General features: G+C 47.7%; 1 protein-coding gene and 6 non-coding genes across 8 annotated transcripts; 4 read left to right on the top strand and 3 right to left on the bottom strand.

Moving 5' to 3' along the window:
* Positions 1–2,978: 2,978 nt before the first annotated feature.
* On the top strand, positions 2,979–3,142 carry LOC122106593. Its single transcript, XR_006147218.1, has one exon. It is a non-coding gene; the product is annotated as a U1 spliceosomal RNA (small nuclear RNA).
* A 2,813-nt stretch (positions 3,143–5,955) lies between these two features.
* On the bottom strand, positions 5,956–6,086 carry LOC122106580. Its single transcript, XR_006147208.1, has one exon. It is a non-coding gene; the product is annotated as a small nucleolar RNA SNORA65 (small nucleolar RNA).
* Positions 6,087–8,316: 2,230 nt separating this feature from the next.
* On the bottom strand, positions 8,317–8,480 carry LOC122106574. The gene has a single exon (XR_006147203.1). It is a non-coding gene; the product is annotated as a U1 spliceosomal RNA (small nuclear RNA).
* Positions 8,481–13,421: 4,941 nt separating this feature from the next.
* LOC122106563 lies at positions 13,422–13,585 on the top strand. Its single transcript, XR_006147195.1, has one exon. It is a non-coding gene; the product is annotated as a U1 spliceosomal RNA (small nuclear RNA).
* A 2,234-nt stretch (positions 13,586–15,819) lies between these two features.
* On the top strand, positions 15,820–15,950 carry LOC122106581. Its single transcript, XR_006147209.1, has one exon. It is a non-coding gene; the product is annotated as a small nucleolar RNA SNORA65 (small nucleolar RNA).
* A 2,803-nt stretch (positions 15,951–18,753) lies between these two features.
* LOC122106591 lies at positions 18,754–18,917 on the bottom strand. Its single transcript, XR_006147217.1, has one exon. It is a non-coding gene; the product is annotated as a U1 spliceosomal RNA (small nuclear RNA).
* A 2,252-nt stretch (positions 18,918–21,169) lies between these two features.
* LOC122106539 (E2F associated phosphoprotein) lies at positions 21,170–43,826 on the top strand. Of its 2 annotated transcripts, XM_042677918.1 has the most exons (6): positions 21,174–21,347; positions 29,067–29,248; positions 33,116–33,211; positions 35,955–36,072; positions 40,481–40,594; positions 43,248–43,826. In XM_042677918.1, exons 1-6 carry the CDS (start codon positions 21,274–21,276, stop codon positions 43,522–43,524), a joined length of 861 nt encoding a protein of 286 aa, XP_042533852.1. In that variant the 5' UTR covers positions 21,174–21,273; the 3' UTR covers positions 43,525–43,826. The 2 variants fall into 2 exon arrangements, with proteins under 2 accessions (XP_042533854.1, XP_042533852.1); XM_042677920.1 differs by lacking the exons at positions 35,955–36,072; positions 43,248–43,826 and having other exon boundaries at positions 21,170–21,347; positions 40,481–40,551.
* Positions 43,827–51,649: the final 7,823 nt, after the last annotated feature.

Here is a 51,649-nt window from a genome sequence, read left to right as displayed (position 1 = left end):
TGAGGACTGCATTTCAAAACCAGACTGGGCGGGAAAGTCTGTGAGACTCATCTCCAACAAACCAACAGAAAACCAGAAGTGGCTCTGTGGCTCAAGTGGTGAGCACTCATCTTGAACTGAAGAGCTGAGGGACAGCGCAAAGGCCCAGAGTTCAAGCCCCACAACTGACAAAAAGCTGAGTCTAACTAGTGGGGAAGATGCAGTCCTACAGGACCTGAGAGTCAAGCTGGCCTGTGACCAACTATAGAAAAGAAACATTGAGTGCAAACTGCAGTACCACTCCCCAAAATAAAATAGATCATCAAATACATGTCACTTTTATGTATGTATGTGTGTGTGTATACGCATGCATGCCAGTACTGAAGGTTGAATTCAGGACCAGGACATTGTCTCAGCTTTTTTTCCCAAAGGCTAGCACTCTGTAGCTTCACATTTTTTTTTTTTGGTGTGGTTGGTTGGAGTCTTACAGACTTTCCTGCCTTCCACCTTCCAGCCATAATCCTCAGCTCTCAGTAAGTGTCCTGAGTAACTAGGATTACAGGTATGTAATTACTGTGGCTGTGTGTGCACCCACTTGCACAGTCCTGGGACTCAGTCCTTGAATTTTTGTGCTCAAGGTTAGCACTATACTACTTTAGCCACAGTTTCACATCAGTATTTGGTAGCTAATATAGAAGCCTCATGGGTAAGACCCAGCTTGCTTCTACTTCTGTCCTCAGATCTCAGCCTCCTGAGTAGCCAGGACTACGGGCCAAGGTGCCTGGCTCTAGCTTGTATTTTTAAAAATTATCTTTCTGTGTATGTGTCAGACATAAGGCTTGAACTCAGGGCTTGGGCACTGTCCCTGAGGTTTTGAGTTCAAGGTTAGTGCTATACTATTTCAGCTACAGCTCTGCTTCCAGCTTTTGCTGGCTCATTGAAAATAAGAGTCTCATGGGCTTTATTTTTATGATCTCTAAGCAGTTACACAAGGGCTTACAATTCAACATGTCACTTTGAGTACAACGCATCTTCTTATATTCTTGATAAACTGAAAAATCAGAATAGGAGCCAGGCACCAGTGGCTCACCCCTGTAATCCTAGCTACACAGAAGGCTGAGATCTGAGGATTACCGTTCAAAGCCAGCCCAGGCAGTAGAGTCCCTGATACTATTGTTTTTGTTGTTTTTTTTTTGGGGGGGGGGGGTGGGGTGGTCGATCGTGGGGCTTGAACTCTGGGCTTGGGCACTGTCCCTGGGTTCTTCAGCTCAAAGCTAGGGCTCTACTGCTAGAGACACAACGCCACACTCTTCCCTGAGACTCTTATCTCCAATTAACCACCAGAAAAGCAGAAGTGGTGCTGTAGCTTAAGTAGAGCCCTTGCTATGACCTGAGGAGCTGAGGGACAGCGCCCAGACACCAGGGTTCAAGCTCCATAACTGACAAAAGCAAACAAAGGCCACCTTGATATGGTTAGATGTTATAGAAATTCAGAATTAGAGATAAGGGGGCTGGGAATGTGGCTTAATGGTAGAGTGCTTGCCTGGCATGCATAAAGCCCTGGGTTCGATTCCTCAAGACCACACAAACAGAAAAGGCTGGAAGTGGCGCTGTGGTTCAAGTGGTAGAATGCTAGCCTTGAGCACAGAAGCTAAGGGGACAGTGCCCAGGCCCTGAGTTCAAGCCCCAGGACTGGCAAAAGATAAAATATACAGTAACAAAGCATGGCTGGTGCCTGTGGCTCGATCGTCGCTGAAGATCAGATCTCCACTGTCCTCTCCTACACCGTCCAGGAAAACCAAGCTTTCGTGCTAGTGGTCCCTGCTGCGACCCTTCTGAGGAGGGTCTCTCCTCTGCCATCCCGAGAACGCTTCCAGGAGAGGCCGCACACGAGCACAAGGCCTATTAGGAACCCTTTCTGTGCCACTACCAGGAATGGCAGCCTGTGCCTCCACCGTCCCCCAGTGCCCGTCCCCGGGCCCTGTCCACAGCGACCCGGACGGAGCGCCATCTCCACTCCATGGCCACGAAGGCGCTGAGCTGGGCACCTGCGGGGCTGCCCGAGTCCTGAGCTCGGAGGTTCCGGCCAGCCCTTGGCTTGTGCCCAGGGCGCAAACTACCATTTGGCCTCCGCCTCCCAACCCCGTTTGGCTCCTTGGCAACGGGGTCCCCGCACTTTCCCACCCCGGCTGCCGTGCTGTGCCGTCACTAGCACCCACGGGCGCAGCCTCCTCGGTGGCTGCGAGCAGCGGTGGGGTCGGGGCTTCCCCCGGACCCTGCCGCCTCGCCGGAGCCCCGGCTCCCTAGCCCTGCCCTGCCCCGCCCGGCCCTGCCCTGCCCTGCCCCGGCCTCGGCCCTGCCCTGCCGGGCCCTGCCCTGCCCTGCCCTGCCTGGCCCTGTCCAGCCCGAGCTCCGGGGAGGTCGCTCCGGGGAAGGGGGCGGCGGAGAGCGCGGCTGAGCTGCGAGACCTCGCACTCACACCGCGTGCTCGGGGCTCGTCCAGGGCGCCGTTCCCGCGGCCCGGCCCGCAGCCGGAGGCCGAGGTCGGCGCGTAACCCCGGGGCTAGAAGGCGAGGCCCGGGCAATCGCTTCCGAGGGGGACGGAAAGGGCTGACACTCCTTCCTTTCTGCGGAGGGGAGGGCGGGACGGCAGCCGAGTGGGTGCCCGCCCCACGCCGCCGCGGGTCGGTCTCCGACGCCGGGTTCCCCGCCCGCGGCCCCGGGAGTCCCAAGCCTTAGGGGGCCTAGAGGGCGTTAAGGGAGGGGCGTGACCGGGAGGCGGTGCGTATGTAGATGAAGTGAGCGCAGAGGCTGCCGGTTCCTCCGTTCTCGGGCCTCCCCGTCTCCCGTGGACCGTGGCGGCATGGCACCGGGACACTTTCTGAGTAGCACGGGTGACACTCGAGAGCGTGAGGTTGCGGAGGCCTCCAGAGGCAGAAAACCGTAAGTAAAGAGTGAGGCGTGTGCGAGGGTGCGTGCGCGGGCGAGTTGAGGAACTCATACTTACCTGGCAGGGGAGATACCATGATCACGAAGGTGGTTTTCCCAGGGCGAGGCTTATCCATTGCACTCCGGATGTGCTGACCCCTGCGATTTCCCCAAATGCGGGAAACTCGACTGCATAATTTGTGGTAGTGGGGGACTGCGTTCGCGCTCTCCCCTGATATACTGGTTGAAAAGTAGACAACACCTGGTTATGTGTTCTTTTTCTGGCCTCATTAGTGTTTTTGTGTTCGTTTGTGTTTTTTCGCAAAGTATATTAAGCAACTGCGGGAGCGTACCTCTATCTGTAAAGTCAGACCATTTTAATGTCTAACTTTCACTAGCTTGTAGTTTTGTGATAAAGCCTTCTCTTAGGATCAGCTGCTAAGCAGCTGTTTTTTTCTCGTGCCCCTGGGTCGCTTGTTTTCGCCAGGCGGATAACGGAGCCTGTTCCTGTCACCTTTAGTGTCTGTGCATCTCCGCTCCATAAGCGCCACTACCTTTCGCCCGTTACCTCTAGCTTGCCCCAGTGGAAGAGCTCGAGATCGCGGCTTAAGTAGGCTCTCCGCCTCAAACCGGCCGCCCAGGGGCAGAGACACACTCTTCCACTGGCCACCCAGATGCCAGTGGCGGAGGAGACCTGGCTCCGCCATGGCAGAGCACCGGCCTTGAGAGAAAAGGATTTGGGGGGGAGAGGGGACAGGAAGAGAAAGGCATTTAAGTTCTTTCCGCCAGGACCCGCATCCCAGGCCACTGTGGCTATCATATAGGAAGCTACCTGCTCGTTCCGGGTGTCCAGCTCCTGGGCGCAGTTGTCCCCACGACTGGCTCCCCGCCGTGCCTGGTCCCGTGTCCTCAAGGCCTTTTTTTCCCCTCCTCCCCTCGCTCTCCTCTCCCCCCACCCCCCACGCTGACACTCACTGTGTGTTGTCTGTGGCCCAGGCTGGCCCTCCCCCCCGCGGGGTCACCAACTACAGGCACAAGTCACCGTGCCCCGCCTTACCTCCTTCCTTCCCGAAGGTGTGCTGGTGCGCACCTGTGCTCGCAGCTGGGCAGGCTGACCACAGCCCGGCCTCAATTACACCAGGCCCTTCCGGGTGAGACAGGCCTCCCTCCTCCTCAAACCTACACGAAACGTCCTGTGGGCTTTGCGCACGGAACCGTACTCCCGACTTTCCAGGCCCTGCCTCTGCGATGAGCAACGCCGCCGGCACCCGCGCGGGCGCCAAAGACGACGCCTCTGACATCGCCCCAGCCTGGCAGGACTGTTCTTCAGAGCAACGGGAGTTCCTTCTCTTCCGGGGCGGAAGTCATCTCAAACCAGCCGAAAGCGCCTTGAGAAACTCTGAGCCGGGCGCCCGTGGCTCACGCCTGTAGTGCTAGCTACTCAAGAGGCTGAGACCTGAGGGTCGCGGTTCGAAGCCAGCCCGGGCAGGAAAGTCCCCTTGAGACCCTTAACTCCAATTGACGACGGAGACACCGGCGGTGGCGCTGCAACTCCAGCGGCAGAGCGCCAGCCGTGAGCGCAAAGGCCCAGGGACAGCGCCAGGCCCTGAGTTCAAGCCCCACAACCGACGGGGGGAGGGAGGGGAGAAAAGGAAAGGAAAGGAAGGAATGTTGAGGAAAGTCGTGTTGTATTGATCCGCCGGCTCGGGCCGTTCAGGATGGTGGCAGGGATAAGGCAGGCCCTCTTCTCTACTTGGCTTTCTAAGCAGACCGGGAAGACTTGGGAGTCTCTGGTTTCCTCCCTTCAACCCCATTCCCCACCCCCCCATCCCCCCACCCGCACCAACCAGGGCTTACCTTCCCCATGGGCTGGGCGCGGGCTGGGTTGGGGGTGGTCTCCCCTCCTCTACTCCTGCTGACTTCCAACCTCTGGCTACTGTTAGGAAGCCCAGGAAAACTAGTGACAGCGGGGAATGGGCTCAGAACAGAATAAGATAGGGAAGCCAGGCTTTCTCTTTGAAAGGGGAAATAGGAAACCCTCCCAAGAATCGTGGAAGGAGAGACACGTTTATCCCCGTGGCTGAGCCCCCTGTGCAGTGGCAGTAAGGTCAAATGGAATGACCTCCTGTGCACACAGCCCGACCCGACAGCCGAGCTAGGTTGCGCTTCCCGCGTGCGGGCACGTGTGACTCCTCTGGGCTTCACTTTACTTCTGCAGCTGTTTTTATTTTGTGGTTGTTGTTGTTTTAACATAACATGCACAGATGGTTTGATACACAAGAGCTGTCTTTTCATTCCTAATTTGGCAGTTCTATACAACTGAGTACAAAGAGGACTAAGAAGTACCAAAACCAAATTTGTGATTCTCTGGCATAAACCAGTTTTGTACCTAACACATAAGCAGCAGTTTTTATGTTCCCTTTAGGGGGGAAAAAAGAAGAAAGAAAAGATTTCTACACACTTGTTTCCTGTTCAATGCATGGGCTGAAATCACTAGATCAATTTCCTTCTTGAAGAAAGAGAGGAGAGGAAAGCGACTGAGGCAGGATGAATCTGACACTTTTTGGAAAACAGCCCCATCTCGGAAAGGGCTTGTTTCCACAGCCAAGTGTTTCATGTAGTGACTGAAGCACAGCACTGTGCCCATTAATGAAGAGGGTTGGGGAAAACTTGCACCTCAGAAGATCCGTTTGTGTGTTTCTAATCTTTTTTTTTTTTTTTTGGTTGTCTGATGTTTTTTATTGAAATAGTTTCTCTTGTGCTTCTTAACTAGCCGGGCATTCCACTGCACCACTGTTGATGTCATCTATGATGTCATGAGGGTGGCGGCCATCAACATTACACCCCATAGACTGGACAGTGCCCAGGATCTCCTTAATAGCTTCAGGCTAAAGATCGGTGGCTAAAGATCGGTGCTGGATCTGTCGGGCAATGTTGACAATCTCTTCAAAAGAGATATTTCCACTGTGTTTAACTGCAGAGAAGAAAAAGCTTTCTCACAATCTGAGACTGGGTCACCGACAACCTGCACTCTTTCATCTACCTCAGGACTGTCCCCATGCTTTCTGCACAGGAGCATCCACATGAAGAACAACCCTGCTTCCTAAAAGCTGGGGTTTATTATTAGCTCACCACTGGATTGACCGGCCAACTGAGAATTGAGCAGGTGCAGTGGCGGGTGGCTAGTGTTTCTAAACTTTTTAATGGATGGGGAAATGTCCCTAGAACTACACAGCTGTGTACTTGTTTCTATTTGTTTCCCTTTGGGATTTGTATTTCTGTCCTGTTCGGAGCTTTACCTTGTCCAGCAGCTGTAAAGTACAGTTCCTTCTGAAGCAACAGCAGCAGCAGAATTCTGTTTTAAAGGCAACAGTGGCTTTAAAAAGAAAAAAAGGTCCTCTCTCTCTAGGTATGTGAACTTAGGAAATGAAAGATGTACCTTATCCAATAGGCAGATCATTAATTTCACACATTCTCAAAAAAAAAAAAAAGTGCTCACCTGGGCTGCTGCACGATACAGTGAAACCCCCTGACAGTCACACACGCACAGAGACACGCACCTGCACAGGAATGCACAACAGGACAGGTCCTGCCCCAGGTTGGGGCCACTGAAGGAGGAAGAAACGTGGTCAAAATACTTCCTGTGCCTATGTGAAAGTGCATCCCTGAAGTGCCGGGGTTGTTTAGGAAAAGGGCCGGAGGAACGAGGGAGCGTGAGTGACAGAGCGTGAAGCAGACCCCGGTGGACAGGCCCAAATGCCCACCACCCCCCGCACCCGCCCGTACTGTGAAACGGGATGGCCTAGGCCGCATGGGTCAGCGGAACACCCTGCAAGGTGTGTTAAATACGTCGGTTTCCTTAGGGAGCCGATGAAGGGAACACCACGCGCTCTTCAGGCAGGAAAAGAAGTTTATGTACGGGACTGCTGCCCCGCCGGGCATGGTGGAGAAGCATGGCTGAGAGGGAGGGAAGGGGACGACTCAGCTGGGCCAGGGAGGGAACCGGTGGGCCAGGTGGGGGAAGGTGTGGCCACACCGGATCCCGCCGTGGCCTCGGGGTCTGGGACCCTCCTAAGGTCAGAGGGGAGGCTGGTGACCAGAGGTGGCCAGCGGTGGAGAGCGAGCCTGGCGCCGAGCGCGCAGGGACGGCGCCCAGGCCCCGACTGCCAGCTACGACCCACGTTGACACGCATCCATCCGGAGAGGGAAGCAGAGGGAAGCCGGCCGCCCCTAAGCGGCGGCCACAGCAGCGGACCGCTGTGGACTCAGGGCAGAGAAGGTGCCTCGCACTCGTCCCCCATCACGTCCTCGTCGCCCCCAGCCGCGGCGGTGCCGGCAGGGATGGCAAGGCCGGCGCCGCCAGGGTTCTCGGGAAGGAAAGGCCGAGACAAAAAGGCCTCTTCTCAAACCCTTCCTGTCGCTTCTGTCCTGTCTGCTTGCTCCTCGCCCATCGTGGTTTTACCGTGCCACATTCGGCGAGACACGAAGCACCATCTGCGGAGACGGCTCCGGAGTCCTCGCCTTCCCGGAGTCGGAGGAAAAGCGACACGAGGATCCCCGAGCCCTGAAGGACCCCGCAGACGCCAGGACGCGCTTGTCCGTCTTCGGCCCAAAACTTCCCGCGCAGACCCGGCCCAGGTACTGCTGCTGCCGGCTCCCGACCGGGCTGCACCGTAGCCTGGGCTGCGGAATGCGACCTCCGACCCCGCTCGACGGGAATCCGAGAGCAGCAGCAGCCACGTTGTCTCTCCGTCGGGCCTCCAGCAGAAGAAGCCACACGCAGGTGGCGACCTCCTCGTGATGGCAGAACCAGCGGCCAAGAACCACAAATAGCAACGTCCGGTATCCACAACAATTACCCGGAAGCAAAGGCTGTATTTCGGATTCTCCCTTTGGTTCCCACCAGGGGCTTCACTGGAATTCAACGAAGCGAGTCCCAAACTTCCTACTCAATCGGGGACCAGAACCGTGTCCTCCTGGGTTTCCATACTCTGAGTTGTATCCTTACTCACCTCTTTCCCTTGCTTTAACTACTTCATCCCCTCGTTGACGAAGCCCCACGTCTACAAAAAAAACTAGATATGCGGCTTGAGCCTATTACCTACCCCACGGCCAGAAAGCTCAAGGCTCATTTCTCGGCACCGCGTACAGTTGAGAAACAGAAGCTAGGCTGACACAACTGTCGCTAGGCAAAAGCGTCATTTAGAACCTCACGAGCGAAAAACAGCACAAACAAAAAAACAGTCGGCCTGTGTAGGTTGTCTCCAAAACAAGCTAGCCGCACCGAAACCTCTGTCTTCCGACTCACGGACACACACACTACCACGGTCTCTTTAACTGGAGGCATGCAACAAAAAACACAAAACAAAGCTGGCTATGAACATCAGTCTATCATTTTCACAACGTCATCAGGGGAGAGCGCGAACGCAGTCCCCCACTACCACAAATTATGCAGTCGAGTTTCCCACATTTGGGGAAATCGCAGGGGTCAGCACATCCGGAGTGCAATGGATAAGCCTCGCCCTGGGAAAACCACCTTCGTGATCATGGTATCTCCCCTGCCAGGTAAGTATGAGTTGCTCAGCTCACCCGCACACACACCCTCGCAAACGCCTCACTCTCAACTCACGGTCACCTGCCTCAACGCCACCGACTCACAACGACCCCTTCGCCGTCATCCTCGCCCAGAGGAAAAATCGTCCCCACTTCCTTCACCTATTGCCCACGCGGGACCTGCAGGCCCGAGACCTGTGGGACCGGCAGGCTCCGCGCGCTCGCTCATCTGCATACGACACGCCCTCGAGGTGCTGCCCACATGCCCCGCCTACCGAGACCCTCCCCGGACTCTCGCGCACGTGTCTCCGCCCGCCGGAGCCTGGCTGGGGACCTGGGAGCTGGACGGATCCTCTACCAACTCGGCGCTTCCTTGCCCGCCGCTCAGCCCTTTCGCTACCCTCGGCGGGAAGGGATCCGGGCGAGCAGGACCGGCAGCCTCTGCGCGAAGCCTCATCTGCATACGCCTCGCCCCCGTGCTGACGTCGGGCAGCTGACTCCCTCCCACACCCCCCGGGGGAGCCTTCGGTGCGAGCCGGCGGAGGTCGGCTCCTGCGTGCGTGTGCGTGTGCGTGTGCGTGTGTGTGTGTGTTTGTCGTTTGAATTTTAAGGTTTCCTTAAAGCACTTTGACTTAGTTGCTTACTCACGTTCATCCGTTCGTTCGTTGGTTGGGTCCTGGCTCTCTGCGGTGGCTCCTGGAGGCCGGCTTGTGGCTCGGCGGGAGAGCTGGCCTGGCCTGTGCAGCCAGCCCTGCCTTCCAGTCCTGGGCACCACCGAAACGGGAAAAGCCAGAATGGCGCTGTGGCGCGAGTGGTAGAGCGCCAGCCTTGAGCTCAGACAGCCTCAGGGACGGTGCCCGGGCTCTGAGTTCAAGCCTCGGGACTGACAATGAGGAAACTAAAAAAATAAGAATAAAAAAAGCAAAAGAACCTACCCGGGCCCTTATTTATGGTTTTCCATGCTTCGGGTGCCACATCCACCCTCCCAGGTATGGCTCTTCTGTTTGAATAGAGTATAGCTGCTGTAATAAGTTCCAAGAACAGGAGCTTTGCCAAATGGGATGTTCAGATTTGGAGAAGACAATGGAGAGTTAGTCACTTCATCCTCAGATGCTAGCTATCTGACACTAGAAAATAGCAATCTTAGCTTCTGATGATGATACTCACCTTCAATTAAAAAAATAAATTCGAGCCTGGGAAGGTGGCTCAGTGGTAGAGAGCTTGCCTTGCATGCATGAGACCCTGAGTTCGATTCCTTAGCACCACATAAGTAGAAAAAAGCCAGAAGTGGCGCTGTGGCTCAAGCAAGCGGTAGAGCACTAGTGTTGAGCTGAAGAGCCAAGGAACAGCGCCCAGGCTAGAGTTCAGGCCCCAGGACAGACCAAAACAAATAATAAATAAAATAAAATAATAAATAAATGGAAGCTGCATTGTGGCTTACACCTGTCGTAGCTTCGCACAAGGCTGAGATCTGAGGAACATGCGGTTGAAGCCACTCTGGACAGAAAAGTCCATGAGACTCTTTACCTTCAATTAACCATCAAAAGGATGGAAGTGGAACTGTGGCTCAAGTTGTAGAGTGCTAGCTTTGAGCAATAAAAGCTCAGGGACAGTGCCCAGGCCCAAAGTACAAGCACCACAACACAAAAAAAAACAAAAACTGTGCTTAGAACTCTGCCCAATTGGTACATTCTGCTCAGAATTCAGCTCTGAGTTCCTCAAACACCTCAAAACACACTTCCTTATACCCTCATTGCTCTTCAGCATCTAGATAGGTGAAAATTAATACACTAAAAACCTGCAAAGGCAGGTTCTTTCACAATAGCCAAACGTTGACTTGTTGAATTGAAAAATCCTTAGTGTAACTACTTAACATTTAAAAAGAACAGGAATAGGGAGGGAAGATAAGTGAGATTGCTAGCTGAGCACCACAGCTGAGCCCTGGGTGGCTCAGGCCAGTAATCCTAGGTAGTCAGGAGCCTGAGATCTGAGGACTGCCATTGGAAGCCAGCCAGGGCAGAAAAGTCCATGTGACTCCTTTTTTTTTTTTGCCAATCCTGGGTTTTGCCTGTAATCCTAACTACTCAGGAGGCTGAGATCTGAATTCAAAGCCAGAAGTTTGTAAGGCTCTTATCTCCAATTAACCATCCAAAACCAGAAGTGGAGCTGTGGCTCAACATGGTAGAGCACTAGCCTTCAGCACAAAAGCTCAGGTTCAGCATCCAAGCCCTGAGTTTAGGGCCCATGACTGACAAAAATAAAAAGTCTTTTTTTTTAAACAAAGACTATGTTTAGATTAAGTGTAATTTAAGTTAAAGTAAGCAATATTATATTGATTATATAGATTATATAATTATGCTACAGTTATAAGGTATCTTTCTTTTTAGTTGACTAGATTGGTCCCTTCATTTGATGTTTTATTCGTTTATTTTCCCATAAGTATTTAGTATAGAGATAATTATGAGAAGCATACAAAGTCTGTCCCCAAGAAGTTTACTAGTAGGAAAGTTTAAGACATGCTTATATGAGTGTAAACATATTCCAAGAGTGGTAAGACACAGATTTAGAAACTTAGCAACTTAGTTCTAGACCTCTTCATGGAAAAGGTAGGATTTATACTGGACCCTGTGGTACTAAAGTAGTTGCTACAGGAAGACTATTAAGATTCATCTGCAGTTTGCCTGAGAAATACGACAAAGGACTATTCACAAGGCTAGTAGAATAGTACAAATGAGGTAATAAGGTTCTAAAACCAGTTTTTGAATATTAAAAAATATTGTCGGGCACCAGTGGCTCATCTATAATCCTGAGAAGTGAGGATCACAGTTCAGAGCCAGCCTGCGCCGGAAAGTTTGTGAAACTCTTATCTCCAGTAAACCACCAGAAAACTGGAACTGGTGTCGCAGCTCGGTGGCAGAGCGCTAGCCTTGAGCTGAAGAGCTGAGGGACAGTGCTCAGGCCCCAGAACCGACAGTTAGTCTAAGCTGGGCATAGTAGGCTCATTCCTGTAATCCTAGCTACTCAGGAGGCTGAGATCTGGGAATAGCAGTTCAAAGCCAGCCAGGGCAAACCAGTCCATGAGACTCTTATCTCCAATTAACCACCAGAAAACCTGAAGTAGAGCTATGGCTCAAAGTGGTAAAGTGCTAGCCTTGAGCAAAAAAGCTCAGGGATAAGTCCTGACCCTGAGTTCAAGCCCCACCACCACCAACAACAATAACAAAACAACAAGGCTGGGAAGTTGGCTCAGTGTAGAGTGCTTGCCTCCCATGCATGGCGCCCTGGGTTCAATTCCTCAGCACCACATAAGCAGAAAAAGCTGGAAGTGGCGCTGTGGCTCAAGTGCTAGCCTAAAGCTGAAGAGCTGAAGGGCAGTGCCAGGCCCACCAGAGTTCAGGCCCTACAACCCACGAAAAGACGAGGATGAAGAGGAAGAAACCAATAGGAAAGTACATGGCAAAAGTATGTGATAGTTGCTAACAGGATTCAACACCTGAAAATCCTACCTACTTTTAATGGTGCCATTTTTAGAGAGGTATTTTTTTTGTTTGCTGGTCATGGGGCTTTAAAATCAGGGCCTGGGCTCTTTCCCTGAGTTTTATTGCTCAAAGCTAGCACTCTACAACTTGAGCCACAGCTCCACTTCCACTCTTTTGATGGTTAATTGAAGATAAAGAATCTCATGGACTTTTCTGTCCACAGTGGCTTCAAACCGATGATCCTCAGATCTCAGCCTCCTGCGTAGCTAGGACAGGTGTAAGCCACCAGTGCAGCTTCCACTGATTTATTTTTTAAATTAAAGGTGAGTATCATCGTCAGAAGCTAAGATTGCTATTTTCTAGTGTCAGATAGCTAGCATCTGAGGATGAAGTGACTAACTCTCCATTGTCTTCTCCAAATCTGAACATCCCATTTGGCAAAGCTCCTGTTCTTGGAACTTATTACAGCAGCTATACTCTATTCAAACAGAAGAGCCATACCTGGGAGGGTGGATGTGGCACCCGAAGCATGGAAAACCATAAATAAGGGCCCGGGTAGGTTCTTTTGCTTTTTTTATTCTTATTTTTTTAGTTTCCTCATTGTCAGTCCCGAGGCTTGAACTCAGAGCCCGGGCACCGTCCCTGAGGCTGTCTGAGCTCAAGGCTGGCGCTCTACCACTCGCGCCACAGCGCCATTCTGGCTTTTCCCGTTTCGGTGGTGCCCAGGACTGGAAGGCAGGGCTGGCTGCACAGGCCAGGCCAGCTCTCCCGCCGAGCCACAAGCCGGCCTCCAGGAGCCACCGCAGAGAGCCAGGACCCAACCAACGAACGAACGGATGAACGTGAGTAAGCAACTAAGTCAAAGTGCTTTAAGGAAACCTTAAAATTCAAACGACAAACACACACGCACACGCACACGCACACGCACACGCACACGCACACGCACGCAGGAGCCGACCTCCGCCGGCTCGCACCGAAGGCTCCCCCGGGGGGTGTGGGAGGGAGTCAGCTGCCCGACGTCAGCACGGGGGCGAGGCGTATGCAGATGAGGCTTCGCGCAGAGGCTGCCGGTCCTGCTCGCCCGGATCCCTTCCCGCCGAGGGTAGCGAAAGGGCTGAGCGGCGGGCAAGGAAGCGCCGAGTTGGTAGAGGATCCGTCCAGCTCCCAGGTCCCCAGCCAGGCTCCGGCGGGCGGAGACACGTGCGCGAGAGTCCGGGGAGGGTCTCGGTAGGCGGGGCATGTGGGCAGCACCTCGAGGGCGTGTCGTATGCAGATGAGCGAGCGCGCGGAGCCTGCCGGTCCCACAGGTCTCGGGCCTGCAGGTCCCGCGTGGGCAATAGGTGAAGGAAGTGGGGACGATTTTTCCTCTGGGCGAGGATGACGGCGAAGGGGTCGTTGTGAGTCGGTGGCGTTGAGGCAGGTGACCGTGAGTTGAGAGTGAGGCGTTTGCGAGGGTGTGTGTGCGGGTGAGCTGAGCAACTCATACTTACCTGGCAGGGGAGATACCATGATCACGAAGGTGGTTTTCCCAGGGCGAGGCTTATCCATTGCACTCCGGATGTGCTGACCCCTGCGATTTCCCCAAATGTGGGAAACTCGACTGCATAATTTGTGGTAGTGGGGGACTGCGTTCGCGCTCTCCCCTGATGACGTTGTGAAAATGATAGACTGATGTTCATAGCCAGCTTTGTTTTGTGTTTTTTGTTGCATGCCTCCAGTTAAAGAGACCGTGGTAGTGTGTGTGTCCGTGAGTCGGAAGACAGAGGTTTCGGTGCGGCTAGCTTGTTTTGGAGACAACCTACACAGGCCGACTGTTTTTTTGTTTGTGCTGTTTTTCGCTCGTGAGGTTCTAAATGACGCTTTTGCCTAGCGACAGTTGTGTCAGCCTAGCTTCTGTTTCTCAACTGTACGCGGTGCCGAGAAATGAGCCTTGAGCTTTCTGGCCGTGGGGTAGGTAATAGGCTCAAGCCGCATATCTAGTTTTTTTTGTAGACGTGGGGCTTCGTCAACGAGGGGATGAAGTAGTTAAAGCAAGGGAAAGAGGTGAGTAAGGATACAACTCAGAGTATGGAAACCCAGGAGGACACGGTTCTGGTCCCCGATTGAGTAGGAAGTTTGGGACTCGCTTCGTTGAATTCCAGTGAAGCCCCTGGTGGGAACCAAAGGGAGAATCCGAAATACAGCCTTTGCTTCCGGGTAATTGTTGTGGATACCGGACGTTGCTATTTGTGGTTCTTGGCCGCTGGTTCTGCCATCACGAGGAGGTCGCCACCTGCGTGTGGCTTCTTCTGCTGGAGGCCCGACGGAGAGACAACGTGGCTGCTGCTGCTCTCGGATTCCCGTCGAGCGGGGTCGGAGGTCGCATTCCGCAGCCCAGGCTACGGTGCAGCCCGGTCGGGAGCCGGCAGCAGCAGTACCTGGGCCGGGTCTGCGCGGGAAGTTTTGGGCCGAAGACGGACAAGCGCGTCCTGGCGTCTGCGGGGTCCTTCAGGGCTCGGAGATCCTCGTGTCGCTTTTCCTCCGACTCCGGGAAGGCGAGGACTCCGGAGCCGTCTCCGCAGATGGTGCTTCGTGTCTCGCCGAATGTGGCACGGTAAAACCACGATGGGCGAGGAGCAAGCAGACAGGACAGAAGCGACAGGAAGGGTTTGAGAAGAGGCCTTTTTGTCTCGGCCTTTCCTTCCCGAGAACCCTGGCGGCGCCGGCCTTGCCATCCCTGCCGGCACCGCCGCGGCTGGGGGCGACGAGGACGTGATGGGGGACGAGTGCGAGGCACCTTCTCTGCCCTGAGTCCACAGCGGTCCGCTGCTGTGGCCGCCGCTTAGGGGCGGCCGGCTTCCCTCTGCTTCCCTCTCCGGATGGATGCGTGTCAACGTGGGTCGTAGCTGGCAGTCGGGGCCTGGGCGCCGTCCCTGCGCGCTCGGCGCCAGGCTCGCTCTCCACCGCTGGCCACCTCTGGTCACCAGCCTCCCCTCTGACCTTAGGAGGGTCCCAGACCCCGAGGCCACGGCGGGATCCGGTGTGGCCACACCTTCCCCCACCTGGCCCACCGGTTCCCTCCCTGGCCCAGCTGAGTCGTCCCCTTCCCTCCCTCTCAGCCATGCTTCTCCACCATGCCCGGCGGGGCAGCAGTCCCGTACATAAACTTCTTTTCCTGCCTGAAGAGCGCGTGGTGTTCCCTTCATCGGCTCCCTAAGGAAACCGACGTATTTAACACACCTTGCAGGGTGTTCCGCTGACCCATGCGGCCTAGGCCATCCCGTTTCACAGTACGGGCGGGTGCGGGGGGTGGTGGGCATTTGGACCTGTCCACCGGGGTCTGCTTCACGCTCTGTCACTCACGCTCCCTCGTTCCTCCGGCCCTTTTCCAAAACAACCCCGGCACTTCAGGGATGCACTTTCACATAGGCACAGGAAGTATTTTGACCACGTTTCTTCCTCCCTCAGTGGCCCCAACCTGGGGCAGGACCTGTCCTGTTGTGCATTCCTGTGCAGGTGCGTGTCTCTGTGCGTGTGTCTCTGTCAGGGGGTTTCACTGTATCGTGCAGCAGCCCAGGTGAGCACTTTTTTTTTTTTTTTTTTGAGAATGTGTGAAATTAATGATCTGCCTATTGGATAAGGTACATCTTTCATTTCCTAAGTTCACATACCTAGAGAGAGAGGACCTTTTTTTCTTTTTAAAGCCACTGTTGCCTTTAAAACAGAATTCTGCTGCTGCTGTTGCTTCAGAAGGAACTGTACTTTACAGCTGCTGGACAAGGTACAGCTCCGAACAGGACAGAAATACAAATCCCAAAGGGAAACAAATAGAAACAAGTACACAGCTGTGTAGTTCTAGGGACATTTCCCCATCCATTAAAAAGTTTAGAAACACTAGCCACCCGCCACTGCACCTGCTCAATTCTCAGTTGGCCGGTCAATCCACTGGTGAGCTAATAACAAACCCCAGCTTTTAGGAAGCAGGGTTGTTCTTCATGTGAATGCTCCTGTGCAGAAAGCATGGGGACAGTCCTGAGGTAGATGAAAGAGTGCAGGTTGTCGGTGACCCAGTCTCAGATTGTGAGAAAGCTTTTTCTTCTCTGCAGTTAAACACAGTGGAAATATCTCTTTTGAAGAGATTGTCAACATTGCCCGACAGATCCAGCACCGATCTTTAGCCACCGATCTTTAGCCTGAAGCTATTAAGGAGATCCTGGGCACTGTCCAGTCTATGGGGTGTAATGTTGATGGCCGCCACCCTCATGACATCATAGATGACATCAACAGTGGTGCAGTGGAATGCCCGGCTAGTTAAGAAGCACAAGAGAAACTATTTCAATAAAAAACATCAGACAACCAAAAAAAAAAAAAAAGATTAGAAACACACAAATGGATCTTCTGAGGTGCAAGTTTTCCCCAACCCTCTTCATTAATGGACACAGTGCTGTGCTTCAGTCACTACATGAAACACTTGGCTGTGGAAACAAGCCCCTTCCGAGATGGGGCTGTTTTCCAAAAAGTGTCAGATTCATCCTGCCTCAGTCGCTTTCCTCTCCTCTCTTTCTTCAAGAAGGAAATTGATCTAGTGATTTCAGCCCATGCATTGAACAGGAAACAAGTGTGTAGAATGTTTTTCTTTTTTCTTTTTTCCCACCTAAAGGGAACTTAAAAACTGCTGCTATGTGTTAGGTACAAAACTGGTTTATGTCAGAGAATCACAAATTTGTTTTTGGTACTTCTTGGTCCTCTTTGTACTCAGTTGTATAGAACTGCCAAATTCAGAATGAAAAGACAGCTCTTGTTGTATCAAACCATCGGTGCATGTTATATTAAAACAACAACAACCACAAAATAAAAACAGCTGCAGAAGTAAAGTGAAGCCCAGAGGAGTCACACGTGCCCGCACGCGGGAAGCGCAACCTAGCTCGGCTGTCGGGTCGGGCTGTGTGCACAGGAGGTCATTCCATTTGACCTTACTGCCACTGCACAGGGGGCTCAGCCACTGGGATAAACGTGTCTCTCCTTGCACGATTCTTGGGAGGGTTTCCTATTTCCCCTTTCAAAGAGAAAGCCTGGCTTCCCTATCTTATTCTGTTCTGAGCCCATTCACTAGTTTTCCTGGGCTTCCTAACAGTAGCCAGAGGTTGGAAGTCAGCAGGAGTAGAGGAGGGGAGACCACCCCCAACCCAGCCCGCGCCCAGCCCATGGGGAAGGTAAGCCCTGGTTGGTGCGGGTGGGGGGATGGGGGGGTGGGGAATGGGGTTGAAGGGAGGAAACCAGAGACTCCCAAGTCTTCCCGGTCTGCTTAGAAAGCCAAGTAGAGAAGAGGGCCTGCCTTATCCCTGCCACCATCCTGAACGGCCCGAGCCGGCGGATCAATACAACACGACTTTCCTCAACATTCCTTCCTTTCCTTTCCTTTCCTCCCCTCCCTCCCCCCGTCGGTTGTGGGGCTTGAACTCAGGGCCTGGCGCTGTCCCTGGGCCTTTGCGCTCACGGCTGGCGCTCTGCCGCTGGAGTTGCAGCGCCACCGCCGGTGTCTCCGTCGTCAATTGGAGTTAAGGGTCTCAAGGGGACTTTCCTGCCCGGGCTGGCTTCGAACCGCGACCCTCAGGTCTCAGCCTCTTGAGTAGCTAGCACTACAGGCGTGAGCCACGGGCGCCCGGCTCAGAGTTTCTCAAGGCGCTTTCGGCTGGTTTGAGATGACTTCCGCCCCGGAAGAGAAGGAACTCCCGTTGCTCTGAAGAACAGTCCTGCCAGGCTGGGGCGATGTCAGAGGCGTCGTCTTTGGCGCCCGCGCGGGTGCCGGCGGCGTTGCTCATCGCAGAGGCAGGGCCTGGAAAGTCGGGAGTACGGTTCCGTGCGCAAAGCCCACAGGACGTTTCGTGTAGGTTTGAGGAGGAGGGAGGCCTGTCTCACCCGGAAGGGCCTGGTGTAATTGAGGCCGGGCTGTGGTCAGCCTGCCCAGCTGCGAGCACAGGTGCGCACCAGCACACCTTGGGGAAGGAATGAGGTAAGGCGGGGCACCGTGACTTGTGCCTGTAGTTGGTGACCCCGCGGGGGGGAGGGCCAGCCTGGGCCACAGACAACACACAGTGAGTGTCAGCGTGGGGGGTGGGGGGAGAGGAGAGCGAGGGGAGGAGGGGAAAAAAAGGCCTTGAGGACACGGGACCAAGCACGGCGGGGAGCCAGTCGTGGGGACAACTGCGCCCAGGAGCTGGACACCCGGAACGAGCAGGTAGCTTCCTATATGATAGCCACAGTGGCCTGGGATGCGGGTCCTGGCGGAAAGAACTTAAATGCCTTTCTCTTCCTGTCCCCTCTGCCCCCCAGATCCTTTTCTCTCAAGGCCGGTGCTCTGCCATGGCGGAGCCAGGTCTCCTCCGCCACTGGCATCTGGGTGGCCAGTGGAAGAGTGTGTCTCTGCCCCTGGGCGGCCGGTTTGAGGCGGAGAGCCTACTTAAGCCGCGATCTCGAGCTCTTCCACTGGGGCAAGCTAGAGGTAACGGGCGAAAGGTAGTGGCGCTTATGGAGCGGAGATGCACAGACACTAAAGGTGACAGGAACAGGCTCCGTTATCCGCCTGGCGAAAACAAGCGACCCAGGGGCACGAGAAAAAAACAGCTGCTTAGCAGCTGATCCTAAGAGAAGGCTTTATCACAAAACTACAAGCTAGTGAAAGTTAGACATTAAAATGGTCTGACTTTACAGATAGAGGTACGCTCCCGCAGTTGCTTAATATACTTTGCGAAAAAACACAAACGAACACAAAAACACTAATGAGGCCAGAAAAAGAACACATAACCAGGTGTTGTCTACTTTTCAACCAGTATATCAGGGGAGAGCGCGAACGCAGTCCCCCACTACCACAAATTATGCAGTCGAGTTTCCCGCATTTGGGGAAATCGCAGGGGTCAGCACATCCGGAGTGCAATGGATAAGCCTCGCCCTGGGAAAACCACCTTCGTGATCATGGTATCTCCCCTGCCAGGTAAGTATGAGTTCCTTAACTCGCCCGCGCACGCACCCTCGCACACGCCTCACTCTTTACTTACGGTTTTCTGCCTCTGGAGGCCTCCGCAACCTCACGCTCTCGAGTGTCACCCGTGCTACTCAGAAAGTGTCCCGGTGCCATGCCGCCACGGTCCACGGGAGACGGGGAGGCCCGAGAACGGAGGAACCGGCAGCCTCTGCGCTCACTTCATCTACATACGCACCGCCTCCCGGTCACGCCCCTCCCTTAACGCCCTCTAGGCCCCCTAAGGCTTGGGACTCCCGGGGCCGCGGGCGGGGAACCCGGCGTCGGAGACCGACCCGCGGCGGCGTGGGGCGGGCACCCACTCGGCTGCCGTCCCGCCCTCCCCTCCGCAGAAAGGAAGGAGTGTCAGCCCTTTCCGTCCCCCTCGGAAGCGATTGCCCGGGCCTCGCCTTCTAGCCCCGGGGTTACGCGCCGACCTCGGCCTCCGGCTGCGGGCCGGGCCGCGGGAACGGCGCCCTGGACGAGCCCCGAGCACGCGGTGTGAGTGCGAGGTCTCGCAGCTCAGCCGCGCTCTCCGCCGCCCCCTTCCCCGGAGCGACCTCCCCGGAGCTCGGGCTGGACAGGGCCAGGCAGGGCAGGGCAGGGCAGGGCCCGGCAGGGCAGGGCCGAGGCCGGGGCAGGGCAGGGCAGGGCCGGGCGGGGCAGGGCAGGGCTAGGGAGCCGGGGCTCCGGCGAGGCGGCAGGGTCCGGGGGAAGCCCCGACCCCACCGCTGCTCGCAGCCACCGAGGAGGCTGCGCCCGTGGGTGCTAGTGACGGCACAGCACGGCAGCCGGGGTGGGAAAGTGCGGGGACCCCGTTGCCAAGGAGCCAAACGGGGTTGGGAGGCGGAGGCCAAATGGTAGTTTGCGCCCTGGGCACAAGCCAAGGGCTGGCCGGAACCTCCGAGCTCAGGACTCGGGCAGCCCCGCAGGTGCCCAGCTCAGCGCCTTCGTGGCCATGGAGTGGAGATGGCGCTCCGGGTCGCTGTGGACAGGGCCCGGGGACGGGCACTGGGGGACGGTGGAGGCGCAGGCTGCCATTCCTGGTAGTGGCACAGAAAGGGTTCCTAATAGGCCTTGTGCTCGTGCGCGGCCTCTCCTGGAAGCGTTCTCGGGATGGCAGAGGAGAGACCCTCCTCAGAAGGGTCGCAGCAGAGACCACTAGCACGAAAGCTTGGTTTTCCTGGACGGTGTAGGAGAGGACAGTGGAGATCTGATCTTCAGTGACGATCGAGCCACAGGCACCAGCCATGCTTTGTTACTGTATATTTTATCTTTTGCCAGTCCTGGGGCTTGAACTCAGGGCCTGGGCACTGTCCCCTTAGCTTCTGTGCTCAAGGCTAGCATTCTACCACTTGAACCACAGCGCCACTTCCAGCCTTTTCCGTTTGTATGGTCCCGAGGAATTGTCGTCCAAATGGTAGTTTTCACCTTTGCCATCAAGCCAATGCGTTTCTGGAGGAGAACTTGAAATGTTATTAACTTCTTAATAATAATTTAAAAAAAAATGAGCGAGTTCCCTCACCAGCCATGCTTTTCTGCAGACTGATCTCTTGGATAGTTTTAAAGAGGTTGAAAGCAGAGTCACCCCTTGTGTCGCCCATCAGTAGTAAATGGTGTAGGCTGGCCCTCTACGAGACTAGATGTGCTAGCTGGAGAAAGCACTGAACGGTACTTGTCAGCGGCGCTTACACCACTTTAAATTATAAGGTCATGCAGTCCAAGGGGGGATCGAACCGAAAAACGTGACAAAAAGGGGCAAATTCGGTAATCTAGCAGAGTTGAGAATGAAGAGTGAAGGCTCTCCAGAGAACCACGGAATGGAAGGAAGGCTTAGGGCTTGTGGCCAGGAGACTGGAGGTACTCGGGTGATAGTGTTGGGTACCTGTGAGATTACAGGATGGCTTTCACCCATTAGGTTACCTGGAGCACTGTACATAGACGATCAAGACAATCAGGTAGAGACCGCTGTCTCAGAGACTACCTGTTACGAATATGATTCATTCATTCATCGTCCATTCATTCATTCATGGTGCTGGTATTGGGGCTTCTCTCGGCCCCTCGCTCTCACTAGGCTTTTTCACTTAGGGTAGTCTCCCCACCACTTGCGTCACACCTCCAATTCCACCCAATTCTTTGCGAGACAGGTATTACTCTTTCCACGTTAACGCCATTAGCCCCGCCCCGCGTTATCGTTCCCACTTCCGGTTCTTGAGCTGTTTGCGCAGGCGTCGACTGGGGACCCGGATGTTTGGGCGGAAGTGCCGGTCGGGATGCCTCAGTAAAAGTACTTTGCTCCCGAGGTTCTGATGCGGTGCGTGGCCGTTGAAGGCCACCATGAACCGGCTTCAGGATGACTACGATCCCTACGCGCTGGAAGAGCCTAGCGACGAAGAACCAGCTTTGAGCAGGTGGGCTCCTGCGCCACCCCGGCCCCCCGGCTCCGCTCTGGCGTTGAGCGCAGGCTGGGCCTTGGGCCTCTTCCACGGCTGCGTCTGTCCGGCCGTGCGGACCGTCCGCCCGGCGCCCGTCGGCCGCTCGTTGGGGTCCCAGGGAGGGATCTGGTGCTATGGCTCTGCCGTTAGCGGGGACCAGGGGAGCACTAGCTCGGGGGAAGACATTCCCGAGTCAGTGGGTGCCCCATGGTGAATCGTCATGGAGTTCTGTGTGTGGCTTACTAGCAGTGTGACCCATCTTCGGCTTCTCGGCTACAAAACGCAGTCTGCTAAGTATGGGGATGTATCACGTTCGCTGTGAGCCCCACAGGCCTTCACGTAGACTGCACGTCTGGACAGAAATAAAGGAATCGTGGACCAGCAGTTTTGGACCATGACAAGGTCGTTCTAGTTAACGAGATTAATTTGTATGTGTATGTGGCCTGTTAGCCTCGTGCAAGCTAGGCAAACCCTCAGCCACCGAGCCCCAAACTTCTAGTCATATCACCAAGAGATTTCCAGTCAACGTTAGCTATTTCTGTAGGTGTCAGCAGTTTCCATTTGTAATTAATTCTGAACATTAGTTCTGTGCCTCGAAGCTTTTTTTCGTTTTTCTTTTTTTGCGAAGCTGTCCATTCACAGTGTTGCTTCGTCATTCTGGGGAAGGGTTGTAGGCAGGGAAGGGAAGACTGCTGTGGAGATTTTCATTGTGAGGTATGAGGAGGGTTACCAGGATTCCTTGCGAACCAGTGTCAGTTAATGGCCCTGTCTGTGAAAGGAGGTACATGCAGGCATCAATTAATAAACTTCTTTTGATTGGAATATAGTAATATTTTCTGGATTTGTGCCTTTTTGCTATTACTATTACCATATATACCAAGGTTATTCATTTAATATCTTAGGTCGTACGATCAACTTAAGATTTTGTAGGTAAATTTTGTGATGCTGGAGTTGGAACTCAAGGCCTTCAGAGCTCAATTGTCTTACCACTTGTGATGCTTTTAGTGTCTGTAGCTATATTCTCTCCTGTCCTGTCCTCTCCTCTCTTCCCCTCTCCTGCCAGCTCTCTCCCTTTTCCCCTCCCCTTCCCCTCTCCTCTTCTCACCTTTCCTCCCCTTTCTCCTGTTCCCTCTCCTCCTTCCTCCCCTTTCTCCCCCCCCCCTCTTCCTGTCTGTCATAATTCCAGATGGCCTGAAATTCTTAGTACTGGGCAGAACTTATTTTAAAAAGAATGTAGTGTTTAGAGACATATCTGTCAGGATTTTATTTTATAATCTAATAATTTACAGCCTGCTACTGTTTTATGGAGACTTCTGGGGCAGAGAGAAAAGAGTGCACATAGCACAGAGAGTGTCATGTTCATTGCTCTTCTGGATCATAGGAATGAGGTTAATCAATGATGCACATTCAGTGTGTTGGCATTGTGTCTAAAGAACACTTGAACTTAGAGACTCTACCTGTTTTGTAGCAGCAGTAAATAAACCTTGGAAAAAGACAATATCTCATTTCTTTTTTTTTTTTTTTTTATTTTTTTATTTTTTGGGTCCGGTTGTGGGGCCTGAACTCTGGGCCTGGGCGCTGTCCCTCAGCTCTTCAGCTCAAGGCTAGCCTCTACCACTTGAGCCACAGCACCAATTCCGCTTTTTTTCTTTTTGCTTATGTGGTGCTGAGGAATTGAACCCAGGGCTTCATGCATTCAAGGCAAGCGCTCTACCACTGAGCCACCTTCCCAGCCCCTATCTCATTTCTTTTATTTATTTATTTATTTTTTTGGGTCCGGTAGTGGGGCCTGAACTCTGGGCCTGGGTGCTGTCCCTCAGCTCTTCAGCTCAAGGCTAGCGCTCTACCATTTGAGCCACAGTGCCACTTCCGGCTTTTTTCTTTTTGCTTATATGGTGCTAAGGAATCGAACCCAGGGCCTCGAGCATGCAAGGCAAGCGCTCTACCACTGAGCCACCTTCCCAGCCCCCCTTATCTCATTTCTTAAGGTTGCTCACTGTTCACACAGTGCTGGGAAATGGCCTGGATGAAGAATGGTCAAAACACTGCATTCTTGGCACATTTAATAAAAATGTGCAGGGCTCAAATGTTTTATCTCTTTTCCTGTTGGTTGTGGGCTTGAACTCTTGGGCCTGGGCACTGTCCCTCAGCTCTTCAGCTCAAGGCTAGCTAGCACTTGTCACTTGAGCCATAGTGCCACTTCCAGCCTTTTCTGTTTATGTGGTGCTGAGGAATCGAACCCAGGGCCTCATGCATGCAAGGCAAGCACTCTACCACTGAGCCACCTTCCCGGCCCTGTCACTTATCTCTTAAAAAAAAAATACATAATTTTGGGGCTGGGAAGGTGGCTCAGTGTTAGAGTGCTTGCCTTGCATGCACAAGGCCCTGGGTTCGATTCCTCAGCACCATGTAAGCGGAAAAAGCCGGAAGTGGTGCTGTGGCTCAAGTGGTAGAGTGCTAGCCTTGAGCTGAAGAGCTGAGGGACAGCGCCCAGGCCCAGAGTTCAAGCCACACAACCGACCAAAAAACAAAACAAAAACAAAAACATAATTTTATTGTTATTCTTAAGGTGTTTACAGAGGGCAAAGGGATTACTGTTTCATAAGTAACCAATGGAGGAGGCAACAATGCTTGATAAGAAAGGTACAGCTGGGCGCTGGTGGCTCACGCCTGTAATCCTAGCTACTCAGGAGGCTGAGATCTGAGGATCGCAGTTCAAAGCCAGCCCGGGCAGGAGAGACCGTGAGACTCCTATCTCCAATAAACCACCAGAAAACTGGAAGTGGCGCTGTAGCTCAAGTGGTAGAGCGCTCGCCTTGAGCTGAAGAGCTGAGGGACAGCGCCCAGGCCCAGAGTTCAAGCCCCATGACCGACCAAAAAAAAAAAAAAAAAAGAAATGTACTCACTATCTTGCACATGTAATTGTAACCCCTCTGTATGGTATTTTCACAATAATTTAAAAAAAACAAAAAAATAAGTCAACTAATGAGTACATTTCTGTTTTGGATAATGCTACCCCTTCCTTTGCTTTCCCCTAGTTTCCCCTCTTGTCCCTACTCATAAATGTTTTATTTCTTTTGGCTGTGCTTAAGACAGTCTTTTCTTGAATTACAAGGATTGGAGGAAATTTGCAAAAAGAGTAATCTCGCCGGGCGCTGGTGGCTCATGCCTGTAATCCTAGCTACTCAGGAGGCTGAGATCTAAGGATCACGGTTCAAAGCCAGCCCGGGCAGGAGAGACCGTGAGACTCCTATCTCCAATAAACCACCAGAAAACTGGAAGTGGCGCTGTAGCTCAAGTGGTAGAGCACTCTCCTTGAGCTGAAGAGCTGAGGGACAGCGCCCAAGCCCAGAGTTCAAGCCCCACGACCGACAAAAAAAAAAAAAGTAATCTCCTTGCCATATGATTCCATTTTTGTGTGTATATGTCCTGGTAATGGGGCTTGATTTCAGAGCCTTGTGCTCTTGGCTTGGCTTTTTTGTTCAAGGGTGGCACTGCCACTTGAGCCATACATCTACTTCTGGCTTTTTGCTGGTTAATTGGAGATGAGAGTCTCTGGAATTTGTCTGCATGGGCTGGCTTTAAACCTGAATCCTCAGATCACAGCCTCCTGAGTAGGATGGCATGAGCCACTGGCACCCAGCTAAAGATCTATTTTTATTTATTTATTTATTTATTTATTTATTTTTGTCCTGGGTCCTGAACTCTGAGCCTGGGTGCTGTCCCTGAGCTCTTCAGCTCAAGGCCACTGCTCTTCCACCTGAGTCACAGTACCACTTACGGTTTTTTAGTGGTTAATTAGAGATAAGAGTCTCACGGACTTTCCTGTCCAGGCTGGCTTGGAACTATGATCCTCAGCTCTCAGCCTCCTGAGTAGCTAGGATTATAGGCATGAGCCACTGGCGCCTGGCTTCTTAAAATCTTTTTTAATTTCATAGTTGTTGTAGATTACATGCAGTTTTGGAATAATACAGACAGATCCTGTGTACCCTTTTTCCAATATTAATGTATTAAAATATATAGTAGTATCACAGCTAGGGTATGGTTATTAAGACAGCCATGGTACAGACTGTCCTGTGTCTGTTGTCACAGAGATCCTCTTGCTCTGGGGCTGGGAAGGTGGCTCAGTGGTAGAGCGCTTGCCTTGCATGCCTGAGGCCCTGGGTTCGATTCCTCAGCACCACATAAACAGAAAAAGCCGGACGTGGTGCTGTGGCTCAAGTTGTAGAGCACTAGCCCTGAGCTGAAGAGCTGAGGGACAGCGCCCAGGCCCAGAGTTCAGGCCCCACGACTGGACAAAAAAAAAAAAAAAGAGATCCTCTTGCTCTGTTTTTTATTTTTTATTTTTTTGGGGTCTGGTCGTGGGGCCTGAACTCTGGGCCTGGGCGCTGTCCCTCAGCTCTTCAGCTCAAGGCTAATGCCCTACCACTTGAGCCATAGTGCCACTTACGGCTTTTTTCTTTTTGCTTATGTGGTGCTGAGGAATCGAACCCAGGGCCTCATGCGTGCAAGGCAAGCGCTCTACCACTGAGCCACCTTCCCAGCCCTGTTTTTTATTTGTTTGTCTGTCCTGGAGCTTTTTTGCTCAAGGCAATCTACCTTTTGAGTCACAGGTCCAGTTCTGGCATTTTTGTAGTTAATTAGAGATAAGAGTCTCATAGACTTTCCTACTTAGGTTGGCTTTGAACCTCGATCTTCATATCTCAGCCTCCTGAGTAGCTAGGATTACAGGCATAAACCACTGGCACCCGGCTCAGATACTTCTTTTTTGCTGGGGATATCGTGTGCATTGTTGGATGCTTAGCAGCATCCCTGACTATCTAATACATGTTAATTGTCTCTTTCTCTGCCACCAGTGTCTTGAACCATAACTGTACCATGAGGGCAAAATTGCCCTTAGTTGAGTACTAAAGGGTAGGAAGAGGGTAATTGTGATATGTGAGATTGGCAAGGTAAGCTAGAGCCAGACTTACCTTAATAATAATAGCGAAAAGTCTATTTTTATTTTTTGTCAGTACTGGAGTTTGAAATCAGGGCCTTGGACTTTCTTTTTTTGGGGGGAAGGGGGATGGATCCGGTGGTGGGTCCTGAACTCTGGGCCAGGGCGCTGTCCCTCAGTTCTTCAGCTCAAGGCTAGCACTCTACCACTTGAGCCACAGTGCCACTTCCAGCTTTTTTTTTTTTTTTTTCTTCTACTTATGTGGTGCTGAGGAATGGAACCCAGGGCCTCATGCATGCAAGGCAAACGCTCTGCCACTGAACTACCTTCCCAGGCCCTGGCCTTGGACTTTCTAGGCAGGTATTTTGCTGCTGAGACATGCCTCTACCCTTTTTGGTATTGATTATTTACTTTTTTTCCCCCTTATGACATTTTAGCTTATTTGATTCTATACATTGTGTCTGTATTAATAAAAATAAAGTTACATTAACAGGAAAATAATTATTAAAATGGAGGAACAACTTGAAACAAATGAACTTAACTGCATGTGAGGTTGTGATTGAACACTCCTCTCAGTGTACTGGTTATTTTTGAGATAGGCTCTTGCATCTTGCCCAAGTGTCTGCCCACACCTGAATTCTGCCTAGAATTGAATATATTTTAAGTTTCTTGCTAGAGCACCATGACACCTAAGTTCTCTTGAGAAGTCTTGTGAAGTTTTCTGCCTAGGCTGGTCTGGAATCATATTCTCAGCCTTCCAAGTAACTAGGATTATAGTCTTGAGCCTCCAGTGCCTGGCTTACAAAACTAGTTTGAGTGTTGTACTTAGAGGATTTTAGTTGAAGTTTCCTGAGTTGGGTAGTGAGGAGATGAGAGTTCTTCAGGAGTAATATTCTGGCAGTATATTGAGACTCTATGAAATTGAAGAGATCAGAGGCTTGAAGATGCTTAGCTAAGAGACCTGAGTGGAAATAGTGGTAACAGAGAAAGGGAGCGTGTTGGCTAGGATGCCAATTTATCTGTCATATGGGGCATTTTCTGGAAGTAGACTTTGGCTAAGTTCTCAAGAGAATTGTGTTTTACTGATTTACCTTCTGCTGGACCCTCAACAACTTTGTTCTATTTTGAAGATGGGTACAAGATTGAGACATTCTTTCACTATTTACTAGTTCATGAATAAGTGAATGCTACTTATGTACTACTGATTGTATTAGAAATGTTTTAGGCATTTAATTCATTTTTTAACACTCCTAATATCTGGTTTAATTATATCATTATCTGCTGTGTGCTGGTGGCTTACACCTATAATTCTACCTACTCAGGAGGCTGAGGATCACCATTTGAAGCCAGCCTGGGCAGGAAAGCCTAGGAGACTCATTTCTCTAGTTAAACCTCAAAAATGTTGAAAATGGGGCTGTGGCCCAATTGGTACAGTGCTAGCTTTGAGCAGAAAAACTCAGGGAAAGCACCCAGGTCCTGAGTTCAAGTCCCCGGACAGGCGCGCACACACACACACACACACACACACACACAGGCACATACACACACACACACACACACACAGGCACATACACACACACACAGGCACATACACACACACACAGGCACACACACAGGCACATACACACACACACACAGGCACATACACACACACACACACACACACACGTTAATACAGTTGATGGGGAACCCAATCACAGAAAGCAAGATAAATGGGTGGAAATTACTTAGGAGAATATGGAATGTAATTTAGCTTTCTCTCTTTTTACAGTTCTCTATTGTACTCCTGTACCCTCCCCCCTTGGTACTGGAGTTAAATTCAGGGCTTCACACTTGTTGGGCGGGGCACTTTACTACTTGAGCCATCCTCAGCCCAACACTGTGCTTTTTAAGTTGTGTTTAATTACCATTATTAATGTATATCCTGTTGACATATTAGCTATATATTAATTGTACATTTTAAGTTTTATTTGAATATCCAGTTTATAAACCTCATAGTTCTGTGAGAAAAACTAATATTGATGGAAATATGAATTGGTGCAGTGCTTTTGGAAAGCAGCATGATAACAAAAAAAATTTGTGTCTAATTGTACACAAATATCCTAAAGAAATGAACAAAAACAAGATAACATGCAGAAATGTTCATGTAAAGTTTAATGGCAATGAATTTAGAAATAAGCATACATGAGAGGAAATGTTATGTAGACATTAATATGGAGAATTAGTTGATCTATTGGTAATTGCTATTTGAAATAGTAGGGAGTTTTTTTTTTCCCTCCAATCTTGGGGCTTAAAACTCAGGGCCTGGACATTGTCCCTGAGCCTCTCTGTGCTCAAGGCTGGCACTCTACCACTTGAGCCATAGTGCCACTTCCAGATTTTTCTGTTTATGTGGTACTGAGGAATTGAACCCAGGGCTTCATGTATGCTAGGCAAGCACTCTATCACTAAGCCAGACCCAAAGCCCTGCTTTTTTTTTTATTGGTCGTGGGGCTTGAACTCTGGGCCTAGGTGCTGTCCCTGAGCTCTTCAGCTCAAAGCTAACTCTCTACCACTTTGAGCCACAGCTCCATTTCTGGTTTTCTGGTGATTAATTGGAGACATGAGTTTCATGGACTTGCCTGCTGGGCTAGCTTTGAACCATGATCCTCAGGTCTAATTCTCCTGAGTAGGTAGGATTACAAGCTTGAGCCACCAGTGCCTAGCTCCTAATTTTAATTTTTAAATATTAATGTTCCTTGTGTTTCAAATGATAGCTCTGAAGATGAAGTAGATGTGCTTTTACATGGAACTCCGGACCAAAAACGCAAACTCATCAGAGAATGTCTTACTGGGGAAAGTGAATCATCTAGTGAAGATGAGTTTGAAAAAGAAATGGAAGCTGAGTTAAATTCTACCATAAAAACAATGGAGGACAAGTTATCCTCTCTGGGAACTGGTAAACTTTTGGTTTTGTTTTTATGTATGTTTTTGTAAGCTCTATAAAGGCAAGAACCTTGTCTGTGGGCTTTGGGGTCTCTAGGTGCTCAATAGGTACTTACTACTTGGAGGAATAAATATGTTTGGCAATCTGAGCCCGAGTTTTATTTGCTGACTATGGGGTATGTCATGTATATTTAGTAGTGTTCATATGTATTATTTCCTTTTGTGGTTATTATTAAAAGGTTTAAAAAAAAGACACAGCCGGGCGCTGGTGGCTCACGCCTGTAATCCTAGCTACTCAGGAGGCTGAGATCTGAGGATCGCAGTTCAAAGCCAGCCCGGGCAGGAGAGACCGTGAGACTCCTATCTCCAATAAACCACCAGAAAACCGGAAGTGGCGCTGTAGCTCAAGTGGTAGAGCGCTCGCCTTGAGCTGAAGAGCTGAGGGACAGCGCCCAGGCCCAGAGTTCAAGCCCCATGACCAACCAAAAAAAAAAAAAAAAAGACACATGTGCTTATAAAAGTATTTTTAGGGTAGATGACACATGTCAGATTTAATGATGTATCATCAGAAATTGTTGTTTATTGTTTTTATTTTTTTCTGGTCTTAGGGTTTTTTGAACTCAGGGCCTGGGCTCCATCCTTGAGCCTCTCTGTGCTCAGGGCTAGTGCTCTACCACTTGAGCCACAGTGCTACTTCAGCTTTTTCTTTTTCTTTTTGGTTAGTTATGGGGCCTGAATTCTGGGCCTGGGCGCTGTCCCTCAGCTCTTCAGCTCAAGGCTAGTGCTCTACCACTTGAGCCACAGCACCACTTCCGGCTTTTTTCTGCATATGTGGTGCTGAGGAATCGAACCCAGGGCCTCATGCATGCAAGGCACTCTACCACTGAGCCACCTTCCCAGCCCTACTTTGGCTTTTCCTGTGTATGTGGTACTGAGAAATTGAACCTAGGGTTTCGTGCATGTGAGACAAGCACTGTACCACTAAGCCATATTCCCAGCCCCCCTCCCTTTTTTTTTTTGGCAGTCCTGGGCTTGAACATAGGGCTTGGCTGCTGTCCCTGAGCCCCATTGTGCTCAAGGCCAGCGTTCTACCACTTGAGCCACAGCACCTTCCAGCTTTTTGTGAGCAGTTTATTGGAGATAAAAGTCTTCCCGAGCTGGGTACCAGTGGCTCACGCCTGTAATCCCAGCTACTCAGGAGTCTTAGATCCAGGGATCTGGGTTTGAGGCCAGCCTGGACAGGAAAGTCTGTGAGACTCTTATCTCCAATAAACTACTCAAAAAAGCTGGAAGTGGCATTGTGGCTCAAGTGATAGAGCACTAGCCATTAGCAAAAGAAGCTCAGGGATAGTGCCTATAAGCCCTAAGACTGATTTTCCTGCCTGGGCTGGCTTAGAATTGAGATCCTCAGAGCTTAGCCTTCTGAGTAACTAGAAATACAGGTGTGAGCCACCAGTGTCTGGCTTCTTGTTGTATTTTAATAAGTAATGAAACATGATTTTGATTTTTTTTTCTTTCCCCTTTGGTGCAATACTGGGGCTTGATCTCAGTGCCTTAAACTTATACTTGACTTTTTTCACAGCCTTTTTCAAGGCTGGTCTATCACTTGAGCCATGCCTCCACTTCTGTTTTTCTGATGGTTAATTGGCAATAAGACTCTTTGGATTTCTCTGCTCAAGCTGTTCTTGAACTGTGATCCTCATATCTTAGCCTTCTAAAGTAGCTAGGCTTACAAGTATGAGTCACTGGTGCTTGGCTGTATTTTTGTTTCATTGGGACAGAATCTTAACTGTAGAGTCAAGGCTGGCTTGAAATGAATGGTTATATTGTTTCAGCCTCCAAAGTACTGGTATTACAGCCTGATTCATTTTGAGGTGTTTTATGTGAAATGAAGTTAGCCTGAAAACTGGTTTGTGAAAGTAGGACTCCTCAGCACTGATTTCATGTTGATATGTTGTGTATTAGAAATGAAAGCATATAATAATAATAATAACTTAAGCAAGTGTTAGAGGAAGACAGGATTACAGGCATGTAATGACAAATATAAATGATGGTGTGGCACTGGGTACACCTGGAAAGAAGAAGACTAGTTTTGTGTGTGTGTGTGTGTGTGTGTGTGTGTGTGTGTATGTGTGTGTGTGTGTGTATGTGTGTGTGTGTGTGTGTGTGTATGTGTGTTTCATCCTAGGGTGTGAACTCAGCATAGTCCCTGACCTTTTGTGCTCAAGGCTAGTGCGCTAGTACTTGAGCCACAGCTCCACTTTGGGCTTATTTTGGTGTTTAATTGAGGATAAGAGTCTCACAGACTTTTCTGCCCAGGCTGGCTTTGAACCTCATCCTCAAATCTCAGCCTCCTGAAGAGCTAGGATTATAAGCATGACCCACTGGTGCCTAGTTTATGACACCCATTCCCTTCTTCTTGTGGAGTTTTTTTTCTGTGTGTGTGTGTGTGTGTGTTGCTACTGTTTTTTTTTGTTTTTTTTTTTGTCAGTCATGGGGCCTGAACTCTGAGCCTACGTGCTGTCCCTCAGTACTTCAGCTTGAGCCACAGAGCTACTTGCTTTTTCTGCTTATGTGGTGCTGAGGAATTGAACCCAGGGCCTCATACAAGGAAGGCAAGCACTCTACCACTGAGCCACCTTCCCAGCCCTGCTATTCAGGTTTGAATTCCTTTCACTTGGCTTTTTCCGCTCACAGTTGGTGCTCTACCTTTTGAGCTACATGTCTCTTCAGTGTTGGCTTTTTCTGAGTAAGTGGAGATTGAGTCTCTTGGATTTGTCTGCCTGGGCTAACTTTGAACCTGATATGCAGAGCTCATCCTCCTGAGTAGCTAGGATTACAGGTGTAAGCCACCAGTGCTCAATTTCTGTGGAGTTTTTATTCTCTTTCCATTCTGCCCCTGAAAGTAAGATACTGTCAGGTTGGTGGCTCCTGCCTGTAATCCTATTCAGGATTAGGACCAGGAGATCTGAGGATCAGCACAGGAAGAAAAGTTTCTTGAACTCTTCTCTCCAGTAAATCACAAAAATCAGGAAGTGGAACTATGGCTCACATGGTAGTGAGCAAAAAAAAGAGCCCAGGAACAGTGCCTAGATCCTGAGTTTAAGCCCAGGACCAACACACACACACACACACACACACACACACACACACACACACACACTCATAAACCCCAAGGTACTATAACACACACACACACACACACACACACACACACACACTCACCCAATCATAAACCCCAAGGTACTACAACACACACACACACACACATATGCACACCCCAATCATAAACCCCAAGATACTATTCCTTGTTCTTCATAGTATACTGCATGGCTGAAAAGAAGAGAGATGGAGCTGGATGCTGGTGGCTCACGCCTGTAATCCTAGCTACTCATGAGGCTGAGATCTGGGAATCACGATTCAAAGCCAGCCCGGGCAGGAATGTCTGTGAGACTTACCTCCAATTAAACACCAGAAAACAGGAAATGGCACTGTGGCTCAACTGGTAGAGCACTAGCTTTGAGCTGAAGAGCTCAGGGACAGTGCCCAGGCCCAGAATTCAATACCCATGACCAACCAAAAAAAAAAAAAATAGTAGAGCAATAGATGCTGGCAACCTGCAATATCTTTTTTTTAATATAAGTAGATTTATAGGAAGGGAGAAAGAATTTTCTCATGATGTAGAACACTTGCACTATGGAGGGCTAATGCCTTGTAATAGCTTAGGGCACAGAAATCAAGTAGGTCACTAATGGGAAAGGATTTCACCATCCAAATGAAATTATGAGTAAGTTGATGGTACTTTGAGATGATAGAGAAGTGTGTGAAGGTTTGTCTTTTGGTATTCTATGGTTGTAAACTATACTTCCAACTTGAATAGGGTCTTCTTCAGGAAATGAGATAATTGGAACAGCACCAACAAAGTACTATGATGATATATATTTTGATTCTGATTCTGAGGATGAAGACAAAACAGGTAAGTACATACTTTGTTTACCAGTTTATATATATATATATATATATATATATATATATATATGTACATATCTATATATCTATATCTGTATCTTCTGTTTATGTGGTGTTGAGGAATCAAATCCAGGGCGTCATGCCTGCTAGGCAAGCACTCTACCACTGAGCCATCTTCCTAGCCCCCACCAGTTTATAGTTCGAGAAAGGTTTACCTAACAGTTATTTGTCTTTAGGATTTCCCTCAGTTTAATCTTTTAGAAATAATTGCAGGTGGTTGATGTGAGAAGCAAAGCTGGCACGCAGGCATGATGCATGGCGTGGACAGTCTGGGGGAAGAGGGAGGCGAGTCCAGTCCTGCTTAGTACCTCCTGACTCAGCACTCTTTCCCCATTGGTTCTTTTAGGTTCCTCAAATTGTTTTTTCACACCTATAGCTGGTCTCCATTTATGTTTTCCTGTGGAATTTTTCCTTCTGTGTTGGAAATAACTGATTTAATTATAACAGGCATTGAAGTGGAATACATAGTAATACATTTATGTGGTAAAGGAAGGTTTTTTGGTTTTATGTATTAGGAATTAAATAGTGACTTGCCGCTAGGTACTGGTGGCTCACACTTGTAATGGTAGCTACTCAGGAGGCTTAGAGATAAGGATGGCCACCCTAGGCAGAAAATTCCAAAAAGTGGAAGTGGAGCTGTGGCTTAATTGGTAAAATGTTAGCCTTAAGAAAAAAAAAGAACTCAGGCAAACCTGAGTTCAAGCCCCAGGAACTAAAAAGTCCAGTGTACTGGTAATGGTGGCTCATGCCTGTAATCCTAGCTATTTAGGAGGCTGAGATCTGAGGATCACGGTTCAAAGCCACCCCTGGCAGGAAAGACGTTTATTTCCAATTAGCCACCAGAAAACCACAAATAGCACTGTGTCCCAAAGTGGTAGAGTACTAGCCTTGAGCAAAAGAGCTCAGGAATATGCCCAGACCCTGAATTCAAGTCCTACCACCACCACCACCACCAACAATGTATGTGGATAGCCAAATACTTCCTGTGTGTATGCGCATGCCTGTATGTGTGTACTGAGGTCTGAACTCAGGACCTTGTGAATGTTAGTCATGCAATCTGTCACTCTTGGCTCAAGCAGTTTTCCTAACTCAGCCTTTTGAGTACCTGGGGTACTATAGGTGCATGCCAAGGTAGCTAGGTTCTTTCTTTATGTTTGATTCCCCTCCCCCCCCCCCCTAGTATTTAATACATGAGAACTTACAGAGAATTTATACATAAGAAGTAGTTCTGTGCTGGGAAGGTGGCTCAGTGGCAGAGCACTTGCCTTGCATGCCTGAGGCCCTGGGTTCGATTCCTCAGCACCACATAAGCAAAAAGAAAAAAGCCAGAAGTGACATTGTGGCTCAAGTGGTAGAGCGCTAGCCTTGAGCTGAAGAGCTGAGGGACAGCGCCCAGGCCTAGAGTTCAGGACCTATACCCCTTGCCCCCCCCTCCCCCCCCCCCAAAATAGTTCTTATTCTTCATTTGTATTGAGTGGCCTTTTTTTTTGGTTGGTTGTAGTGCTTGAAATCTGGGCCTGGGCACTGTCCCTTAGCTCTTCAGCTCAAGGTGAGTACTTTACCATTGAGCCACAGCGCTACTTCTTATTTTCTGAGTAGTTTATTGGAGATAAAAGTCTCACGGATGTTCCTGCCCAGGCTGGCTTTGAACCGTGATCCTCAGATCTCAGCCTTCTGTGTAGCTAGGATTACAGGCGTGAGCCACCAGTGCCGTCTTGAGTGGCCTTTTGAAACTAAATTCTCATTATTTAAAATTCATTTCTTGCCGAGTGCCGGTGGCTCACGCCTGTAATCCTAGCTACTCAGGAGGCTGAGATCTGAGGTCACGGTTCAAAGCCAGCCTGGGCAGGAAAGTCCATAAGATTTTTATCTCCAATAAACCACCAGAAAACCAGAAGTGGCACTGTGGCTCAAGTGGTAGAGCACTTGCCTTGAGCTGAAGAGCTGAGGGACAGTGCCCAAGCCCAGAGTTCAAGCCCCATGACTGACAAAAAACAAAAAACAACAATAAAAAAAACCCCAAAACAAAAAACAAAACTCATTTCTTGAGATACTAGTATTTTTATTTTTGTTTTGTTAGTTGTAGGGCTTGAACTCAGGGCTAACGTTCTACTACTTTGAGCCATAGCTCCACTTCTGTTTTTTTGTTTTGTTTTTGTGTGATGAGTTGTATGAGTCTCATGGACTTTCCTACCCTGGCTGGCTTTGAATCACGATTCTCAGATCTCAGCTACCTGAGTAGCTAGGATTACAGGCATGACCTACCAGTGCCCAACTGAGATACTAGTTTTTTGTTGTTGGTGGTGGTGGGGCTTGAACTCTGGGCCTGGGTATTGTCCTTCAGCTCTTCACCTCAAGGTTAGTGCTCTACCACTTGAGCCACAGCGCCACTTCTGGCTTATTCTGCTTATATGGTGCTGAGGAATCAGACCCATGGCCTCATGCATGCAAAGCAAGCACTCTACGACTGAGCCACCTTCCCAGCCCTGAGATACTAGTTTTTCATGAAGAAATAGTTTGAGCTTTCTCTGTCATCTTTTTTTATTGCTTGTTAATTGTGCAGTACATTTCTTTTAAGAATAGTTTTAAAATATTCTTAGCATAATATAAATAAGTATATAGCTTCTTTTATATTAAGTGCGTACCTTAGACATAATACTTAGGCATATCCTTAATCTTTTGAAAATTAGCACAAGTGACCAAGAAAAAAAAGAAGAAACGGCACAGGATTCCAACAAATGATGAATTATTATATGATCCTGAAAAAGATAATAGAGACCAAGCATGGGTTGATGCACAGAGAAGAGGGTAAGAAATAAAATTTAATATTTATTTATTTATTGCCAGTCCTGGGGCTTGAACTCAGGGCCTGGACACTGTCTCTCAGCTCTTCAGCTCAAGGATAGCACTCTACCACTTGAGCCACAGAGTCACTTCTGGCTTTTTCTGCTTATTTGATGCTGAGGAATTGAACCCAGGGCCTCATTTATGGAAGACAAGCACTATACCACTGAGCCACCTTCCCATCCCCTGGGAGGGAGATTTGAACTCAGAGCTTTGTGTTTGCTAGGCAGGTACTCTAACAATCTGTCCTTTCATCAGCCCTTTGTTTTTGCTTATGTTGTTTTGGGGAAATGGTTTTGAGGACTGTGCCAACCTGATCTTTGATCCTCTTATATATGCCTCCCTGTATAACTGGGATAATAGGCATATACCATCATGCCCAGCTATTGGTGGACATGAGATGTCACTAACTTTTTGTTCAGAGTAGGCTCAAACTGTGATTCTCTTAACTCTCTGCCGCCTAAGTGACTAGCTAGTATTGTAAGTGTGAACCACTAGTACATGACTTGAATTTTCAGTCTTTTGGTTCTATACTTAGGAACTTAGGAACTTTTAGATTATATGGAAATTCCATTTTTTACTTATTTAATTTTTTGTTTTCCAGTGCTAGGGATTGAGGATTGAGACCAGGGTATCAAAGATGCTAGGTGAATACTCTACCACTGAGCTACATCTCAACCCCTATATTAACTTTTTGAGGAAATACAAAACTATTTTCCACCATGACTGAACCATTGTACATTCCTACAAACAAAATACAATGGTTGGGCTGGGTATGTGGCTCAGAGTGCTTGCTTAGCATGCATGAATCCCTGGGTTTGATTATTCAGTACCACATAAACAGAAAAGGCTGAACAAAGGAGGGGGGTAACAATGCTTGATAGGAAATGGACTCCATGTAACTATAACCCCTCTGTACAGTATCTTTACAATAAAAATATGTATTATAAAAAACAACAACAATAAAAACCCAGAAAAGTCTGGAAGTGGCATTGTGGCTCAAGTAGAGTGCTAGTGTTGAGCAAAAGAAGCCCAGGGACAGGACTCAGGCCAAGAGTTCAAGTACCAGGACAGGCAAAAAAAAAAAAAAAAGGACTGGGAAGGTGGCTCGGTGGTAGAGTGTTTGCCTTGCATGCACGAGGCCCTGGGTTCAGTTCAATTCCTTAGCACCACATAAGCAGAAAAAGCCTGAAGTGGCACTATGGCTCAAATGGTAGAGTGCTAGCCTTGAGCTGAAGTCTTGAGGGACAGTGCCCAAGCCCAGAGTTCAGGCCCACGACTGACACACACATACACACAAATATGAACAAATTTAACTTTGATATGAAGGCTATTCAATGCTGTATCCTTGTATCTTGTACATTAGTAAAAGACAGTAGTTACTGAATAAATGAGTGATTTTCTTGGGATTTTGTTTTTGAAATGTGCTATGTTGGAAGTGGTTTGTTTGTTTGTTTGTTTTTGGTTAGTCATGGGGCTTGAACTCTGGGTCTGGGCGCTGTCTCTCAGTTTTTCAGCTCAAGGTGAGCCCTCTACCACTAGAGCTACTGTGCTACTTCCTATTTTCTTATTGGAGATAAGAGTCTCATAGACTTTTCTGCCTGGGCTGGCTTTGAACCATGATCCTCAGATCTTAGCCTCTTGAGTAGCTAGGATTACAGGTATCACTGGCACCTGGCTAGGAGATGTTTAACATTATGAAATATGTATCATGTTTTTTTTTTCTGGAGTTTTCCCTATAAACATTTGAAGTGTTTTGGCAAGGAATACAAAATTATTTTCCTTTTTTCTTTTTTTTAATTTTTGGCCAATCCCAGGTCTTGTGAAGTCAGGGCCTGGGCACTGTCCCTGAGCTTCTTTTGCTCAAGGCTAGCACTCTACTACTTAAGCCACAGCAGCATTTCTGGCTTTTTCTTTGTATATGGTACCAATGAGTGGAACCCAGGGCTTCATGTGTGCTAGTCACTCTCCTATTAAGCCACATTCCTAGCCCTTACCTTTTGTTTGGTATTTTCAGTTTCCTGTAAGTCTTCTAAAAAATAGATATTCTAGGCATGGTGCCAGTGGCTCATACCTATAATCATTAACTGCTCAAGAGGCTGAGCTCTAGGGATTGTAGTATGAAGCCAGCCTGGGCAGGAAAGTCCTTGCGACTCTTTTCTCTGAGCAGCCACCAAAAAACTAAAAGTGGAAGTGTGGCTCATGTGGTAGATTACAAGCTATGTGCATAAAACCTCAGAGACTGTGCCTAAGCCTGAGTTCAAGCCCCAATACTGGCATAAAAATATATAAGTAAATAAATAAGTACTCATATTTTATGTCTTCATAAATGTACTTATACTTTAGTCTTTCAATCAGAAAATTTTTTGAGCACTTATTGTAAACTGTCCTAGAGCCTTGAAATACAGTTGATAATGATAGAAACAGAAGTCTTTAACTACTTGAGTTTCCATTTCTATTTTAGTAATGTAACTTTACTGCATTGTTGGAAGGCGGGAGTTTTTTTTTTTTGGTTGTTGTTGTGGGGCTTGAACTCAGGCCCTGGACATTGTCCATGACCTTGTTTGCTCAAGGATAGTGCTCTACCACTTTGAGCCCCACAACTCTACTTCCAGTTTTTGAGTGGTTAATTGGAGATAAGACTGGCTTGCTTTGAACTGTGATCCTCAGATCTCAGCCTCCTGAGTTGCTAGGATTATAGGCATGAGCTACCAGCATCTGGCTTTGGAGGCAATTTTTTTTTAAAGAAGAGTTACAGATTTACAGAACAATTGAGCAGATAATGCAAAAAGTTTCCATATACCACTGCCTCACCCCAACATACACAGTTTCTCCTATTGTTACATTCATATGTACAGTTAACTGTCACAATTTGGGAACCAATGTTCTTATGGTTATTATTATTAACTAAAATTTGTAGTTTATTATAGTTCCTTAGTTTTTAGGTGATGTGCGATTCATGTCCCAGGATCCAGTTTAGAACACCATTATATATTTATTTATTATGTCCCCTTTAGCCAATGTTGATAATGAACCTAAAAATTATATTCTAGTCCTACTTTCTTATTTTTGATGACTTTCATTGCTTTGAGAAGCACTGTGGAATATGAGGAGGGTCCTTCTGATTTTTTTTTTTTTTTTTTGGTCCGGTCGTAGGGCCTGAACTCTGGGCCTGGGCGCTGTCCCTCAGCTCTTCAGCTCAAGGCTAGCGCTCTACCACTTGAGCCATAGTACCACTTCTGGCTTTTTTCTTTTTGCTTATGTGGTGCTGAGGAATCGAACCCAGGGCCTCAGGCATTCAAGGCAAGTGCTCTACCACTGAGCCACCTTCCCAGCCCCCTGATGTTTTTCTTATAATTAGACTGAGATTATATTTTTGTTTGCTGAGATTATGTTTTGCAGTTGAGGGTGGTCTTGAATGCCCAACTCTCCTGCCTCAACCTCCTCAGTACTGGGATTATAGATATGTGCCAAGGAGGCTGAGATGTGAGGATTGAGGTTTGGAGCCAGCCCAGGCTGGAAAGTCCATGAGACTCTTATTTGCAATTAAACACCATGAATAAACCAGTAGTGGGGTTATGGCTCAAGTGGCAGGGTGCTAGCCTTGAGCGAAAGAGCTGAGATAACATCTAGGTCTTGAGTTTCAAGCCCTAGTTCTTACAAAACAACAACAACCACCAAACAAAAAGCCAAAGCAAAGAAACTCCAGATATGTACCACTACCCAGTTATACTGTATTCTTTGAAAGTAGGTCACTATGTGTGGGCTAGGCTTAAGCAATACCTGGAGAATATCTTTATAAGCTATTTTGAAATTTTCTGAATAGAGATTTATTTTCTCACCTCCATTTATTTATGCACATTAAGTTTGCATGGACTATTTTATTATTTTTTATTTTTTTTGAATTTTTTATTGTGATTAAGTGATTACATAATTTCCCAAATTTCACAATATTGTGGGATAGTGATGCTTAGTAAAAGTCGCAAGCATATTCTAACTTTCATGGGGCAAATTGTCTATCGTAGTCTATAACACTTATGAGTTCTATGAGCTTTGACAATATAGTTATTTCTTCCACATTGGATTGTATGGACTATTTTATATGGAGTTATAATCCATACTGTTTTATTTTGTATCTCAAGTTGTTTGAGCTTGACATTGAGAGCTCCTTTATTTGGCTCCTGATCACCTTTGGCACACTTTTCCTTGTTTTGTTGTGTTCTAATACTTCTCCCTTTCTGGTACTGTTTTGGGTTATGCTATATTTCTAGAATCAGCCATTTCTCTGAGTCTCCTTTTATTGGAGAATGGTGTTAGAGACCAAGATTTACATTTAATGTGTTTTTCCCTTTTAATTTCTTTTCTATTGTAGTTATCATGGTTTTGGACTACCGAGGGCACGTCAGCAACAACAGCCAGTTCCAAACAGCGATGCTGTCTTGAATTGCCCTGCTTGCATGACCACTCTGTGCCTTGATTGTCAAAGGTAATCCAACACACACACATATACACATGCACTAGTAAAAAAAAAATAAAAAAACCTGATGCCATCTCAGCTCTTTCGCTCAAGGCTAGCACCCTGCCACTTGATCTAGGCACTAGTGGCTCACACTTGTAATCCTGACTACTCAGTAGGCTCAGATTTGAGGATCTTAGTTCAAAACTAGTCTGGGCAGACAAACCCAATAGATTCTTATCTCTAATTAACCACCAAGAAGCTGGAAGTAGAGCTGTGGTTCAAGTAATAGAGTGTTAGCTTTGAATACAAAAGCAGGAGAGGAAGTAAGATGGCCCCCAAACAATATGGAATTGCTCCAACTCTCTCTAACCAGACAGAGATTTGGGTTCCTAATATGCACTTTTCCCCAAAAGATCAATAACAGACGTATATAGCATTTTTTTTTTTTTTTTGGTCAGTTGTGGGGCCTGAACTCTGGGCCTGGCTATTGTCCCTCAGCAGTTCAGCTCAAGGCTAGCGTTCTACCACTTGAGCCACAGTGCCACTTGCAGCTTTTTGTGCTTATGTGGTTCTGAGGACTTGAACCCAGGGCCTCATGCATGCAGGGCAAGTACTCTACTACTGAGCTACATTCCTAGCCCAACAAACACATATAAACAAGCAGAGAGTCATGGGAACTGAAAAAAAAAACCTCATAACTTCTACACATAAGGGTGGAAAACTCTGAAAAACTTCCCCCCCATCCCCCATCCTGCCACTAAAGTGGCCTGGTGTCTGCCTTGACCTCTAGAACCCACCAGTGGACTGAAGCATTCTGACAGAAAACTCCACAACACCAGACCTGGACAGTGCAGATGGAGATAGTGAGCCATGGCTAAACCCAGACCCAGAGAACTCCCATGGTCATACCTGTCAACTTACAACCAATATGGCAGATCTGTGAGAGGGCCCTGGCAGCTGATGGATGGGAATGGTCTAGGGGTGGGAGCAGCCTAGTGTCCAAGCAGCAGGAATGGCCAGGCAACAGGAGCAGTCCAGCAGTGGGAGCCACCTGACAAGCGGGTTGACCAACCCAGTGGCCAAGTGGGCAGGAGTGATCTAGGGGTGGGAACAGCCCAGCAGCTGGGCAGGCAGCAGGAGCTGCCCAGTGCAAGTTCATCTCAAAGGCCTGAATTTAACCTTTGTAGTCCCTGAGGTAGACCTGATGGAGCTCCCTCCTAACTAGCTCAGGGTGAGCATGTGCACAGGTGTTTGCTGGCCCTGGGACTCAGTGTGGGCGAGTTTACCCAGTGTGAACTAGTCAAAGCCAAGCAAGGGCTGCCACTAGTCAGGGGGAAATAGGCCACACTGGGGCTTTGGCCCTGACAATCTCTGAACTCAAATGCCTAAATCGCAAGTAAATACACTGGATGGTAAAAGAAAAAAAAAATACACTGGTCTATGATAAATTATATAGATCTCTAGGTATTCACACTAGGAGGATACTCTTAGGAGAGGCTCACATAGGCAAAATAGCTATGTGCATCTGACCATATAAAATAGTATTTATCAAAGTGAACTCCATTTCATTATTGGTGTTTTTGGTTTCATTTGTCTGGCTTATTCATTTATTTGTCTTTATGAGGGTAAGCAATGGCACAGAATGGGACAAAGGGTAAACAAATGCAGCAGTGATACTTGCTGGATACTACATTGAAAATAAACTATACAACTTGTGGGTGGGAATGGAATATAAAAACTGGGACAGAGGGTTGGGAAGTGGCTCAGTGGTAGAGTGCTTGCTTTGCATGCATGAGGCCCTGGGTTCCATTCCTCAGCACCACATAAGCAGAAAAACTGGAAGTAGCACTGTGGTTCAAGTGGTAGAATGCTAGCCTTTTGCTGAGGAGCCAAGAGGCAGCGCCTAAGCCCTGAGTTCAGGCTCCACGACTGACAACCCTAAAACAAGCAAAAAAAACTGGGAGAGAGCAAAGGAAGGGTGACATTGTTCAAAAAGATATATATATATATTTTTTTTTTTTTTTGGTCAGTTGTGAGGCTTGAATTCAGGGCTTGGGTGCTGTCTCTGAGCTCTTTTGCTCAAGGCTAGTGCTCTTTCACTTTGAGCCATAGCTTTACTTCCAGAATATGTACTCTTCATCTGACTTACGTAACTGTAACCCCTTTGTATATCATCTTTACATTAGCAATAAATAAATGGAAAAAAAAGACTCAGGACTTTTCCTTCTTGGGCTGGCTTTAAGCAAATCTCAGCTTCTTGAGTAGCTAGGATTATAGGTATGAGCCACCAGTGCCCAGCTTTCTCCCCAATTTTAAAATAACTCTTTGGGCTGGGGATGTAGCTTACTGGTAGAATGCTTGCTTAGCATGCCTGAAGCCCTAGGTTGGATTCCTCAGTACCATATAAACAGAAAAAGCTGGAAGTGGTGCTGTGGATCAAGTAGTAGAGTGCTAGCCTTGAACAAAAGAAGCTCAGGAACAGTGCCTACATCCTCCCTGAGTTCAAGTGCTAGGACTGGCAAAACAACAGCAAACAAACAAAAACTTTCACATTTCTTTATATTTTCTTTTATTTCTATTTTGTCTTTATTTTGATTTATATATCAATGAGTTTTGATGTTGTCAAGTTTTATCTGAAGGATAAATTAAAACATAAATCCAGTCTCTATTTTCCTCTTAGGCATGAATCCTACAAAACCCAATATAGAGCCATGTTTGTGATGAATTGTTCTGTCAACAAAGAGGAGGTTCTAAGGTATAAAATCCCAGAGAGCAGGAAGAAAAGGCGGGGCTATAAGAAGATGAAGTCTAATCGTGAAGATCCTACAGAGCAGGCAGAGACAGAAGAGGAAGAAATCTATCATCCAGTCATGTGCACAGAATGTTCCACTGAAGTGGCAGTCTATGACAAGGATGAAGTCTTTCACTTTTTCAATGTTTTAGCAAGCCATTCCTAGACAATGTAACTGGAATTTGATTTCCCAGTGTGGTTTGTAAGGCAATATGGACAGTTACTTTCCTCTTTATCTATTCATATCATTAAGTGATATTGAGTTATTTGTGGAAGCAGTATTTTGTCTTTATGAAAGAAAATGGTTATTAGTCTTTATCTCTTACCTCTTCCTTTTTTTTCTTTTAGTTTTTTTCATGAGTTCTGATGAGGCAGAATTCATTCTATTTTTGATGAACATTTGGAAATTTGGGGGCTTTTTATTTATGAAAGCTCTTTAGAATTAAAATGTTCTCAAATTATAAATCATCTTTGTTTCTCAATGTTTGTTTCTGTTGTCTTAACAAAATACCTAAGGTTGAGCTGTGTAAAAAGACCTTTAGCCACGCTCATGCTTGTAATCCTAACTACTCAGGAGGCTGAGATCTGAGAAGCATGGTTCAAAGCCAGCCTGGGCAGAAAATTCCCTGTGAGACTCATCTCCAATTAACTACTCAAAAACTGGAAGTGGCGTGAGACTCCAGTAAAAGAATGTATGTCAGATCTCAACTGCAAACTAGCTTCAGAATATGATTGAAGACTACCAAGTTTCATAAGGTTTAAAAAAATTTTTTTTGGGGGGCTGGGAAGGTAGCTCAGTGGTAGAGTGCTTGCCTTGCATGCCTGAGGCCCTGGGTTCGATTCCTCAGCACCACATAAGCAAAAAGAAAAAAGCCGGAAGTGGTGCTGTGGCTCAAGTGGTAGAGTGCTAGCCTTGAGCTGAAGAGCTGAGGGACAGCGCCAGGCCCAGAGTTCAGGCCCCATGACCAGACAAAAAAAAAAAAAAATAATAATTTTTTTGTATATGAAAGGGAGAGAGAGACAGAGACAGAGAGAGAGAAAGAGAGAGAGAGAGAGAGAGAGAGAGAGAGAGAGAGAGTATGTGTATGTGTGTGTAGTTGAATTCATGGCTTGCTACTTGTGCTTCTACCACCTGAGCCATACCTCTGGAATCCCAAGCTATAAAGTTTGTATTTGCATTGCCATGTCCTTAAGCCCTCTTCTGAAGCTTTGCTCCTGAGTAGTAAAGTTACTTATGGATCAAAGTAACTTAGATTTTTCAAACAAGAGTAGAATGTTTCAGTCTTACAGATACATTTCCCACAGCTAAGTTAGCATCCTTCCTTCCTTCCTTCCTTCCTTCCTTCCTTCCTTCCTTCCTTCCTTCCTTCCTTCCTTCCTTCCTTCCTTCCTTCCTTCCTTCCGTCCTCCCTCCCTCCCTCCCTCCCTCCCTCCCTCTCTCCTTCCCTCTCTCTCTCTTTCCTTCCTTCGTTGGTTGTAGATACTGAACTCAGGGCTTGGGTGCTGTCCTTAAGTTCTTTCAGTCAATGCTAGTGCTCTATCACTTTGAGCTACAAGGCCCACCACTGCCAGTTTTTGAGTGGTTAATTGGAGATAAAAGTCTCATGCGATTTTTTTCCTGCCTAGCTAGCTTCGAACCACAACTCTCAGCTCTCAGCCTCCTGAGCAGCTAGGATTACAGGCAGAAGCCACCAGTGACAAGCCAAAGTTTCTAATAATCTGTTTTTGTTTTTGTCGTTGGTCATGGGTTCTGAACTCTGGGCTTGGGCACTGTTCCTCAGCTCTTCAGCTCAAGGCTGAAGTTGAGCAACTCAGCACCACTTCCAGCTTTTTCTGCTTATGTGGTGCTGAGGACTTGAACCCAGGGCCTCATGCATGCAAGGCAAGTGCTCTACCACTGAGCCACCTTCCCAGCCCCTTTCAATTTCTGTACTTGCTGGAATTTAGGCCAGTTCTTGGCTTCTTCTTAGGTGATCATTTATGTGTAATCTGTTGATAGAGGAAAGGCCAGTGTGAATCAAAGACTCTGAAGCTGAGTCACTTTTCTTTTTTTTTTTTTTCTTTTGGTCTGGTCATGGGGCCTGAACTCTGGGCCTGGGCGCTGTCCTTCAGCTCTTCAGCTCAAGGCTAACGCTCTACCACTTGAGCCACAGTGCCACTTCCGGCTTTTTTCTTTTTGCTTATGTGGTGCTGAGGAATTGAACTCAGGGCCTCAGGCATGCAAGGCAAGCGCTCTACCACTGAGCCACCTTCCCAGCCCCCTGAGTCACTTTTGTTAAGCTTCCCACTCATCCTGGGTTTTCAAATCGCTGGTGGGAGAGTTCTCAGGATTCCATACATGTGCAGAAATGCCACACCTAAGGAAATGCCAGCTTTTACAGGGCTTTAGGTATCCATCCTAGGTCCTTCCTTCCTTCCTTCCTTCCTTCTTTCCTTGCTTCCTTATCTCTCTCTTTCCATCTTTGTTTCTCTCTCTCTTTTTGTCTTTCCGTCTTTCTCTCTCTTTCCTTCCTTCCTTCCTTCCTTCCTTCCTTCCTTCCTTCCTTCCTTCCTTCCTTCCTTCCTTCCTTCCTTCCTTCCTTCCTTCCTTCCTTTTTCCTTTCTTTCATGCTAGGGATTGAAGCCAGGCCTTGTGTATTCTAGACTGGTGTGCACCAACCCTGATTGAGCAAGTTTCTAAAGTAACTGTAACTTTTAAATGTTCAGCTTTCCTCTATTGGATCAAATCTAGTGGTCCCTTCCACAATGCAATCATAATGTACTGGTTGCAAGACAATTTTACTTTTTCCAGTGATATGTAATACTACCAGAATCTCCTATATGCGTTTGTTGGCTTGAAACTGAAGATTTTTAGAGAATCTGTCACAAGTGATCCAGACAGGTGTTCCAATTGCCTGCATTATTTTCCTTGAATAATATCATTTTCAATGTTTAGGTAATAGAACAAACATGCCCTTTATTAGAAAACTGTCTTAATTTTTTCCATTTTATTTTTTCAAGTTAATATGTAATGGTGATAAAAATAAAACAGTCATTAAAAAACCTCCAGCATTTTCTTTCCTTTACCAACATCCTGCTGCTCAGAGGTATCGATTTCCCAATTATTAGGCTTTTTCTTTCAGTCATTTTTTTTGGGGGGGTATCTAATGTTCTTACCATATGGATTTTTTTTTGAGACAGGATCTCTCTGTGTAGACCAGGCTGGTTTCAATTTTTAAGATCTCCCTGTCTCAGCCTCCTAATTGTTGAGATGTAGGCATGTACCATCACACAGGGCTTATTTTTATTTTTTTTTTTTGTGGGTTGTGGGGCTTGAGCTCTGGGTCTGGGCACTGTCCCTCAGCTCTTCAGCTCAAGGCTAGCACTCTATCACTTAAGCCACAGCACCACTTCTGGTTTTCTGAGTGGTTTATTGGAGATAAGAGACGCACGGATGTTCCTGCCTAGGCTGGCTTTGAACCATGATCCTCAGATCTCAGCCTCCTGAGTAGCTAGGATTACAGGTGTGAGCCACTGGTGCCCGGCTTCAACATAACTCTTAATCAATTTTAGACAATACATTTATATGGTGGTTAACAGGAATCTAGAGCTGTCTTATACTCTGCCTCCTCTTGTAACATGTTCCAAAGCTGCTTTTGATGAAAAACACTGACTTCTTACATGGATATATGAATAAAAGCAGGAGAAAAGATCAACATCCTTGTCTCTATTTTGTATGTATTCTTGCAGGCATTTTTCAATTGCCTTGGAATCCAGGAAGGTTAGGATTTATCAATGTTTACAACAGTGATGGAGGAAGTTGCCACATAGGAAGAGAATGTTGGAGCATCTCTAGAACCCCTGCCAAAACAAGGACCAAAATAATGATGAACCAGGCCATACTTCAACCAGAAATTATTTTTATTTTATTTTTTTGTTGGGCTTGAACTGTCCTTCACCTTTTTTGTCTCAAGGTTAATGCTCTACCACTTTAAGCCAGCTCTACTTCTGGTCTTCTGGTGGGTAATTAGAGGTAAGAGTCTCACAGACTTGCCTGCCTGGGCTGGCTTTAAACCATGATCCTCAGAACTCAGCCTCCTGAGTAGCTAGAATTATAGATGTGAGCCACCAGTGCCCAGCAGAAATGTTTATTTTTGGGGGCTTGAATTCAGGGCCTGGCATCATCTTGGCTGGTATTCTACCACTTGAGCCACAGTCTACTTCCAGATTTTTCTCACTAATTGGAGATAAGAGACTCATGGATTTTCCTGCCTGGGCAGGCTTCAATTCTTTGTCCTCAGATCTCAGCCTTCTTAAAATTATAAGTGTGAGCCATCAGTGCTATTCACAACATTCTTATCTCACTTGAATACATTAGTCAAGATTAAATTGTTAAGTTGGGTGCCAGTGGCTCATTCTTATAATTCTAGCTACTCAGGAGTCTGATATCTGAGGACCATGGTTTGAAGCCAGCCTAGCAAGATAGTCCATGAGACTTTTATCTCTAATTACCACCAAAATTCTGGAAGTGGAACTGTGGTTCAAGCACCAGCCTTGAGCAAAAAAGCTAAAGGACAGAGCCAGACCCTGAGTTAAACCTCCATTGTACTGTACACTATACAAAAAAAGCAACAGTAATGGTATTAAACTGAAATCACTGCTTTTATTCCTTTTTCTTTTTGTTTGGTCCTGGGGCCTGAACTCTGGGCCTGGGGGCTGTCCCTCAGTTCTTCATCTTAAGACTAGCACTCTACCACTTGAACCACAGTGCCACTTCTGGCTTTTTCTGCTTATGTGGTACTGAGGAATTGAACCCAGGGCCTCATGCATGCAAGGAAAGCACTCTACCACTGAGCCACTTTCCCAGCCCTCTCACTCCTCTATTTATCTTTGTCAGTCGTGGGGCTTCAGTTCTGGACCTGGGCAATGTCCCTGAGCTCTTCAGCTCAAGGTGAGCGCTCTATCACTTGACCCACAGTGCTACTTCTGGTTTTCTGATGGTTTATTGTAGTTAAAAGTCTCACAGACTTTCCTGCCTGGGCTGGCTTTGAACTGTGATCCTCAGATCTCAGCCTCCTGAGTAGCTAGGATTATAGGCATGAGCCATGGGTGCCCGGCTCCTCTTTATTTTTTATTTTATTATTAAGTAGTGTACAACGAGGTTAATATTTCATATGTCAAGTTATGAGTGCAACACATCTTGATCAATGGCACCCATCCCACCATTCTCTCTTACTATTTTTCCTCCCATCCCTACCCTCAAGTTACACTGTTCAATTTTTACATAATGTACATTGAATATAATGACTACATCTGCTCACCCTTCCTCTTTCCTTTTGTGTACCCCTCATTTTCCTCTCCCCAAAAAACTTTTGCTTTGTGATATTCATTTTGTTAAACAGTTCATTAGCTGTTCAGGGGAATTACACCTTTGGACTCCTTCCCTAAGTACTGTCCTTTGTGTGTATATTCATAAAACTTCGTATATGTTATGCATGTTTGTATTTTAGATCTATTTTTTACATATGACAGAAAACGTGTATCATTTGTCTGGAGTCTGATTTCACAACACAATTTTTTCTATATCCTTTCATTTCCTTGCAAATAACATTATTTTTTCTAATAGATGAATAAAATTCCACTGTAACTATGTACTAAATTTTCTTGGTCCACTCATCCATTATAAGACATTTGGACTGTTTCTATAATTTGTCTATGGTGAGTAGTGCAGCAATAAACATGGATGTGCAAGTGTCATTACTGTACCCTGACTTGTAATATTCTGAGTAGATGCCCTAACCTCCTCCCCTTGGCCCCACTTCTACAGTGAAGGGCCATGCAGAGTTTCACTAAAAGGGAAAATCTGGAGTTAAAGAGTAAATATTCCGGGGCTGGGAAGGTGGCTCAGTGGTAGAGCGCTTGCCTTGCATGCCTGAGACCCTGGGTTCGATTCCTCAGTACCACATAAGCAAAAAGAAAAAAGCTGGAAGTGACGCTGTGACTCACGTGGTAGAGCGCTAGCCTTGAGCTGAAGAGCTGAGGGACAGCGCCCAGGCCCAGAGTTCAAGCCCCACGACCGGAACCAAAAAAAAAAGAAAAAGAGTAAATATTCCACCACCTCCCAGAGCAAACTGTTAAACTGTGAAGTCCTATTTTACAACTTACTTAAGTCATGAACCCCTTTAACTGCCACTTTTGTTTAAATTAAGAGATATGTGCTGTCATCTCCATATAGCCCTAGTTATCTCCTTATCTGGTCTCCTAATCCCCCTGCTACTAACTAAACCTATGTAAATTTTGCTGTTTCTGCCTTTAAAAGTCCCAAGGGTTGAGAATTCCTTTGTTGTTGGCAATAGCCACCTCTTCTACCACTGCTTTAATAAAGGACCTTTAAACTTCTCAGTGCATAGATGTTATGCTTGCTTCCGAACTTTTCTTGTCACACTGAATTGGAAGAACATTCTGACATCAAGGCTAGGATAAGCAAGATAATTGGGCACTGGTGGTTCACACCTGTAATCCCAGCTACTGAGGAGGCAGAGATCTGAGGTTTGCAGTTTGAAGCCAGTCTGGGCCAGAAAGTCTTATCTCCAGTTAACCACCAAAAAGCCAGAAGTGAAGCTATGGCTCAAGTGGTAGCATGCCAGTTTTTAGTGAAAAAGCTAAGGGACAGGTCCCAGTCCCTGAGTTCAAGCACCAGTACTGAACAAAAAAATTTTTTTTATCCCACTAGATTTAGGACTACAGAAGCAGATATAATGTCTATTTATTACTATGTCTCCAGTGCCTAGAATACTGCTTTAGTACACAGTCCATGCTCAATAAATGTATGTGAACTTCATGGATATAAAAGGATTGAATGGATTAACATCATCTAATTGAGAAAAGATAACTTTTCACTTGCAACAGATGCTTATGAAGCAATATTAGCAAGGAAGTGGTTAGGCTTTTGAAGTCTGATCTTTTCTGAGCTTGTACTCACAAGTTAATTTATAACTCATGGTATGTTCTGAGGTAATGAAAAAAAAAAAAGGCATGCTTAGAGTTGGGTATGGTTCATTTGGGATTATTTCCTAATCCAAACAGAAAACCTGAGTTCAGTTTAAAGTAGTATTTCTTAATTTGGGTACTATTGACATTGCTGCACTAGATATTTCTTTGCTGGTATGTGGTGTGTGTGTGTGTGGGGGGGGGGGTGGCTATCCTGTACATGGGAAGTATTTAGCAGCATTCCTGGCTTCTCACTAAGGTGCTTCTAGCAAACACCAGGTTAACAATACAAAAATGCCTCTAGCTATCCCTAAAGAAAGAACTGCTTCTGGATGGACTGTTGGTTTAAAGAAGAACACATGCATTGCCTGAGGAATGTACAGAGGCTATAAATTGGCAATGAACTGTAATGCTTGGGAGATGGGGTTTGATGACTAGAATGGAAATTACCAATGTCTAGTTGGGCAAGCTGGGAAGAGATCTGGATTCTGATCAGAAGGACTTATTTGAGGGCATCAATATATACAGGGAAAGCACAGGTGCTGTGGAAATAAGAAGCATGGAAGTCAAAGCATCCTGCGGCTGAAGTGAGTGATGGGAGGATCTCCTTGTGGGGCAGGAACTGCTCACTGGGTTGGTGCCTTCCATCTGCGCTTGATGATCCCTAGGGACCCTTCTTAAGTGACATCCAGAAATCATGTCCCAGACTGAGTCTCTTCAGGAACCAAACCAGTCTTACCACAAATCAGATAGCCAGCCCACTGGCAAAGTTCATTAAGTGAGCTCTTAGATGAGTTGGGCTGGCCTAAGGATGAAAGAAAAAGCCCAGAGAAAGCAAAGAAGGGCAGGCAAGAATCTTTTCATTTCTTGTTTTTCTGGCTAACCTATCAAGTACTTAGAGTGTCAGCAAATCAGATACCTACCTATTGGGTTTTTTTGTTGTTTTTTTTTGACAACTCAGATACCTAATTTTTTTTTTCTTTTTCTTTTTTGGGGTCTGGTCATGGGGCCTGAACTCTGGGCCTGGGCGCTGTCCCTCAGCTCTTCAGCTCAAGGCTAGTGCTCTACAACTTGAGCCACAGCACCACTGCTGGCTTTTTTCTTTTTGCTTATGTGGTGCTGAGGAATCGAACCCAGGGCCTCAGGCATGCAAGGCAAGCGCTCTACTACTGAGCCACCTTCCCAGCCCTACTTTTTTTTTAGACAACTTTCTAGTTACCTGTTTTTTTTTTTTTAATACCTTTTTGTTTTTAAATACCTTTTGATTTCTATCTTTATCCTAGGCTAGGCAATAATTAGGCTTAATTAGTTAATCATTATTG

The sequence above is a fragment of the Dipodomys spectabilis genome, unplaced genomic scaffold, assembly GCF_019054845.1.
Source record: "Dipodomys spectabilis isolate Male_0828 unplaced genomic scaffold, ASM1905484v1 ptg000042l, whole genome shotgun sequence".
Taxonomy (NCBI): Eukaryota; Metazoa; Chordata; class Mammalia; order Rodentia; family Heteromyidae; genus Dipodomys; species Dipodomys spectabilis.
This window is presented reverse-complemented; position numbering and strand designations above follow the sequence as displayed.

What these genes read in the sequence shown, in the direction of transcription:
- LOC122106539 (XM_042677918.1), top strand. Translation starts at nt 21,274, where the DNA reads ATGAACCGGCTTCAGGATGACTACGATCCCTACGCGCTGGAAGAGCCT. An exon ending in TGAGGATGAAGACAAAACAG is followed by an intron (nt 33,212 to 35,954) that starts GTAAGTACATAC and finishes TTTGAAAATTAG; the next exon opens with CACAAGTGACCAAGAAAAAA. An exon ending in CTGTGCCTTGATTGTCAAAG is followed by an intron (nt 40,595 to 43,247) that starts GTAATCCAACAC and finishes TTTTCCTCTTAG; the next exon opens with GCATGAATCCTACAAAACCC.